Raw genomic sequence first — 72,089 nt, 5'->3', positions numbered from 1 at the left:
AGCCATTGCCTGTGCGTTTTCCAATACAGAGAGTAGTATCTATAGCTTCAGTGCCTCTTTTTTAGTTCCCGATTCTTTCTGGTTTATGCTTTAGTCACTACTCCAGACATGGGACCTGGTGATCTGGTTGGTTTTTTGAGCTCTTATAATAATCGTTATTTCTGTTGGGCTCCAGACCTGAAATCCAGTGTTCCCTTGGGATCCCACTATGTGTCCATGTTACCTTCAAGTCCTGGCTGTCTGCCGGCTCACAGGCCTGTGTAGCTTAATTTTTTTTTTTTTTTTTTTTGCGGTATGCGGGCCTCTCACTGTCGTGGCCTCTCCCGTTGCGGAGCACAGGCTCCGGACATGCAGGCTCAGCGGGCATGGCTCGCGGGCCCAGCCGCTTCGCAGCATGTGGGATCTTCCCAGACTGGGGCACGGACCCGTGTCCCCTGCATCAGCAGGCGGACTCTCAACCACTGCGCCACCAGGGAAGCCCCTGTGTAGCTTATTTTGATCTGGCTTTTGCACTGCTCTCTAAGCACCAAAGTTGGGCCGGTAACCCTGCCCAGTGAAGGCTGGGAGGAGAGAGGTCACACCTCTTACATGGTCCTGTAGCCTGCACAGGGTCTGAGTTCCTACTGAGGTCTGTAAGCTCACAAGGCAACGAAGGGATGACGGCAGCCTTCCATCCAGGTTCATTATTGTGTTCCTTAGTTTATGAACGTCTTTGCTATGCTCTGGGATTTTTGGACATCTTGGGCTGGTTCTTGTCTGAAATACGATTTAACTTATAATGCTGCCAGCCATCTCTGAACTTCTGTATTTAGCTCTGAGCCTAGTCGGTTCTCTCAGTCCAGTGTTTGGGTCATCAGCCAGTCCCCAAATTTTCTACAGGTCCTGACTTATCATGACTTTCGCTTCAATACTAAAATATGAAAATAGCCAACCATCATGTCAGTTGGAAGGAGTCAAGGAAGTGTTCTAAGAGGAGGAATCATTCATTCTGGGTGATTGTCTCCATTAGGGTTTGGGTTGGATAGGATATTGAAGTTGGTGAGGGCATTCCAAGCAGAAGAACCACATGAGGAGAGGCAGATAAATAGCTGTTTTTTAAATTCTTTATTTTTGAAGGAAGTCAAGCAAAAACTGTTGGCCTATGGGCTTCAATTTGGGTTATGGAGTTTAAAAATTTCATGGGACACTTGAATGTAAAAATAAAAAATTTCACAGTATTCATTTGAGGAAGATCCATTGAAAAATTTTAAGAGGGAAACATTTATTAATTGCCCAGGCATTTCATTAGTCCTAGAGAACAAAGAATAATAAGATGTTGTGATATTTGCTCTCAAGGAGCTAACATCCCACTAGGGGAGGCGGATACACAAATAAGTGATTTTTTATATTCAGTTGAAGCTCTTTTATCTAATGCAATTTGGTCTAGAAATTGATTTATTAACCAAGTAAAAATGTGCTTGTAGGAGGGAATTTTAAAGTGCCTTTTAATATTTTAATTTAAAAGATAAAATTGTACATTCACTGATCTTTTGATATGTCAAAGCCTTTTCTTTTCAAGATTTTTCTTATATAAACCATATACATAATGCAAGGTATGTGGTTTAATGTTTGTATTTTTTAAAGTGGAATGAGAAACTAGACAAACATGCAAAGTAATGAGCACAAATCCTCCTGGGGTTGTATTAGTTTTGTAAATGAGTATTTGAGTTATCTTGCTAATACTTAATTCAACAGTATTATTTTTTAACAACTCAACTTTATCCAGTCTTTTAAAAGTATTCACATATGTTATCACAAAACAACTCTCTTTTCATAGAGTATTTCATTAGTTCCAACATAAAATTTAATTATGTAATTAAAATAGCAAAGACGACTGGTTTGGAAGAAACGTTATCAAGTTTTTGGAAACATACAACCCAACTGGTAGGAACAGAAGTTCGTGGTTATACTGGAGAACAGCTGAAAGCTGGGAGATTTTAGCATGCTTTGGACATCAGCCATTATATCTGACAAAGGAATGCACAATATCAATCATTTAGCTTAGGTATATTATTGGAGTTTCATTGAGAAAACTTCCTCATTACTAAAACCAAGGTATGCATGAGACGTTATGGGCACAGAGTCTCAGAACAATTGATATTAGATTACGTAGGGCTCAGGTCAGAACCTTGGGAGGCATCAACTATGGGATGAGAGAGACTTAAAAAACTAAGTGTAAACAACAACAAACTTAATGAAACGTGAAATTATAATAGCTTTAGTAGAATTGGTCTTGCTTAGTTAGGATGGGAGAGGAAATAGTGGGGAGTACAAGAGAACCCTGGAAAACTGAAATGGAGGTAGGAGAGGCAGAAATAAAGGGGGGATAGGGAGCCACTGAAAACAAATTTCTCTTATTCTACAGTTACTCCCAGGATCAATCCTTCTCCAAAATGCAGAACAATATAAAGAACTGATGTAAAAATAAATATTTTAATTCAATGTTTTGGTAATAATCCTAAGTTATTTATTAACAAACATGGAAAGAAGAGAGAAGAAGGAGATTGGTTATAAGAACACGTTTTTTTCAAGAAAGTAATAAAATAAGAAAGTTTTTATAATTAAAATGAGGGTGGTACTAATAAAAATTGTATGTGTAAAATGTAATTTTTATGTGTAGCACATAGTAGAAAATTTAGAAAACACTGAGATAGTAGAAAAAAATGCATACATACATCAGCAAATAAAAGCTAATAGTCACCTACAATTCTTCTACCCAGAGATAACCTATGTTAAATTTTGTTTCATATCTCTTTTTAATATTATGTACACACACACACACACACACACACACATATAAATGGGAGCATACTAAGCCTTTTTTTTCCATTTAACAATTTACTGTGGCCATTTTTCAGGACAACAGGAAAAATTTCTTTGTGGCATTGGCTATGCTTGTGAGTACAATGCTGAATTTTAGTGTTGAGAGCAACTGTTCTCATTTGTCATTTTAATATCATAGCAGTTGCTGTGGGTTTCTGGAAGCTATTTTGTTATGAGACTTCTTTTCTTTATATCAGCAATGGGTACAGAATTTTATCAATTTTTTTTCAGCATCTATAGAACAGACCATTCATATTATCTCTTTTAACTGATTGATACAATGAAATACATGGATGGAATCACCCTCCCTTTCTTTCTTTCTTCCTTCTCTCCTTCTTTCCTTCCTTCCTTCTAAGTTAAATCATTTCTATTTGAAATATTGTTTTTATTTTTTCTGAGTAATAAACATATGTAGTTTAAACAGTCACATAACTTTACAAGACTGATATTGAAAAATAGTTCCCCAAGCCCCAAATTTCCTATTCCTGCGTTCTCTTTCACAAACTTTCTGGCTATTTCTTTTGGCATTTAATTTCTTGTATTTTATAGTGCTGTTTCTTTTTCTTTTTTTTTTTGCGTTACGCGGGCCTCTCACTGTTGTGGCCTCTCCCATTGCGGAGCACAGGCTCCGGACGCGCAGGCTCAGTGGCCATGGCTCACAGGCCCAGCCGCTCCACTGCATGTGAGATCTTCCCGGACCGGGGCACGAACACGCGTCCCCCGCTGCGCCACCAGGGAAGCCCTGTAAATGTTTTAATATACTGTTATACTTGATTGCTGGTTTGACATAGACTGATAGTTTGGTTGAGAACAGAATTTTAGGTTTAATAAAAGTTTCTTTCAGAAATATGAAGGCATTGTTTCATCATCTTCTAGCTTCAAATGTGGTTGTAGTGTTGTCTGGTAATACTCTGATCGCAGAAACTTTTTTCAAAATTTATTTATAGTATTTTACTTATCTCTAGTCCTCTGGATGAAATTTCAAGGAGATGCACATTAAAATGGGTATTTTAAAATTTATTTTGTTGAGACTCATTTTGCAAACTCATATTCTAAAATTTTGGAAACATTTTCTTGAAATAATTTTTGATAATGTCTTTCTCTCTTATTCCCCCCTCCCCCCAGATATATTCTCTTTCTTGAACTCAAGTTATTGGGTATTTTATCTCCTAAACCATTTTTTAAATTACCTTATTTTTCTGCTCCAATATTTCATATATTTGTCTTTTTATTATGTTTTCTGGGACCCACTTTATCTCCTTACACTTCTGTTGACTTTTTAATTTTAGCAACCTTATTTTTATTTTACAATAAAAATAAAATTGTTCTTTGATTATTCCTCTTTTGTATCTTGTAATTATTCTACGGATGCAATATCTTTCCTTAAAACTCTGAGGATAATAATTTTAGGACCTTTAATGTCTTTTTTTAATCCTATCATATCTTTGTTTCCTTTGAGTTCCTTTTTGTATGTTTGGGTCTCTGTTTATTATGAAACTAGATGCTTTCCTCAAATTTCAGAAAAGCTTTAAAACTTTGTATTTAAGAAAGGCCTTGAACACGTGTGTGTGGTTAGAACCTGAGGCCTGATGGGGCCAGCTCTTGGAGACCTGGCTATTTTGTTGCAGAACCCTCCCCTTCCCTCTACGGTCTCTTTTACACTCTTAAGTCCTTGTCATTCTCTCTTTTATGTATGTATGGATTTATACCTGAAAGAAAATCCATTTAATCTGCTTTCAGGGGGGTTGGGTACTTAAAAAATGCATTTGTTCCATTGGCCAAGTCTAACTGGAAGTAAATCAATTTAGTCAAACATATAAACCTTTTCCTTTATGGCTTCTGCCTTTGATGTGTGTGTGTGTGTGTGTGTGTGTGTGTGTGTGATGTTTAGATGCTCATTTATTTTACTTCATTTTTTACTAGATTATCACTCTATTATGAAAGAATATAACTCAGGAACAGCCAGATAAACTGTCCTTCCACAGTTTCCCCACTCTCAGCCAATCCATTAGCATGTCTTGCCAGTTTTCACTCCAAAATAGATCCCAATTCTTCCAAAACTTTCCATCTCCATGTCTTTGCCCAAGCCACCATCTTCTTTTGCCAGAATTACTGCTACAACCTCCTAAATAAACTTCTTGCTATGTATTTGGCCCACGTGAATCCAATAGTGTGAGTCAAACTATGTTTCTTACTCTTAACTGTTCAATACTTTTCCTTGGCACCTAGAATGAAATCCAGCTTCCTTCACAATGCCTAAAGGGCACCACATAACCTGGCCCCTGCCTGCTCTTTCACTGGTCACAAGTTAGATGTTCATTTATTTTATTTATTTATTTTAAAAAAATTGTTTTAAACATATTTATTTTTGGCTGTGCTGGGTCTCCGTTGCTGCACGTGGGCTTTCTCTAGTTTTGGCGAGCAGGGGCTACTCTTCCTTGCGGTGTGCGGGCTTCTCATTGCGGTGGCTTCTCTTGTTGCGGAGCACGGGCTCTAGGCACGCGAGCTTCAGTAGTTGTGGCTCGTGGGCTCTACAGTGTAGGCTCAGTAGTTGTGGCACACGGGCTTAGTTGCTCCACGGCACGTGGGATCTTCCCGGATCAGGGATCAAACCCGTGTCCCCTGCATTGGCAGGCAGATTCTTAATCACTGTGCCACCAGGGAAGCCCTATTTATTTTAAATTATAAATTTAGAAACATCCATGACAATTTTTTTTTTTTTCCCGATACGCGGGCCTCTCACTGTTGTGGCCTCTCCTGCTGCGGAGCACAGGCTCCGGATGCGCAGGCTCAGTGGCCATGGCTCACGGGCCCAGCCGCTCCGCGGCATGTGGGATCTTCCCGGACCGGGGCACGAACCCCTGCATCGGCAGGCGGACTCTCAACCACTGCGCCACCAGGGAAGCCCCATGACAATTTTTATTACGAACTTTGTGTATTACATTATACAGACATCTTTTAAGACTATTTTATCCATATATAGTGTGCTAAAAAGAGCATACCGTAGTTAAACCTTGCTTGTACTATGTATATAGAAATATGTTATTCAGATTTTCTCATACAACGAAATTCAGTCATGTATTTAAGATACTGTTGTACCTAAGTAAGTGATTACTAAAATATCACTAGAATGGAGGAACATAGTCTATGTACACAAAACAGTGTTAGTTTGGACTGAAATTAGAACAAAAAATAGCCAAACATGAACATCAGACTTTTTCATGTGACACCAGATTCTACCATTAACATGACATTTGCAAAGGCTTTTTCATTTGGAAAATGAGATTAGTTAAAAAGAGATGATAAACTCTGTTCACATGGGATCAAGTTGAGGGCTGGGGCACAGTCGCACATAGAGAAAGAAGAAAGAGAGATAGAGTTAACAATTATTTAACTTAGCTGAATCCATGTAAATACATGTTTCCCCTAACAGGATAAGTCCAAGAAAAGGAGTGGGGGCCACTGGTTATACAGATCATGGTGTGAAGGGCACCCCTGAGAACTGGGCAACAAGGTAGGCCTGACTGAGCCTCAGCAGATGCCCTAGGCGGAGGACCAGGGTGGGTAGTAGTGCTTCTGCATTCTTCATTTATCTTGACTTTCTCAGAGGAGTGTACATCAAGAGACATAATGAAGGGAAAGCTGTAAAAATGGGTTATCAAACTCTTAAAATAGAGTGATCATGTAATTCTTGTTTCCAACTTCTGAAAATGAGAAGGGACACTATCAACAGTTAGTGCCCCCACACAGGGGCAATGGACTTAAACCAATCAGGACTGTTCCAGAAGCCAGATGTATGTTCACCCTAATTAAAATCCTCTGTAGCAAGAGGTCTTAACCAATCTTGACAGGAGGAAGAGTTTCAAAAATAAATATGATTGATTGACAATGAATTTACTTAGCACTTTCATCTCTGGAGTAGTTTTCTATGGAAATTTATGGCTTTATATTAATTATCTAGTTAGCAATCAGAATATTTGTAAAAAAAATACCTTGACAATGATTTTATTTACCATATATATTTCTTCCATATTCCCTAGAAGAAAATGTTTAACAAATATCCAGGGATTTCTAAGAGAAAAACCCAAATCATAAATTTCTGGGAACTTATTTATTTTTCTTCTTGGTTATCAGAATATCAAAGTTAGAAAATAGGTTTTGTAAGAAAAACATTGCCCTACAAACACTACTGGTAGTATGACTGTTATAAAAGTGTAAAACATCTTTCATAAAATAAAGACAACTGAAAAGTTGTTAGTTGCTAACAAAAGGCCCAGGACATGTTACAAAAGGAACATGGATAATGCAGTAAGATCTCGTTTCTCCTTACAATGTATCCATATTCTCAATATTCTTTCCAGTGAAACAAACCAGTACTCAGAATTCTAAAATGATTTGTTTAGAATTTTACCTAGTACATCATTTACAATGATATGCTGGAATGTATAAGCCCAACTCTCCAGGTATTTAGTATAAACATTCCAACTAGCTGCTCAAATTCCTTCCATGATTCGGGTTATAAGCTGACAATGATACATTCAGATTGGAATGAAGCTGTAAGTTTCTATGGCAGGTTTCATAAGAGATAAACCTCCAAAAACTGTTACGAGGATTTACTTGGTGTAAAGTCGAGAGGTAAAACTGCAGGCCAGAAAATGGTGAGATTAGAATCCCCCAGCTGTTGGTGTTCCTCACCATAATGCAAAAAAATGAGAATTCTTTTTTGAGGCCATGGAGAGTGGTTAGGTCAGCCTCTATTTCTTGAGGTCATTTGTTATGAGAATGAATATGGTAAATATGTGGAAATCCTCTTGAGCAGAGAAAGTGGGAGAAAGCAATGAGGCAAATGGAAAGGGAGCTCTAAAAAATGAGAGCTTCTTGCCGAATGCAGTTTTGTTTTGATTGGACTTGTAACCTGGGAAACGCAGTGGTCTGGGAATATCAAAGGAAGATATGAGTCCTTCTTTGTAGGTGAAGGTGACACTAACTGCCCCCCCTCTGGGTTCACATGGTTTGAGTTGTTTTCCATTTTCTATGGTTTGTAACATCCACACAAATTCTCTTACCATGAGACAAAAGTAAGGACTTGAAAGCCTGCCTCCTTGGTTGATGGATAATGCGCAAAAGAGTCGTTTTGTTCTGTGTGCAGAGCTAACTGACCTACACAGGAAGCAAACTCCAGAGTAGGCTTTATTACCATCGTGGCCGACCCAAACAAGAGAACGAGGCTAGCGCTAAAACACCGTGCCGTTAGCTGCATAAATATGTTTCTAGTAAAGGTCTCAATAAATATGTGATACTCCTGAACAGCTTTTGTTCTTTGTTTTTCTAAATGAAAATGATGGTGGTAAAGAAAGCAAATAAAACAAAATGTGAAAAATTTCCCTCGCATTCCACACCCCAGTAATAATTATATATATATATATATATATATATATATATATATATATGCCTTTTTCGACTTTTTCGACTTTTCTGGATATGTAAATTTATAACAAATAGAAATTTATAATTTTTAACCTATATTGAATCATATGAAAGCTGCTTCTCCATAGTATGCTTTTTTCTTTTTTTCCGACTTATTGTAATACTGAGATTATATTTCCACGTGAATACACAAGGATCTGTGAAATCTTAATGCAAATTATGAATGCATCATATTATATTTCAATAGTTCCCTATTAATGTACATTTCACTTGTTTCCATATTTTTGATAAAATAAGGAAACCAATAAAAATGTATATACATCTTGTAAATATATATTTTAATGTTTGTCCTATTATTACTTTAAGATGAACTTCTAGGATTGGAGGATTATGAGTGAGTACATTTTACGTTAAAAATTTAAAAAAAATTCTTTACTCTTTGTCTATTAACTTTCTGAGATTGTCTTTAGTTCAATTTATTATTGAATGATATTTCTGCTGTGGATAGAATTCAGATTAGTCCGTTGAAGGAAATACTCTACCGTCTTCTGAGTAAGACTGTTGTTCTTGGGAAATCAGTGCTCAGTCTAACTTGTTCTTTGAAGGTAATCTATCTATTTTCCTTGGCTGCTTTCAAGCATTCTCTCTTTGGTTTTCCACAAATGTGTTCCACTCAAATGTGTTCAAGTGTGGATTTCTTTTCTTTTTTAACTTGATTCTTAAATCCAACATGTTTCATCAGTTCTGGAAGTTTCTCAGTCATTAGCTCTTAAATCTTGCATTTGCTTCAACTTCCTCCTATTCTGGAACTTTCTCACTATAAGTTTTATATCTTTTTCTCCTGCGTTTTCCAACTTTTTGTCTCTTGATGCATTGTTCTGGTAATTTTTTGATGAAACTTCCGGGCTAACAAGTCTTTCTTTCATTATGTTTCAGTTGCCAGTGAACTCAAGCTTTGTTATTAATTTTGATTATAGTGTAGAAAAATGGCTTTGAGTATTTTCCTTAGTTCTCTGCATTCTCATATTCTAGATTTCTCTGGAAAGCAAGTCATTATACTATTACCTCTCCAATACTGTTTGTTAAAAGATTCTTTAAAATATTTTATCTCAGTTTTTCTCATTTGTGTAACCCGCTATCACTGAAAGCTTATACAACACGTATAGTCATTAAAAAAAAAATAACGTTATATTTTCTGTTTTTAGTGCTTCCTTTGATTTTATTTTTTTCTTATTTGGTCTATGTGTTATTTTTCTTTTTAGTCTTCCTCCACCTTTTGGGTCACTTGGAAACTCTGCAGCTTGTAATGTAGTCTTTAATGTTACTTCTATAACACTAATTTACTTAAACCTAATTTCCTTGACATATAAACTTTACAGGACATCATTAATTCTCTAACATAAAAAAGAAGAAATTAGCACAATTATTCTTCCTTACACATTCCTAGTCCTCCATTTTTTTCTTATATATTTTTAGTTCTCATGGTTTGTAACACTTACATTCTATATTGTAACAGGTTATTAGGTCTCATTTATATGCCTTGGGTCTATTAATGGAGTCAATATTAGATTTGAAAAGAGGAAGTTTTGTTTTCAGCTTTGCTGAGGTCCAATTGATAAATAAAATTGTTAGATAAAGCATAAGCTGTGATGAATTGATATACGTATACATTGGTAAAGAATTTCCTCATCTAATCAGTACATCCATCACCTCACACACTTATTTCTTGTGTGAGAACACTTAAGTGCTACCTTCTTAGCAAATTTCAATTACACAAGTGTTATCAACTCTAGTCATCATGCTATACATTAGATCCTCAGATCTTAACCCTCTTATAACTGAAACTTTGTACCCTTTTACCAACCTCTCCCTATTTTCCCCAGCCCTCAGTCCCTGGAAACCACATTTCTACTCTCTGTTTCTAAGAGTTTGACCTTTTTTTTTGGATTCCACATATAAGTGGTACCATGCAGTATTAATCTTTTTCTGTCTGGCTTATTGCACTTGGCCTAATGCCTTCAAGATCCATCCATGTTATCACAAACAGTAGGATTTCCTTCTCATGGCTGAATAATATTCCTATATGTATATATATCACATCTTATTTACCCATTCATCTGTTGATAGACACTTAAGGTTGTTTGCATATTTTTGGCTATTGTAAACAATGATGTTGCAGTGAACATGGGATTGCAGGTATCTCTTCAATATCTTGTTTTCATTTCCTTTGGATATATACCCGGAAATGGGGTTGCTGGATCATATGGTAGTTGTATTTTTAATTTTTTGAGGAATCTCTATTCTGTTTCCCATAGTGGCTGCACCAATTTACATTCTCACCAACAGTGCCTGAGAGTTCCCTTTTCCCACATCCTCACCAACACCTGTTATTTCTTATTTTTTTGATGATGGCCATTCTAACAGGTATGAAGTGATATTTCACTGTGGTTTTGATTTGAATTTCCCTGATGATTAGTGATGCTGAGCACTGAAAAGAGGCAGTTTTATCAGCTGATACTATAACTCCGGGGAGCATGATCTTGGGAAACTGGGAAACAGCTTCAATTTGGGTCTGTTATTTCAGAACAATCTTCTGCCAGAGTCTACTCTGTCTGAGGACCCCATCACTCACTTCTTCACTTCAGGAGCTTACGTTTCAGGACGGGCAGATCACACAGGTAGGAGGTCACCAAGTTCCACTGTGAAGCCCTATAGCTCACAGGTCATTTATGTGGTGATTTCTCTCTGCTTAATTAATTCTGCCTGCTGATTCCCTTCTCCGCTTTACCTCCCCACACCTGAAAGCTATTTTTCTAGTGTTAGTTGGGTGAGAGTACAGAGAGAATTAATATGGGTGTCTACGTGGTATTTCATATGTATTTCTACATAGGTTTTATCCTCTTATGACCCCCACCACTTGACAGTGTAGAATTTGACCTTCACTCTCTCCCTCCCCCACCCATTATCCCAGTTCTTGTAGTTACATTAAAAAAAATGTTGGCTAGCCCCTTGGGGTACTCTAATTTTCTTTTTAGAGAAATCTACACTTTAACCAAGATTTGGAGGGCAGAAAGTTAACTTGTGGTATTTTCTTTGGGTTTGGATAAATTTTCTCTCTATTTTTTTTTTTTTTTTTTTTTTGCGGTACGCGGGCCTCTCACTGTTGTGGTCCCTCCCGTTGCGGAGCACAGGCTCCGGACCCTCAGACTCAGCGGCCATGGCTCACGGGCCCAGCTGCTCCGCGGTATGCGGGATCCTCCCAGACCGGGGCACGAACTCGTGTCCCCTGCATCGGCAGGCAGACTCTTAACCACTGCGCCACCAGGGAAGCCCTCTCTGTATTTTTAGTTTGTTTTTTTTGCAAATAGTTTATGGTTTTGATTTTCAGATGTTTTGGTAATTTTCATAGGAAAGAGCAGAGTAAATATCTGAATCCCACTATCTTTTATAAAAAGGACACAAATTTGTTTTTGGAATCTTTATTCCTAGATATTTCTAGTCATCAGGGCCTGCACCACTACCACACCTTTAATTACTGGAATTTTGTGTTGTATTTTGATATCATAGGGCATGTCTACTCCCATTATTCTACCTTTTCAAAATAGTTTAGTTAGTTGCCCACACTTATTTTCCAGAAAAACTTTATAATCAATGGATAATTCTAAAACAGTCATATGGGAATTTTGATTATAATTGCATTAAAATTTCAGATAGACATGGAGAGATTTGACATTCACTCACATAGAAAATTTGATAGAGCAGAAGCAAGAAGAACTACAATCCTGCAGCCTGTGGAACAAAAACCACATTCACAGAAAGACAGACAAGATGAAAAGGCAGAGGGTTATGAAACAGATGAAGGAATAAGATAAAACCCCAGAAAAACAACTAAATGAAATGGAGATAGGCAATCTTCCAGAAAAAGAATTCAGAATAATGATAGTGAAGATGATCCAGGACCTTGGAAAAGAATGGAGGCAAAGATCGAGAAGATGCAAGAAATGTTTAACAAAGATCTAGAAGAATTAAAGAAAAAACAGAGATAAACAATACAATAACTGAAATGAAAAATACATTAGAAGGAATCAGTAGCAGAATAACTGAGGCAGAAGAACGGATGAGTGACCTGGAAGACAGAATGGTGGAATTCACTGCTGTGGAACAGAATGAAGAAAAAAGAATGAAAAGAAATGAAGACAGCCTAAGAGACCTCTGGGAAAACATTAAATGCAACAACATCTGCATTATAGGGGTCACAGAAGGAGAAGAGAGAGAGAAAGGACCAGAGAAAATATTTGAAGAGATTATAGTTGAAAACTTCCCTAACATGAAAAAGGAAATAGCCACCAAGTCCTGGAACCGCAGAGAGTCCCAGGCAGGATAAACCCAAGGAGAAACACGCTGAGACACACAGTAATCAAACTGACAAGAATTAAAGGCAGGGGCTTCCCTGGTGGCGCAGTGGTTGAGAGTCCGCCTGCCGATGCAGGGGACACGGGTTCATGCCCCGGTCTGGGAGGATCCCACATGCTGCAGAGCGGCTGGGCCCATGAACCATGGCCGCTGAGCCTGCGCGTCTGGAGCCTGTGCTCCGCAACAGGAGAGGCCACAACAGTGAGAGGCCCACATACCGCAAAAAAATAAATAAATAAAATAAAATAAAATATAAAAAAGAATTAAAGGCAAAGAAAAATTATTGAAAGGAGCAAGGGAAAAATGACAACATACAAGGGAACTCCCACAAAGTTAACAGCTGATTTCTAAGCAAAAACTCTATAAGCCAGAAGGGAGTGGCATGATATACTTAAAGTGATGAAAGGGAAGAACCTACAACCAAGATGACTCTACCTAGCAAGGATGTCATTCAGATTCAATGGAGAAATCAAAAGCTTTACAGACAAGCAAAAGCTAAGAGAATTCAGCACCACCAAACCAGCTCTACAACAAAGGCTAAAGGAACTTCTCTAAGTGGGAAACACAAGAGAAGAAAAGGACCTACAAAAACAAACCCAAAACAATTAAGAAAATGGTAATAGGAAGATACATATCAATAATTACCTTAAACATGAATGGATTAAATGCTCCAACCAAAAGACACAGGCTTGCTGAATGGATACAAAAACAAGACCCATATGTATGCTGTCTACAAGAGACCTACTTCAGACCTAGGGACACATACAGACTGAAAGTGAGGGGATGGAAAAAGATATTCCATGCAAATGGAAATCACAAGAAAGCTAGAGTAGCAATACTCATATCAGATAAAATAGACTTTAAAATAAAGACTGTTACAAAAGACAAGGAAGGGCACTATGTAATGACCAAGGGATCAATCCAAGAAGAAGATATAACAATTATAAATATATATGCACCTCAATACATAAGGCAACTACTAACAGCTCTAAAAGAGGAAATTGACAGTAACACAATAATAGTGGGGGACTTTAACACCTCACTTACACCAATGGACAAATCATCCAAACAGAAAGTTAATAAGGAAACAGAAGCTTTAAATGACACAATAGACCAGATAGATTTAATTGATATTTATAGGACATTCCATCCAAAACCAGCAGATTACACTTTCTTCTCAAGTGCACATGGAACATTCTCCAGGATAGATAACATCTTGGGTCACAAATCAAGCCTCAGTAAATTTAAGAAAATTGAAGTCATATCAAGCATTTTTTCTGAACAAAACGCTATGAGATTAGAAATCAATTACAGGGAAAAAACCGTAAAAAACACAAACACATGGAAGCTAAACAATATGTTACCAAATAACCAAGAGATCACTGAAGAAATCAAAGAGGAAATCAAAAAATACCTAGAGACAATGACAATGAAAACACGATGATCCAAAACCTATGGGAGGCAGCAAAAGCAGTTCTAAGAGGGAAGTTTATAGCTACAGAAGCCTACCTCAAGAAACAAGAAAAATCTCAAATAAACAATCTAACGTTACACCTAAAGGAACTAGAGAAAGAAGAACAAATAAAACCCAGAGTTAGCAGAAGGAACTAAATCATAAAGATCAGAGCAGAAATAAATGAAATAGAAACAAAGAAAACAATAGCAAAGATCAGTAAAACTAAAAGCTGGTTCTCTGAGAAGATAAACAAAATTGATAAACCATTAGCCAGACTCATCAAGAAAAAGGGAGAGGACTCAGATCAATAAAATTAGAAATGAAAAAGGAGGCGTTACAACAGACACTGCAGAAATACATAACATCCTAAAAGACTACTACAAGCAACTCTATGCCAATAAAATGCACAACCTGGAAGAAATGGACAAATTCTTAGAAAGTTATAACCTTCCAGACTGAACCAGGAAGAAACAGAAAATATGAACAGACCAATCACAGGTAATGAAATTGAAACTGTGATTAAAAATCTTCCAACAAACAAAAGTCCAGGACCATATGGCTTCACAGGTGAATTCTATCAAACACTTAGAGAAGAGCTAACACCCATCCTTCTCAAACTCTTCCAAAAAATTTCAGAGGAAGGAACACTCCTAAACTCATTCTATAAGGCCACCATCACCCTGATACCAAAACCAGACAAAGATACTACAAAAAAAAGATTACAGACCAATATCACTGATGAATATAGATACAAAAATCCTCAACAAAATACTAGCAAACAGAATCCAACAACACATTAAAAGGATCATACACCATGGTCAAGTGGGATTTATCCCAGAGATGCAAGCATTCTTCAATATATGCAAATCAATCAATGTGGTACACCATATTAACAAATTAAAGAATAAAAACCATATGACCATCTCAATAGATGCAGGAAAAACTTTTGACAAAATTCAACACCCATTTATGATAAAAACTCTCCAGAAGGTGGGAATAGAGGGAACCTACTTCAACATAATAAAGGCCATATACAAAAAAACCCACAGCAAACATCATTCTTAACGGTGAAAAAATGAAACCATTTCCTCTAAGATCAGGAACAAGACAAGGATGTCCACTCTCACCACTATTATTCAACATAGTTTTGGAAGTCCTAGCCATGGCAATCACAGAAGAAAAAGAAATAAAAGGAATACAAATTGGAAAAGAAGAAGTAAAAGTGTCACTGTTTGCAGATGATATGATACTATACATAGAGAATCCTAAAGATGCTACCAGAAAACTACTAGAGCTAATCAATGAATTTGGTAAAGTGGCAGGATACAAAATTAATGCACAGAAATCTCTTTCATTCCTATACACTGATGATGAAAAATCTGAAAGTGAAATTAAGGAAACACTCCCATTTAGCATTGCAACAAAAAGAATAAAATACCTAGGAATAAACCTTCCTAGGGAGACAAAAGACCTGTATGCAGAAAACTATAAGACACTGTTGAAAGAAATTAAAGATGATACCAACAGATGGAGAGATACACCATGTTCTTTGATTGGAAGAATCAATATTGTGAAAATGACTATAGTACCCAAAGCAATCTACAGATTCAGTGCAATCCCTATCAAATTATCAATGGCATTTTTTACGGAACTAGAACAAAAAATCTTAAAATTTGTATGGAGACACAAAAGACCCCAAATAGCCAAAGCAGTCTTGAGGGAAAAAACGGAGCTGGAGTAATCAGGCTCCCTGACTTCAGACTACACTACAAAGCTACAGCCATCAAGACAATATGGTACTGGCACAAAAAAAGAAATATAGATCAATGGAACAGGATAGAAAGCCCAGAGATAAACCCACGCACGTATGGTCAACTAACTTATGACAAAGGAGGCAAGGATATACAATGGAGAAAAGACAGTCTCTTCAATAAGTGGTGCTGGGAAAACTGGACAGCTACACGTAAAAGAATGAAATTAGAGCACTCCTTAACACCATACACAAAAATAAACTCAAAATGGATTAGAGACCTAAATATAAGACTGGACACTATAGAACTCTTAGATGAAAACATAGGAAGAACACTCTTTGACATAAATCACAGCAAAATCCTTTTTGATCCACCTCCTAGAGGAATGGAAATAAAACCAAAAATAAAAAAATGGGACCTAATGAAACTTAAAAGCTTTTGCACAGCAAAGGAAACCATAAAGAAGACGAAAAGACAACCCTCAGAATGGGAGAAAATATTTGCAAATGAATCATCAGACAAAGGATTAATCTCCAAAATGTATAAACAGCTCATGAAGCTCAGTATTAAAAAAACAAACAACCCAATCCAAAAATGGGCAGAAGACCTAAATAGACATTTCTCCAAAGAAGACATACAGATGGCCAAGAAGCACATGAAAAGTGGCTCAGCATCACTAATTATTAGAGAAATGCAAATCAAAACTACAATGAGGTATCACCTCACACCAGTTAGAATGGGCATCATCAGAAAATCTACAAACAACAAACGCTGGAGAGGGTGTGGAGAAAAGGGAACCCTCTTTTACTGTTAGTGGGAATGTAAATTGATACAGCCACTATGGAGAACAGTATGGAAGTTCCTTAAAGAACTAAAAATAGAATTACCATATGACCCAGCGTTCCCCTACTGGGCATATACCCTGAGAAAACCGTAATTCAAAAAGACACATGCACCCCAATGTTCCTTGAAGCACTATTTACAATAGCCAGCAACCTAAATGCCCATTGACAGATGAATGGATAAAGAAGTGTGGTACCTATATACAATGGAATATTACGCAGCCATAAAAAGGAATGATATTGGGTCATTTGTAGAGACGTGGATTCATCTAGAGACTGTCATACAGAGTGAAGTAAGCCAGAAAGAGAAAAACAAATATCGTATATTAACGCATATATGTGGAGCCTAGAAAATGGTACAGATGAACTGGTTTGCAAAGTAGAAATCAAGACACAGAAGTAGAGAAAAAACGTATGGGCACCAAGGGGGGAAAGTGGTGGGGGGTGGGGGGAGTGGGATGAATTCGGTGATTGGGATTGACACATATACACTAATATGTATAAAGTGAATGACTAGTAAGAAAATAAATAAACATTAAAAAATAGTAGTAATTAAAACAGAGAAAATTTGATAGTCCAAATAAAATAGTAGTGTATAAAGTCTGCACAAGTGTAAAATTTGTTTGTAACTAACTAAAAAGAAAAATATGTTGTTTTATGAGTCAGCAATCATGTTGGTCTTGTTCCTGAACATATTCTCAAAACTAGCACAGTGCCTGGCACAGACTAAGAACTCAACAATATAGAGTGAATCAACAGTTGAATTTAACAAAAGTGAATCCTGTTTTTGGAAATAGCTTTCTTGGTCTATAAAACCTAGAGAAGGAACTGCTAACCCCAGTTGATTTAACAAGCAAAAAAAGTATTTTTAAGCAAATAATCCAAGAAATGAAGGCAACAAGCACATAATACCCCACCCTTTTTATTTCTTTAAACATCTGGATCTTTTTTGTGGTGCTTTGCAAATTTTAAAATGGCTTAATTTAATTGGCAAGGAAGGGTATCATTTTATGAGTGAACAAAAGTATTGTAAATAGTTTAAATAATACACAGTTGGGTTCTTCTATTACAGAGCATGACTTCGTGCAGAGTTGATGGAACCATAGGTGCTACAAGTAATATCCGGTAATTTGTGGGTGGAACTATCAAAATCTACTGAGAACTTTAACCTAATTCTTTAGCCTCTTGTGACAGTTGATGCATCCCAGCATAGTTAATAGACTTTCATATTCATTGAATCTGGAGTTGCCTGGGAACTCCTCTCTAGCTTTTCCCCAACACGACAAAGACAGTTTCCAAGTGATGGTGAGGGACATTTTCTTATGTTAAGGGCTAAAGATCTTGAACTGTCTCTAGGATCCAGTAAGGTCTTCTCATGTATATGACCTGAATGGAATAGGAACAGAAGATGGACTTCCCTATGGTCCAAAAAGCTCAGAGCAGTTATTTTCCACCCCTTTTATGTTGGGCAGTCAATGCTGAGCTGCCTCAATGTAAAGACATCCCCCAAACAGATTGCTTTCTGTCAATTTTCCGTGCTTTCCTTTCAGCTTTGTAGTTTTGCCTCTATATTGCTAACCATACTGCAATGGATCCAGTTGAGTGTGGCTGTTTTGTGGGCCTCCATAACCATGTGGGTTTGACCAGCAGTCACCAGTTCTGTATTATGTACCCTGCACTTTTTCTTGGTTTAACTTTCCCATGTTTACCATCTGTGGAGTAAGGAACAACATTCCTTTACCAGAAGAGGACATTATGTAATGAACAACTGAGACATTAGCTGACCCTCCTAACTGCTCTCCTATTGTGTATTTCCCCTAAGAAACAAAATCTTCCCCAGTAACTTTGATCTTTCACCCTAGGGAGGGAATCCGTCATAGGTGTGGTATCATGTTCCCATAAATACTCTCATCCTACCTCACGCAACTCCCAATAATTCAGAATGTATGTGCACTAATGACTTGATAAATAAGACAATGTAATCAACATTTCTGTTGACCATCTGCAGAAACATAAAAGAGGTCTGACCATTTATTCATTCAAAAATGAATTTATTTAAGGCCCTGGGCTACCTACTGGGAATAAAGGAATGAACAATATAAATATGTTTTCGAGATCCTAGAATCCCTGATCCCAGGATTTCTGATGCCCAGGCTAGTGAGATGTGTAAAAATCCAGGATCTTCTAATTTTCTATATGGGAAAAATCAACACACTGTTAAGCCAACCAATCTATCCTACCACGCAATGTGATTAACTGATGCTAAATAATAGAGATCAAAAGAGAGGAAATATTTTTTCCTCCACTTCCCTAGTGTTTTAACTCTTCCCAAGTTTCATTACAATTGGACCCATAGTACTTTGTAGCATGTAGCTGCTTGGAACTGTCTGTTTTAAATCTCCATTAGGTCAATGGAAACACAATGCATGAAAAGTTATACTAGAGTGGGAGCACTTTGTTATTTTGAGATTCTGGAATTTTTTTCTCTCAAACTATCATTTCACCAGTTCTTTATAACTAGTACAATGGATAAATATGAAGAACATGTTGAATTTAAGATGAATATTGTTGTAATTTTACTAAGCGTTCTTACTCCTAAATGACTTTCTCCTTGATTGCATACAACTTAGTGAATATCAATGACATAACATAACAGAATTAAGCAGAAACTAAAACATAACACTACAGTCATTTTTCAGAAATAGAAATGTTTTGACTGTGGCAACTTCAGGAAGAATTTGAACATCATCCCGGATTATGTATGTACTTTTCTCTCCCTACACTTGATGCTTTGATATCCTCATCCTATTCCAAAGTTTCAATTACCACCTCTACAAAGAAGATACCCAGGACTAGAATGACTATCTCTAAGTTCTCCTCCATAGCCAGAGTCTTGATTTCACCCTACCTTAAAGGTGTTATTTGATTCTTTGCTATCAAAGCTATGTTGTTAACAAAGATATAGTTATGTTTTCTCGAAACATTCCTTGTAGATGAACCTCTAAATCTCCATTGGATCTATTTCCTATCTCTTTTCCATGAAGTATTGCATGTAGTTGTGGACTACACTGTAATTTTTCCTAATGGGTAATTACTTTTTTGTACCACATTCGATGGTGATAGTGATAATCAGTCATTCATTCAACAAACATTTATTGAACACGTTCCATTTACCAGGCTAATTTGAGACCTGGAGATAAAAAGGTAATTGAAATCCATCCCATCCCTTGAGAATCTTGTTGTCTGTTGGAAGAGCTCTGATATATAAGCAGGTGAAGTTACAATAAAATAGGAATAAAGGTAGAAACAATTTAATCTATGGTTATAGGCAGAAACTCATTTTTTCAGGCAGTGTTGGGGAAGAAAAAGTAAGTTTTGGAATGGTTCTTAAAGGATGAAAAGATGTCCAAGCTTAGAAGAGAAAAAGGGGACATCTGAGGCAGACCAAATTGCATGTGCAATGGCCATGGAAGGATAATCTTTGTGGCAATTCATCAAAGATAATGATACATTGAATGTGGCTGGAACTTGGAGTATGTGGACTAGCTGTTGGAAAGTTGTATTACAGTCATATTTTAAGTGTCCTTTCATGCCATAATCAGGAGCTTGAATTTTGTTTTTCAGGCACATATAAATATCTGGAATTTTAAGCAGGTGAATGATGCGAATGTATTTTTTGAAAGGAAGATACTTTTGGAAGTTGTGTGGAGGATGGCCTTGAGGAGGAAACTGCAAAAATATCAGATAGAAAACCAATGTAATAATCCAGGTGAGAGTTGATGGAGATCTGAAGCAAGAAAAAGCAGTATCTTGGAAAGAAAAGGAGGGAAAGTCTCAAGAGAAGTTTCTGAGCAAGGATAGGCAGGACTTGCTAATGGTTTGGATAGATATCTTTGGAATTTTTGGCTTGGAAGACTGAGTGAATAATGAAAGACACTAACAGAAGTAGATTAGCAGAGAGAAGATGAGTTTGATCTTAGATGCGTCCAATTAACAAGTTTGTGGAACATTTATGTGGACATGTCCATTCAACAATGAGGGATAGGAGTCTGTACTGGGCAAAAGACTAGGGATGGAGTTTTACAAAATCATTAGCAACTGATCATTGCTAAAAGCCAGGGGCTTCAATTAAAACAACAACAAAAAAGATCAACCCATATCTCTCCAACTAGACTGAAGAAGGGACCCTAACTTTCATTCCTGGATATTCTGTGTCTGAGAAGAACAAACCTGACTCCATATTGAATCTATCCCTTTAGCTCTAACCCTGGTGCTCTGTTACCTGTGCTTAGTCATTCTGGCTCTGCCCCTTTGTAAAAGAATGCTGCCTATAGCCTGAAATGTACATGATAGCCCATTCTCAAGGCTCTGACCTTTAAAGGTATAACACTTTTCCATTCATGTAGAGATAAAAAGTTGCAGAACAGAGAACATTTGTCTTTTTGGAGGTTTATAGGAACATCCTGACCTATGTGGACAGCTATAAGAACAAAGGATTCCGGCACCAAGAAGTTTGAAACAACCAGCCACACAGCCCCTCGCCTCTCAGTATAAAAGCAGCTTGAATTCTAACTCAGGCAAGATGGTTCTTTGGGACACTAGTCCACCATCTTCTTGGTTTGCCGGCTTTCCAAATAAAGTCGCTATTCCTTGCCCCAACAACTTGTCTCTTGGTTTATTGGCCTGTTGTGTGGGGGAGAAGTAGGAGCGAGCTTGGACTCAGTAACAGTACCATACCTGACCCACAGGAGGCTAACTTTTCTCCTGGGCTGCTAGGGATTGGGAAGCGAAAATATTCATTTGTTTGTTTCCCAATGTACTCACAATCCTAGTGAAATAGTTTCCTAACAGATCTCTTTGCCTTTAGTCTTCCCCACTCCAAGGTTTTCTGCCTGTTGCTCTCAGACTATTTGTCCTAATTAAGTACTTGTCTAATCATGTCTCATCATCCTTTTGCTCAAAACTCTTTTAAGCCACTCCTTATTACATATAGTATAAAGCCCTTCCTTTTCAATGCTACTCTTTTCCTTAAGTCTTTTCTTTCCCATGCTTTCTACATAGCATCAATTGCCTTTCCTCAAAATTAGCTCTCTTCACAGCCTTAATGGTGCTTTTGTTCTTTCTTTCTGGAATACCCTTCCCATCTGTTCGTACCTTTTGCAATCCTCTTAATCTCAAGAATGGCTCAAATATCAGCAATCTGTACTCCTACAGAGTATTGTACCTCTATCACAGCACTAAACCATGTTATGCTTTAAACGAGTGTTTGTGGTTTATCTCACATGAATTGTGAGAAAAAAGCTGCCTTGTCCACTTTTGTATTACTCCAGACTGAACCATGCTGCCTCTTCCAGAGTGGTTGGCTAGTAATGGTAGACATGGTCTATACCTCCTCATATTTTCATCTTTTTAACATTATAAAGTCATACATGATAACTGATTCTCACTTGGTATATTCATTTTGATTCCCTGATCAAAGTTTTTCCATTTTTAGTCAAAGCAACTCCCTGCTTAAAGTTTTTCCCCTTTTATCTTCATCTATAGCCAAGGCTAACAATAGTTAAGAACCCCAGTGGTTATAGGATCAACTCCCCACAATCCTATCCTTCTCATTCTAAAGTGGAAAGTATCAAGAGAAAGAGGATAACCCATAAAAATGTATGGTTTATTCTGATAATAAAATACAGCGTCATATTTAGAAAATAGCTCTCAGACATTCCCAATTTCTTTGGGGAAAAGGAACAAATAAAAATATAGTCCAACCAAATGAGATTTAGGCTAATATATCAGAATAACAGAGACTCTAATCTTTTAAAAAATGTGTTCAATTTTTTAGTTTTTCCTCTCTGGTAGAAGGAAATCTAATCAATTTTCATGGACCTTAGACAGAATCAAAGATCAGCATGTTGAAGTTAATCAGTAACTTGAAATGCCTTTTTTTATGTGTTTGGAAGAAAGAAAAGAAGACAGATGCTGTGGAAGTATAAGATGTTATTTCTGCAAAAATACTTGTATCTCTACCAATTTTAAATGTCAGTTTTCTTTTCCTTAAGTTTATTTTACCTGTCTACTTGGGTGAAATTCATAACTATCCATGTCTAAGGAATATTATATTTCTCTTATACAGTTTGCTATAGAGCATTTTGTCATACTTTGTGCACTGTGTATTGAAAATTCTGAAACTATATTATATACTGGAAACATTCAAGACTTAACTTGAAAAAGAGTCACGAATTGGACTGTAATGAAAATAATATATTTTGGAAAAGCAAACCAGTGAAAGCTGGACATGTCTGAAACAGTGGGTTACATTTCTTTAATCCTTGAAATAGTATTTAGGTATTATTTTCCCATAAAGTATTATATATAGATAAGATGAGATTGCAGAGGTCATCTAGACCAATTGTACCACTTCATGGATAAGGAAATATGAAGCTTAGAAATGTTAAGTCCCCTTTTCAAGGTCACACGGAAATTAGTAGCAGAGGTTGAATGAGAATTTAATGTGTCTGATTCTAGATCTGTCACTTTTTATTTATAGTATGGTGTCTATATTGTCTGAATTTAAAACTAGGGTGTATATTATGACAGTCTGATTTGACTTAAATGGAAACAGTGAAACAGAGTATTCAAAATCAAAACTGTTCCCCCAAATCTGACACTTGATAACTAACACAAAGTTTGTCTTCGTTTTTCTGTGCCCCTTAGTTTATTTTTTCAATGTAAACATCACATTTTGTACTTTATCAGTTTTCATAGTCTTCTTTAAATAGGCCAAACAGAAAAATGAAGAAAACCAAACAGTAGTTTTCCACACTTAGTGAATAATTTGAATATCATTTAAATTTCCATTATCAAATATTAAGAACCCTTAGTACATGTAGCCATTTAAAGTTAAGTATAATGAATCCTTATAATCTGAACCTTACATGCTAAAACATGTAATAATGTGTAACATCTTAAAACAATAAAACAAACAAGGAAACAAATAAGCTTCTTTAGAGTTGCTAGTTGGGATGGCAGTATATTTTGAGCAAAAATAAAGTTGCCATACTCCTGGCTTCCTGAATTCTTGGAGCTTATCATCAAAGTTGCATTATCCTTGTGTGAAATTATAGGGAGATAGCCTTCAGGAACAAAGGCTTTGAACCAAGGTAAAAATATACAATAAGCAATATGTCCCTAAGTGGTCTGAAGAATACACTGTTGAAGAGTGAAATCCTGGCCAAAAAAAAATATCCTCTACGTCTGGACTCATTATTCATGGTTTTGAATATTCAGGGTTCCCAGGTGCAACCTGTGCTTGGCAGTAATTCTCTGTTTTCCTGAGTCCCATGGTGTGCACAGCTTCTTGTAAAAGTAGGGAAGTACCAGTGAAGGTGATGCGTGCTAACAACCTTTTTTATTCCTTGTCAGACTTAAAAGGGTGAGAATTTGGAAGAGGTAGGAGCCTATGATGAGAGTCTTAATTAAATAAAATTATTCACTCCTACTAACACTTGGAAAGTCATCTAAAATAATAACTTCTTTTAGATTCCAAACTTAAAAGGTAACTTATACTTGGCAATTTTTTCATAGGTCCCCGAGAGCAGCCTGTGAGCCACTAACAACCAGTGGCTGAACCTGAGGAAGCTTTGAAGATTGGTCTAGAAGGCTGAAAACCACAACTGACCCCAATTCAGTTTCATTTCTTTTTTTCTTTTTTAATTGAAGTATAGTTGATTTACAATGTTGTGTTAGTTTCAGGTGTATGGCACAGTGATTCAGTTATATATATATATAACTTCCCCCTTTGATAACCATAAGTTTGTTCTATGTCTGTGGATATATTTCTGTTTTGTAAATAAGTTCATTTGTATCTTTTTTTTATATTTCACATATAAGTGATAGCATATTTGTCTGTCTCTATCTGGCTTACTTCACTTAGTATGATAATCTCTAGGTCCATCCATGTTGCTGCAAATGACATTATTTCATTCTTTCTTTGGCTGAGTAGTACTCCGTTGTATATATATACCACATCTTTTTTATCCATTCATCTGTTGATGGACATTTAGGTTGCTTCCATATCTTGGCTATTATAAATAGTGCTGCAATGAACACTGGGGTGCATGTGTCTTTTCAAATTATAGTTTTCTCCAGCTATACGCCCAGAAGTGGGATTGCAGGATTATATGGTAACTCTATTTTTATTTCTTATATAGACTCTTAGTCCTGTCTCCCCACTGTACCCCATGTTGTGTTTCCAACTAATCCTACCTCTTCACCTTCTGAAAGATGTGTCTCCACAGCACTTCAAAGTGTAATGCAAAGAGAGGGAGAGAGAGTAGAATCCTAGTTTTGTCACTCACTGTGGGAAGATGGGTGGATGAGTAAGTTATTTAATTTCTCTGAGATGCAATTTTCTCATCTCTAGTATGAGATGATAACATCTATCTTTTAGGTTTTTGTTGTGAGAGTTTAATGTGGCAGACACAGAATAGGTACTCAATACATAACAAACATAATTATATATGCTTCACCTCCTCAACTACGTGGCAAAGACCTTATTCAAGGACTAGGATATTTTTAGCTCCAATTCAGACCTCTTCAGTTCTACCATGTTTATTTTAGTCCCCTAACCAAATGGACAGCAGCTGATTTTGCATGAAAATGAGTGATGGTGAACACAGAAGATTTTCTCCCCTTCATACCTGAGACGAGCTCTATTCAGAGGAACCACATCCCCATTGATCTAGCCTCATGGACATTCCACATATTCATGTCTGTCAGGCCTTTATCCATTGCCCTCCAAAGCAAGACTTTCTAAACCTGATGCTTTTTCCCTCTTACTCTTCCTTTTCCTGTTGGCTTCTCTCCCAAATATTTCCAATATGCTTATGAAATTTTCATTCTCTTTTAAGTAATCCTCTCTTAGTTGCTTTGCTTTGAACTTTATCTCTGCCACAAAGATACTGGTTCTTTTTTTGCCATGCTAAATCCCAGATGCAGTTATCAACCCTCGTCTTATCTGAATTCTCACTACTTCCACTGCTACCACTCTTGCACAAGGCAGCATCATTTTTTGCCCAAAATGATACAGGGGTCTATAAACCAGGTATCTCTTCTTCTGCCTTTACTTCCCTATCATGCATTCTCAACACAGCAGCCAGAGTGATCCTTGTAAATGAAAGTCAGGTCATGTCACATTGTTACTACTTCAGGGCAAGGACCAAGTTGCTTTATCTATGAATCTCTGATGTTAATCAGTGGAATTTAGCAGACACTCAACAAATATTTTGCTAAGCATTAAACTCTAAGAGAAGAAAGAGGAGGAAGACATATGTGAATCACTCGCCACATCCTCCCTTAACCTCTTGGATATTTGTAACAATGCCTTATTTCATTCTCAACTTCGCATCATTTTATTTGCTAAACAAAACCATCATCCAGAGAGGTAAGGCAAACTTATAAACTGAGACCCAGAGAGGTTAAAGGATTGTTTAAGGTCATAAGGACAGTCATATTGGAAGCTTGGCCTTGAACTCAACCTTGTCCCTCCAAAGAGCATGCTTTTCCTGTTATGTCATACTTTGCATAAAGGTTTGGGAGTCTCCAGGCTTGTCTATCCCAAGTTGTGATTCTACAATATATGTCATCTTTGGAAATATGTCCTATGAAGACCAAAATTTGAAATTACGGGAAACCAGGTAGAGTGGACACGGAAGCTTGGCAGCCAGCTTGGACCCTCCTAACAAAGAGCCCCTTTTCTGCATACCATCCTCAGAGTACACATCATTCAATATAGAACCTCGTAAATAGAAATTATTATTATATGCTTTCAAATCGTCTCAATCAAAAATTTTAAATCTGTGAATGAAAATGGTCTATTGTCTAGGAAATCTGATTTGGTTATTGGTTTTCATTATTATATTAGGTCTGTATACTCTGGAGAAAAATTGGCAGAAAGCATCTAACTTATTAAATATTCCAAAGAAATTTAATTTTTTGGTCTGAATTGATAATAGCAAGAATTGATGTTAAAATTCTAGAAGCTGTGTGTGTTAGATGAATCACAATGTGACAAGATCTGCGAGTAACATAAACTAATTTACTTTACCTTGTAAGTAGTCATTTTCCTTCAGACCAATGTTAACATTGGAAGAGGTTGTGGGTAGAGTGGAAAGGAGGATGGAGGTAGTGTTGATTGCATTATGGGCTTTGTAGAGAATGGCTTATTAAGCAACAAAAATAATAGTGACAGCAGCAACAATAAAGCTCTGCCTTTCCAAAGTGTGCAGAAGATTAAGATGACATGGAAATACATTTCTGAACAGCTTTACTCTTTCTAAATTGATAACTGTGGTCAAGTAGACGTTCATGATCCTTTGAAAGGGACCCTGTTATGTATCCACTTGGCAGTTTCAGTTTCTGCCACAAAAAATTGACCTTGATAGTTTATTGCCTCATGTAAGTTTATCCCATGGCTTGAACTAGACTGTGATAAGAAACTAGTTCCTGTTATGTCTTCATACCCATTCAAGCTCTCACATCTCTACATAATTCTAGGACTCTAAAAGATGCCCAGTAAAACCTTTTGAGAAATTTTCTTTACATTCTAAGAAGAGTGTCCTGTCCAGATTTGCGGGTTTCTAACCTCTGACAGTTGAACCTACACAAACAAAAGTATTTTTACAACACTGTTTCAAAAACTTTTTAAAGCGAAAGGCCTTCAGAATTTTTATTTGTGCCATTCCAGGTAGGCTAACAACAATTGCTATAGAATCACATTTTCTCTTTCCAGGGGTAGATCTAAATGACAGAGTACACAGTCTCACCAAGATCATTGTCAAAGACAACAGGGCTCCTCTGCTTAGTGTCAGGGAGTTTTGATTCCCTGGTACTTGACTAGACCACTGTGAACCTGGCCTATAGACAAAGGATCACTCATTAAACAAAACAAATGGACAAATCACAGACTCACACTTTGATGAAGCTACTCCTTTGGTATTCACATGAATACCTGAATACATGAATAGCTACAGCCATCAGTGGGACAAGACCTTTTTGTACAAGACTCTGCAACCTGTTAAAGGTTTCTCTATCGATCTGATCCCGTGGCCTGGCAACCTTGACCTACTCCATTCACTACATACCCTGAGAAGTATTCCTGTGGTGGGCAACAGGACCTGCAGAGGGCTATTTCACATATCCACAGCCAGAAGAACGTAAGAGTGCCTTGGGGAGAGTATTGTGTAAGCAATGGAAAAAAGCACTATTGTTAGCAGTTCTTCTGGAAGCATATTTTGCCCATGGAGATTTGGCATCTGTAATAATTAAGTGCAATACCTTTGTTTCTAAATACACACTGTAGTTTGAAAAAACATGATAATATTCAATTAAAAATGACTTTAAAAAGTATACTGAGATCCTTCAGCTGGCTAAGTATTCTATTTGAAGACAGAGAAATAAAACAATTGAAGCTTTAGAATTGGAAAGATCTGCGTTCATAGCTGAACTATGCAAATTACAAAAGTTGTGTGAACCTAAGAGAGTAGATTTATTTCTTCCTGAACATTATTATCATCATCTGTGAAGCATGTATAAGAACAACTACCTCATTAAAATGAGGTTTTGTTGGCAAATCACATAAAACACTGCATGTCACACTGTAAATATCCAATAACTGATACTATCCAATCCTTAATGTATGAGGCTACATTTAAAAGCTGTACAGATTTCAAAAGCTAACAGAATTATGCCAGAAATAAGAACGGTTACTGGAGGAAAGGAGAAGTCATAATGCAAAAAAGGAAACGTCATTAATTTGTTTGGCTATACATACATTTTAAAACCATTCAGTATGTTTACTTAAGCTTTTCAGGTTTTGCCGCTCTTATTTGGAATTCTGAAAAATGCTTCGGAGGTATCTTTCTAAAATTTCTTTTCACAGCTCAAGACCATTATATACATATAATGCAAATATATATGTCTATATATATATGTATATAGACACACATATGTGTGCCATATATATATATGTTTTGGATTTTACCTACATATATACACATATATATGCCTATTTTGGATTTTAACTGAAATATCTGTCTCTTTTACTTGGAATTTCTGAAAAGGTTTACATTTATGGCATGTAATGTTGGAGACAGAGGTAGGTCTCAAGTCTTCTCCTGAGTATTATAGAGTGTGTATGTATATGTATTTAAATACACATATACACATTTAAAAAATCTTCAAATGTGACATAATATAGTTTAGATGCAAGAAACCAAAATGGATTAAACGACCATTTCTTCCCTGGTTTTTAAAGAGACAGTTACTGGGGGTGTTTACCACCAAACTCATGAAGGCAGATGCATTTCAGCTTTGAGGGCCATAGAGGCTATTTTAACCCTGTTGACTAAAGCAAAAATCAGGCTTTCATTCCCCTTGTTTTGACACTTGGTATAAATCACCAAGGCATTATATTCATGTTACAAAGCACATGCAACTATTTGTAGTAGGTACTGGTAAGGGAAACCAGAATATTGTTTATATTAAATATTGTTTATATTAAATAACATACATAAAGTGTTTATCTCAGTTGTTCTGCACAAGAAGTATTCAATAAATGTTATAGTTGTTATATAGAAACTGCCTTTCCCTATGTTCATCTTAAAAGTTTAGTAGTTATGATTTAGATTTATTACTTGAAGTGATGTAGTATCTCAGTGGCTGCAATTACAAAAGACAGAGGAGAAATAAAGAGGAAAAGAGTTAGAAAACATCTTTGACCAAAATACATACATCTGTATAATTGATCTTTCTCCCTGTCTATATATATTTGTGAAGTAGTACAGGTGAGGTAAGATCTTCATCTATTAATAACAACTTATTTCTATTTCCTTTTTACAATTAAAAAAGTTATCCTTTTACGGGAAGTATTTCTCTCCTTTGGAGTAGGAAAGGCATATCCATGAAAGCAAAGACAAAAGATCAAACTTATATTCATCCCCTTAAATATTGTTATTCTGGCATTTTGTTTTAAGTACAAATTTCTTAACAGCATATACGAAAGAGAAGGTTGGCAGCAAAATTCGGATATACACATCCACTCTGATTCTCAGCTACTGAATCTCTAGAGTAGGAATATTAAAACTCTTCTGCTTACTTTTCAGAATGTTATTTGAAAATTAAATTAGACAACTTAAATTGCACATTTGCACGATTGTGACTCAATTTTCCCTCAAATAGAAAATGTTTGTTAATGATCTTACTACTTATAGAAAATATTTCTCTGTTGAACAGTCAGATTTCATAGAAGGTACATTTAGTCTTGTAAGACAGGCATTTATTTTGAAATGAGCTTACATATCCTTGCATTTTCTTTGACATATATGTGTATATATGAGGTGTAACAAAGTTTCTTTCTGAGTTTTAATTCTTCGATGTACTCATCTGATTAACTGTGTTTAACATGTGCCAGTCCTAGGGCCGGATGCTGGTGATTCAAAGGGGAAGAAGGTGTGACCTTACTCTTAAGGAGCTCACAGTCTAAAGTGGAGATGAACATGCAGAAACATACTTGTATTACAGCGAGGTGAGGCCATCTGGACCACGTGGACATAGAACTTTTGGGCACATAAAGATTGAGGCTCCTGATGCAACCACAGCAGGTGACAATGACAAAGCATTCTTTAAGGGGGTATCTTTTGGCCTGGGTTTTGCAATAGAGTTAAGAGTTCCACAGGTGGAATAAGGTCCAGGGTGATAAGGGCATCCTTACCAAAGGGAACAGAATGAACATACAATGCCAAAGAGGCCTGAAAATGGCACATCTTGTCATCTGTCTCATTGTTTTTAATTGATATATGTTGGAGTTAGAAAAGCTGAAGTGCTTTCACTAACAGGGGTATCTGAAACATCTACTACCAGATGTTTAACAAGTGAATCATTATCGCAGTTCCTGTTGTGGTTCAATTTTTTGTTTTTAACCTCAAACCCCTAGACTGAAAAGTGTCACTTATATTCCCACGGGTCAACTCTTCAGTGATTGTTAAGAATTTTATCTTTCACTTGGACTCTCGCCCGAATTCTCCACTCCAGTCTTTGAGCCATACACCATGTTACCATTAGAGGTAGTGCTATAGCTTAGAGCTCTCACTTCTGAAAGACAGGTGATCCTGACATTGTCTCAAAACATTCAGGGACTCCTCATTGCCTACAAGATAAGTCTCACTGTGGGAGACAATATTCTTCACAAGCTGGCCCCAATAATTCTTCCCCACTTTCTTCCAAACTCATTTCATTCTACTCCCAACCCCTAAGCTTACGCCGTCATGAATGACTCATTGTTCTCCCATATTCTATACCCCTGTCTAACGCATGGCTTTGTGCATGAAACAACACAGCCTGTTGAGATAAAGGTAACTTGTTATAGTTGGAGCCCTGGGTGGGAGGGAAGTGGGAGAAGAACATGGAGTTGTTGAGATAATAGATGTGGACTAGATGAATTGCAAGTGCTATACCAAGAAGAAGTCTTGATTCTATTCTTTTTAAAAAAATTTTATTGAAGTATAGTTAATTTACAATGTTGTGTTAATTTCTGCTGTACAGCAAAGTGATTGTTATATATACATTCTTTTTCATATTCTTTTCCATTATGCTTTATCACAGGATATTGAATGTAGTTCCCTGTGCTATACAGTAGGACCTAGTTGTTTATTGGTTCTATTCTTCATTGTCAGTACTTCTCAAACATTTTGTCTGTTCCAAAGTATTCCAAAGAGGAGAGAAGAATATCCTCCCACCATAGGCTTTTAGTGAATAGTCTGAAGTGGGCCATTGCAAGCGAAAAAATTTATTTGACATCTCCTTTCATATTTTTGCTTTCTACTGTGTACTCTACTGGTTTCAATACTAAAATCATATTTTAAATTTTTTGCCATCAAGTAAAATTGAATTTCCCAGAAGATGTTATCCTGAGGTGTTCAGTTCCCCTGGCACAGTGACAGGACTCCTGGGGGGGATGTATATTCCAGATTGAGAAGCACACCTGGGGATGGGGGACCAATGGTGGGTTTGAAGAAGGTAGTGGTAGCAACAAACTTGTGGTTAAATGTTTCAAACTTAGAAAAGGCGTGTATTACCATCACTGGAATTTGGAAAGGTCACTCTGATGGTGGCTCGGGAGATGGACTGAAGGCTTGGGGATGGAAAAGGAAAAATGGACTGTTCTGGGTTCCAACTGGATGGCGATACAAACTATTGAAGCAAATTCCCAGTTTTGGGTTTTGGTATTTGAGTAGATATTATTATTTATTGCAATAGATACAAAAATAGAAGATATTCAATTTCACACATGAAAGTGTGAGATGAATTTGGGACATACAGTTGGAGACATTTGGTAGAACAGCTAAACATCAGGTTTGGAGACCAGGAGATAAGTTTGCTCATTTATATCTATCTATCTATCTATCTATCTATCTATCTATCTATCTATCATCTATCTATCTATCTACCTGTCCTTTATCTATCATTTATCTATTTACAATTGGGAATCATAAGTCTATAAGTGGAAATCAAAGTTATGGGAACTTGGGAATTTGATGAAACTGCCCAATGAACTAATATAGGGTCAGAAGGAGAAAGTGTTTTATGGAAGGAAAAAAAAAAAAGAGGGCCCTAAAGAAAGCAGAGCTAGTAAGGGAGAAGAAAGAAAGATCTATGAGGGAATGTTAACCCTATAAACAAATTTAGAGACCTTCTAACATATTTTCTTATTTTATAAATTAAGAAGACAAGGTTTACAAAGAAAAAAGGATTGTGCTAAGAACACTTCTGTTTTCTTATTCCTGGTTGAGTTTTCTTATCATATTTTAATGATCTCAATATATCAATAAAATCTGTAGTGTTTTATGAGTCTCCCATCTACCATGGCATATAGCAAAGTGTTTCACAGAGAGCAATTACTCAATACAGTTTTTTAAATAAATTAATTAATAACAAATTGCCTCTTGGAAATAAGAGTGGACAACAACTTTATTTTGGGAAGATCGGGTTAAAATGTAAGCTTAATAGTGGAATATTAAAAAAAAGTCACAGCCATGTATCTTAAAGTATCAGTGGAAAAATAACTACCTAAGATCCGTTGCAAAGGGAATTTTCAGTAACTTTTCCCCAGACACTTCTACATAAAAGGTTTAGTTTTGGTCCCTGTTCACCTCCCTTGGGAACTTCTTTCCTTGCTCTTAGAGTTCTCTTTTTTCAAATCCTCTCACGTCAGTGCCCCAATCCTCTTTCTTTGACACCACACCCAGGCCTGCCTTCTCCAAATGCCCACACTTCAACATCAGCGCTAGAACCCCAGTCGTTGATGGCAGAAGAAACAGTCAGAGATTTCAGATCTGCTTCTGTTATAAGTGGATGATGCATCCTGCTTGAAGTGGACGACAACTCTGTAGTTTTCTAGGAGGGTCACCTGGTACCAGGGTTTGGCCCCATTCCGGTTGGGAGTTCCAGGATGGAGTAGAAATAACACGTTCTAATACCCAAGAGTGTTAGCAGGTGGGTGGACCCCCTGGTGGAGAGCCCATTTTCTACATGACTTTTCTGTCTTCTGGCAAAGAGAAACGACTTTTCTGTCTTCTGGCAAAGAGAAGTGGAAGCATTTAGAATGCCGCCCAGGCTTATTCTTTAGGCATAAAAGGCAGTGGGCTGGATTCTTTTGCGATTGTTCTCCAAGTAATGATTAGGTTGAATAAGGCAGCATTTGCCTTTTTTAAAATACAGGGAACCACTCTCTCGGCTTCTGAGAAAACTGAAAGTGGCTGCTTGCCAGAGATTTGTGCAGCTTCCTGGCTTTGTGGGTGGAAAAAATAGCACAGACCAACGTGAGGGAAACATCAAGTCTTCCTCCCTCCAACATGTGCCCACGATGCCTCCCCAGAAACGCTGGACAGATGGTGAAGATCACCTTGGTGGCATTTTCTTCCAAAATTGGAGTCTAAGTGCAGGAAGCCTCCAAAGAAGGGGGTCTCAGCTGAGGCGTGCACGTCTCCATTAAGGAGTCAGAATGCTGGGGCTGAGATTTGCATCTGTGTGTGGCAAGTATGAGAAAGCACATCTGACACACTGCTAAGGAGGGTCAGAGGAGTTAATTACTTAAGGTAAAAAAATCTAAATGCTCAGAGGAATTAACTGGTATTCCGTGATTAATGTAAGAAAAGACTCTTAGTTGAAAAATATGATCTTCATATAGACATCAGTAGTTTGAATTCCATCAATAGCTATTGCTTTCTGTGAAAATTATCTTATTGTACTAATACTGAGTTTGGAGGCAGTAAGCTATGTTCTTTTGACCGGATTTCAAAGAAAAGAAATTGAGAGTGCAGAAAAGACAAAGCAGAGGAAATATCTTTGATATCTTGCTTATTACACAGCAGTAAAATGGATATCACAAATGCTCTTGGTGATAAAGATGGTTTAGACTGCTTTGAATTGAAAAGCCCATATAATATAAAATCGTTTCCTTGCTGTTACAGATTTTCTGGTGCACAAGGATGACATGGATTAAATAGGAACATTTCACTGTGATGATAACACTTTGAAAAAAATATCAGAGACATATGAGCGATTTGAAGGGATCTTTGCTACCATTAATTGAATTTTTCTCTGTGATCAGTTTTCTGGCAAGTATCAAGAGGTACCAGTTTTGTTACCTAGGTGAAGAAGGGAGATGAAGTATCGTAAGCATCCTACCTGATTTTTCTTATCTCCCAAACTGACCTCAAGTTTTAATTGCTCCCTACTTATTCTGGAACCCTCACTGATGTCCTGGGGAGGCTGCAGAATGGGATTCCCAAGAATTTTTAAATTTATGGTGTACAATTGAACTCTGAGAATTCACCTATGAAAACAATGAATGAAAAATCAAAGTTATGTCAAGTTATTGTAGACAGAATGGTTTTAGGTCTATGAGACTATTGAATGAATTGATGTTACTGAATGAATTGATGTTATTGTAGAGAGATATTTTCATTATTACAAAAGGAGGATCACAGAGGCCAACATTGACAAGGGTTCATCCAAACACTATGTCAAGGAGAGGGAGTGGGGATCACCTGATGATGAACTTCCAGTCCTATTGGCAAGGCTATTGGTATTGTGGCACTGGAGGCCCTGGGTACCTTAAACTAATGACAACATACACTCAATTAAGGTAATTGCTCTCCTTTTGATTATAAACTCACCAGCCAAACTTCTGCTTATGATTTGGCTTGCTATATAGCAGAGGAATAGTGGTTATACTAATTTCCATGTTGCAGACTTTGTAATAGACCTATTTGTAGTTGGATTCTGGATTTATACATCTGCTTACAAGTTTGAGTACTGTGAGTTTACACTGAGAGCTTATATTTGCTCTTGGTGACCTGAAAACATTAGGTTTTTGAGCCTGAGAGGCTGAGGGTAAACATGCTCTTGCTGTGAGGACAGGTTGCCTCCAAGTGTCAACTTGGAAAACAGGTTGCCACCGGCCTGTTTTCTTCTGATGACATTTGTGTGCGACACTGTTGGCCAGGAAAGACTATTCACACTTCTGTAGTAGCCATTTGAGTTTCTCTATTTATGGATTTAGCAAAGGTGGGGACACTGATTCGAAAAGTAGGCTTCATATGTCACTAGGAAGAACAAAGAGAGCTTAAGGAGAGTAGGAGAAATAGCCCCCGTCAATTAATACAGTTTCAGCCAATGATTAGTAATCTATGTATAAGCTAGGCTTAGTCTTGGGAAGCACTTGTGAAGTTATAGAACTTATCTCATTCAGTTTTATGTTCTGGCCAGTCATTTAGACACACGTCACCACAATTGTAAAAGTGCCCGCCATTAAGGGCTGACTTAAGGTCTTTGTCTCACAAGAGACCAGTCCCCTGGTTGTATGTTCCTCTCCTGCCTTGAGCAAGCAGCTGGGAGGCAGCAGACACAGAGGAGGTGGAGGGTTGGGTCTCATTAGGGTTGGGCTTTTGCCAAGTGAGCATGCAAAGGGGACAAACCACAAAGGAACTGGAGGTGTGTGCTAAGGATGTTCATGATGACTGACCGTGGGTTTTAAGCTGGGGAAGGAGGGAAGGAAGAGGTGTGAGGGAGAGTGAAAAAAATGGTAGGATTAATGGACTGTCAGTTTCAGGTAGGCTGAAGGACTGATGGAATAGTGGTACTAGAGGATGAATTCGAAAGATGGGAAATGGTGGTGGGCAAGTGGTCTGTTTGAGAAAGTCCAGGCAAACGTGGGTCCAAAACAAAACCACTTCCTGAAATTTGCTATATGATGATGGAAGTTATTTAGTTTTTCTCTGTCTCAGGTTCTTATATTTTTAATTTCTAAAGTGGGAATAATAATACTAAAAAGCTACAAAGCTTAGGTGATGTAAAGGATGTAAATAACCTAGCACAGTGTATAGCAAATATTTGATACTTCAGTAAATGTCAACTCCTGCATTTCTACTACACAGTAAATGCTTTGAAAGGAGGGGCATTTCTTTCTCTCTCTTTCTGTCTGTCTGTCTCTGTCTCTCTCTCTCTCTCTCTCTCACACACACACACACACACACACACACACACACACACAAAACCCCACCCCAATACAATAAACGTTTGCTGAAAAGAAAACATTGAGCTGGGCCTGATGCATTGGGAGTAGGTGAGTCTGGACCATGGAGCTTCTCAGGGATTTCTCCCAACAGCTTGGGCCAGGGGTGGGTTTAGGTGGAGGTTAGAGTAGAGAAGGAGGAATTTGAACACAGTAAGTGAGAGTTGGAGAAAACAAGCTTTCTTACTTTAAAAATTTGGTTTTCATCAACCATAATTATAGTTGGAAAACATATGGAACTGAAAGTTCTGATAAGTTTTTTTCTTTAATACTAGATAGAAAATACTTAAATCTATTCCTCGCTGTTCTTTTGAGGAGTACTTGACTGGGAAAGGTTTTATGAGTTCCTTGGTTTTTTGGATGTGAATATCATAAAGAGGAGATTCTGAAATTATTTCTTGATTGGGTAGGTGGAGTCAGTAGATATTTTCTGGAAGTTCATCATTCTTGATTCATCACTGGGAGAGTCTCCCTGAGGCTGGGGGAGGGAGACAGGGTAGGTGTTCCACCCTGTGAGGTCAAGTTCTCTCTTTGGTAATCAGGCCAGTCAACGGCCTCCAAACTTTGTAATCACAATAGCCTTGCTGGAGCTACTGGATCTGGGGCTCGGCAATGAGACATATCTGAAACATATTAATGACATACGTCTGAGGTACTGAGGTAAGTTTGGAGGAAAGAGGGAGAGGTCATTACACCAAGGCAAAGCAAGAGATAGTCAGACCCAAAGGAATATGAAGCCAATAAACAAATGGATACACCCAACTTCCAGTTATAAAATAAATTAAGTCCTGGGGACATAATGTACAGCATGATGACTATAGTTAATAACACTGTATTGTATAATTGAAAGTCGCTAAGAGAGTAGATCTTTAAGGTTCTCATCACAAAAAGAGAAAACAATTGTAACTATGTATGATGATAGACGTTAACTAGACTTATAGTTGTGATCATTTTGCAATATATAGAAATATGAATCATTATGTTGTGTACCTGAAACTAATATAATGTTATAGATCAATTATATCTCAATAAAATAAATAAATAAGTGAATGCATCCATGGAGGAAACCGTGCTTTGAGAGAGAATGTTGACTAGAGTTTTAAAAACACAGCGCTCTGTGCCTGGAAAAAGGAGTAGATCTGTTTTCTTTGTGCTTTAGGTAGTAAGAAATTTTGGTGACAGAAATGTCAAACTATTCCAGAGAGATCTTAACATCATGCACAGAGATGTCTGCAAGGTTGTGAGCAGACGGCATGCAGACAAGAACCAGCAAGTGAAAGGAGGGAGGTACCCAGAAGGGAACCTTGGAGGACTTAACGAGGGAAGGGAAGCTGAGGAGGGGGGGATATAGAAAAAGCAAAAGGTTAGAACCATCAGAGACCGCTAAAGGAAGTGCTGAAGAATGCCTTAGAGAAGAGGTGAGGGCAAAGCAGGCCAGAGCTGGCTTCCCGGTGAAGGAGATTAAGCCCTTTTCTGGGAGCAGGAACTCTGGAAATTTAATTACTGTGTTATGTCTTTCAGGCACTATTATGCCTAACACGCCAGGGACTGATGGTCTTATTCCATCAAACTTCAAAAAATGTCAAGGCTGCAATGAAAATGAACCCAGTATGGCGTAGTTTTATGTTTTTCTTCTAAACATGATGTGCGTTAGTCACCACACTGAAAAAGCAGTGAGAAGAAGATGTGCCAAAATGATAGAGAAAACATGTCAACATTCAAAGAATAATTAATGAAAAGTGTTGCTGTTTTAATACCACCAATGAAAGTCAGTCCCAGTCTTATCAGTTCTTCTCAACAGTACCCAGGATCTCCATCTACTGGATACAGCCACACCTGCTTCCTGTATGACCTTGCCCTAGGTACGAGTTTAATGAACGCTTCTTCACTATAGACCTGAGCCTGGTGACTGATATATCTAGGTAAATTACCCAGGTGTCCCAGTTCTCACTAAACTGAGGGCTTCCTTGCAATCTTCAACTTAGATTTTTTAATTTTTGCTTTTCTGTAGTGTGGGTTTTATTTTTTTATTTTTTAACATCTTTATTGCAGTATAATTGCTTTACAATGGTGTGTTAGTTTCTGCTTTATAACAAAGTGAATCAGCTATACATATACATATGTTTCCATATCTCTTCCCTCTTGCATCTCCCTCCCTCCCACCCTCCCTATCCCACCCCTCTAGGTGGTCACAAAGCACCGAGCTGATCTCCCTGTGCTATGCGGCTGCTTCCCACTAGCTATCTATTTTACGTTTGGTAGTGTGTATATGTCCATGTCACTCTCTCACTTTGTCACAGCTTACCCTTCCCCCTCCCCGTATCCTCAAGTCCATTCTCTAGTAGGTCTGTGTCTTTATTCCCGTATTACCTGTAGGTACTTCATGACCTTTTTTTTTTTCTTAGATTCCATATATATGTGTTAGCATACGGTATTTGTTTTTCCTCTTGCGTCTCCCTCCCACCCTCCCTATCCCACCCTCCCTATCCCACCCCTCTAGGTGGTCACAAAGCACTGAGCTGATCTCCCTGTGCTATGCAGCTACTTCCCACTAGATATCTATTTTACATTTGGTAGTGTATATATGTCCATGCCTGTAGTGTGGGGTTTTTTTGTTTTTTGTTTTTTGTTTTTGGTACGCGGGCCTCTCACTGTTGTGGCCTCTCCTGCTGTGGAGCACAGGCTCCGGACGTGCAGGCTCAGCGGCCGTGGCTCATGGGCCCAGCCGCTCTGCGGCATGTGGGATCTTCCCAGACTGGGACACGAACCCATGTCCTCTGCATCAGCAGGCGGACTCTCAATCACTGCGCCACCAGGGAAGCCCTGTAGTGTGGGTTTTTACTATCCAGATATTCACTGTGACTGGGCCCCTGCCTGAAACCACAGTCTGCTTGGCGAAGTTCCCAATGCTTCTGCCTTCCCACCTCCTTCTCGTTGGGGATTAAAATTCTCCTGTCCTCTCCCATCTTCCTACTCTCCTCTGCCAAGTAAGAAAGGCCCAACTCCTGAATTCGCTGGCTGGTGTTCAGAATCAGGTTCCTGATTCCCCACCATGAGGAAGATATTGTCAAGAGAAACCACACACTGCAAACTTGAACTGAAGGGCCAGGTGGTATTATTCTTCGTGGCCCAGAGGATTCTGTTGACCTCCAGGTTCTATGACTTAAGACAGCTACGGACAGCTTCCAGACCCCACTTGCAAGTGGACAGGGGAAAGCTTCTAATTCTGCTAGGCTGAGTCAGTCCTTGGTGCCCAGATGGGTTCCGCTGACAACACACAAGGCAGGTGATCTTTGTGGGAGGGGGGATGGGGCTGGGATAGGCTGAAATTGACAGTTGGGGGTTCTGGTTCACACAGGCAGGGGCCCCTTTTCTCAAGCATCATGCAAGCTACACCATAACGTGCCATGTTTTGTGTGTGTTTATTTCCCTTTTGTTATCCCTTGTCAATAAATCATATTGAAAAATAGCATCGCTAATGCCGCTTACAGATATTAACCCAAACCTTCTTTACCCGTGGATGAGTCTTGTTAGGCTCCCGCCTCCAAAGAACCCTAGAGATGGGGCTGCCAGCAGGGTCAGCTGACTGCACCTGTTCGTTAGTTATGAGGACGTGGGCTGTTGCTCACAACTGCAGGCTCTGCCATAGAAAAGCTGTCAATCCCTCACCCCAGGCTTTGTTTCAGACACACCTCCTTTCCCCCCTGTTCTTAGACTCAACCAGGACACAACCATCACAGTAAAAGACTGACTGTGTCACTGTAACTCCCTGCTTCCATGACCTTCAGCATATAACTGTGCCCGGACTCCATTTGGAAAATGAGGTTAGCTACTCAAACTAATGGAACAAAACCTCTGAGATTCTACGAGATTTAACTATTACTTTCTACAGGCATTGGATTCAGTGGCGCTCAATCAAACTATTTATTATAACTAACCATGATTATATAGGGTAAATTCTTCCTTTGTAACCATCTTAACGAAATCAGAAATATTTAACTGCAACTATCAGCTCTGTTTTCTCCTTCTCACCACCCTCTCCCTCCCTCGTTTCTTCTTTCCCTTCTTCCTTTCTTTATTTCTAACTTTGAAATAAAGAAGTTAGTTAGAAGTTTGAGTCATCCACCTCCTTGCTAGGATAGATCATTCCGGCATAGAATTAGAAATCTCTAGTCTAAATTATTCCTATTCATAATTTTTGTTTTTAAAACTCTTTGGATCCAAATACTTACATCACTTATATGTGGAATCTAAAGAATGAAACAAACTAGTGAAGATTACAAAAAAAGAAGCAGACTCACAGTTATAAAGAACAAACCAGTGGTTACCAGTGGGAAAAGGGAAGGGGGGAGGCGTAACCTAGGGGTAACAGATGAAGAGGTACAAACTATTAGGTATAAAATAAGCTACATGGATATATTGTATAACACAGGGAATATAGCTACTATTTTATAATAACTATAAATGGAGTAACACCTTTAAAACTGTGACTCACTACATTGTACACTTATAACTTACATAATATTGTACATCAACCGTACTTCAATTAAAAAAACTCTTGGGATCTATCTATCATCTCTCTATGTATCATCATCTCTCTAGAGAAATATCTATGTTTTTAGAGTGTGATTAGAGATTAACATTTGTAATTAGATATCTTTTCTAAATAACATTAATCTAAAACAACATTCAAAAAGCACAGTCTTATATTACCTGCCCGGAGTCATCTGAGATGCCAGCTAAAAGTACAGGAATCTGTATTTGCGCTGAGAATCAGTATTACTGACAAGACTGCTCCCCTGGTCCCTATCAATCTTAAGCACATTATATTTCCGGAACCCTGCAGATGAAGAGTTTGTAAACCGCAGCACATCACGCAGGGGAAAGGACAATTTTGAAGTGGGAGTGAAGTGGTAGGGAGGTGTAAACATGTGTCTGGGAGACACCTCAAATCCCTTGTGGATATTAAAATTATGAGTGAATAAAGATGGAAGGATATAAATAAGTGAATATGTAAAAACTATCTTTAAGTAGCTACGTATCAGTTTATTTATTCTTCCTCTTAATAGGAATCGAATGCTTTATCCTATCCATTCTTCAAAGAGATTAAATCTCTTTCCCATTAAAACTTGCCAGCCTCTTAGAGCCCACAGAGCTGTCTGCCTTCTAGAATAATAATGCTTTTTTGAATTTACCAGTATTTCTCAATGTTCCATAGAAAACAAATTCTTCAACTATCCCTGCCATCATAGAAAAAGACTGACATGTTTGTGAAAGTCCAGCATACATAAATTAGGGAAATAGTATGATTTATATATTCACTATTTAAGCTCCATAGCTTATTATAGATTATGATGAACCTTGCACTAATAAACTTTTTGCCTTTTTAAAATCAGGTTTCTGAAACTTATTTGACCAAAGAGCCTTTTTCAAAAGCATAACATGTATCAACACTTCTCTCTCTCTTTTGTTTATATATTTTATGTTTGCTAATTAATCATTTGGAGGCTTGAACTATCACTTACATTAATTATTGTTCATCCTTTTATGCACTTGTAACTAAATTATCTCCGATCAGTATATGTATGTGTCATGTATGATTGTGTGTTTGGTGTATTTTATTGAGTGAATTGTCCTTTTCACGCCTGTTAATATCGCTATTGCCAAGTGCAAGCAGAGTTGTTTTGATGGGAGTGGATTTTGCTGGTGCCCGTTAGTTAGGCTGAGGCAGGTTCTGAGACAGAAAATGAAAACTGAGATGTCAGGCTTTAGGTAAATAGAGAGGGAACTCCATTCACTCTGGGTCTTGCTAACTTTTATGGGTTTTAAATGATCATTATTATTTTGATGATGATAATACTTGCCACGTACTGTGCACCTAAGCTGGGCAGTGTGCTAAGTACTTGTTATCTCTTCTAATTCCAAAAACAACCCAATGAAGAAGGTATTCTTCATGCTTTGTCCAAAAGATAATACATATCTACTGGTTTAAATCTATGCAGGTACGGTAGCCAAACTGGGATTTGAACTCATCTATCTGACCTCAATGCTCATAATCATGATCATTCCGTTCATTGTCTGCTGATTCTAAAAGGCCTTGAGGGTGCTCCCAAGGAGGTAAAGTTTGAAAGTGGCCCCTTCCAGATGAAGAGAGAGTAAGAGTAGCAGGGAGGAAACCCCCAAGCTGAAGGTAAATACATATACATTCCCGGGCACATGATCTTGTGCCATGGTGTGTGCGTGTGTGTGTTTATTTTGTCTTTTGTTGTCCCTTAACTGCTACTTAACCACATTCAAATATGCAGGCTTTACTTCAGTTATTCTATGAGTAATTAAAGAAAAGATAAGACAGCCATAACTGGGCCATCGAGCTAAATGGAGAACAGTTTCTCCACTCAGAGTGCAGCAACTGGTTTGGTAGCCAGAGAAGAACATCAGGGGAGAAGACTGGTGCCGGCAAGAGTTGGCTGCTTTCGCGTCTATCAAGATGCTCTTGCTAACATTTAGAACTTATTTTTAGAAATTTAGCATTTTAAAAACACATCTTCTTTAACAAATATCTAGTAAACTACTTTAAGGAAGGGACACTTTTATTATCCCTGTAAAGGACCTATAATGCTTAGCACGGTAACTCATTCCAAGTAGGTGCTCAATAAATACTGTTTAATAAGTGAGAACGAACCTTTCTCCAAGTTTACAAGGGAGGGTGTTTGGGCACAAAGAAAAAAACTTTCCTCGGTACCTTGAGTGTTCTAGAGCGTACGTTTCAGATTAATAACGAGATATCACATCATTGTTTTTGAAGTATATTCATTTGCTTAAGGTATAGAGACTAGTTGAGTTTTTAATTGCTCATCAGTTGTTTGACGTTTAGCTTTTATGTTGTATCATTTAGCAGCAGCCTCTACTCATCAGAACTGCATTTGGCCTTCAATTGCATGATGTTGTGAGACCCCAGATGGATATAATTTCAGGAAGGTGTTCGATCAAATTATTATTGACCAGAGAAGAACATCCACAGAGCAATTATTTGTAGCTTCTATTATATCGAATGGTTTCTATTTAATTAAAATTGTGTCCCTAGTTTAGAAATTATTTTCTAAGAAATATTTTCTTTAATGCCATTTGCAGCAACATGGGTGGACTTACAGATTATCATGCTAAGTGAAGTAAGTTAGAAAGAGAAAGACAAATACCATATGATATCACTTATATGTGGAATCTAAAATATGACACAAATGAATTTATCTACAAAACAGAAACAGACTCCCAGACATAGAGAACAGACTTGTGGTTGCCAAGGAGGAGGGGGAGAGGGGAGGGAAGGACTGGGAGTTTGGGATAAGCAGATGCAAACCAGTATATGTAGAATGAATAAACAACAAGGTCCTATTGTATAGCAGAGGGAAATATATTCAATATCTTGTGATAAACCATAATGGAAAAGAATATGAAAAAGAGTGTACATATATATATGTATAACTGAATCACTTTGATGTACAGCAGAAATAATGCAACATTGTAAGTTAACTACACTTCAATAAAATAAATTAAAAAAAACAAAAGCACTATGCAAAAAAAAAAAAGAAAAAGAAATAATTTCTTGCTAAATAAGATGGTTAGATATACAGGAAAAGTAACTCTATCCAGTGACTGCTGCTGTATATTGAGGAGAAACATGTATTTCCATAAAGTTCAAACAAAGTTTTTTCTTAGTTCCAATCTAATGTCAGTATCTACTGAGAAGTTACCAAGTTCTTATCAAGAAGTCAAGAATGAACAGCTTCAAGTTTAAGGTACACTTGGCTTAAGTCTCTGATGATGACTAAGACTGGAATCAGCCTGGCCCAGTGACTAAAAACAAGAAGAAGCGTAGACAAAACAAAACAAAACAAACGCCAAACACATGACTTAAAAAGATGCCTGAACTCTAGTCCCAGGTTTGCCACTGCCTTGCTTCATGGTTCTGGGTCCTGGACATCACAAATCAAGAGGCTGAAACTTGCCCTTCTGACCTTTATGTGACGATGAAAAGTTGAGGACCGATGTGGATCTGGGTGAGACTGTATTAAAGGTCAGTGCAGTAGAATAATCCTATTGAAAGAATCAGCAAGGTCCATTCAACCCAACGGGTAGATCACAGTGGGTGGGATCATGAGGGCTTTAGCCTCCCAGGAGTTAGCGGAGTAGAGCTGGCACTTCTGCTCACTGGTGGGGGTGGAGGGTGGGGAGGTGGGTTGAGCAGTGTTAAGCTTCTCTTTTACCAGTGGAAGATTTTGAGGAGCGCTTTTCCCCAAGATTTTCCTAACTGTTGCCATACTGTTTTGGAAATGGCCCAGGATTTGCAGAGAGACTCACTATCATCCAGCAGTCTCAATTTTAATCACACTTTAAATTTTATATTACACATGAGAAGGCAGAATGAGGATTAAAACTGGTGTCAGTGTCACTGGAGACATATTTTTATACATTAATTGGTGATTACTCTTCACTTTTTTGACCATAGCACTTGTTGTTTCATGATCCTTTCTCTATTCAAGCCACTGATCCATGGGACATCGAACAACAGAGAAAAAAAAGAGTGAAAAGTTTGGCTTTTGGGATCTTCAAAAGTTAAGTTCAAAATATAAGGCAAAATTTGATAGAAGTTTTAATCACTCAGGGTTAGTTTTCCCAATTAGAGAGTCTAGACTGGAGGAGGTGTGTGGCCCGGGGGAGGTGAGAGCAGTAGAGCTTGGATTGTTCCCTAGAAACCCTCCTGCCTGTATTCTTTGGACAGAGGCCTGGGATCTGGAAGAGGCTGGAAACCTGAGACAGAGCAGAGCCTGGTGCCACCTTCCCCGAGGAGGGCTTGGGAAACAGCATGGCTCGGGAGCCCAAGACATGTCATGAGTGGTGTCCAGGCAGGTGGACCTGCATCAGCTCCCCAGGGTCCACACTCCCCAGCTGGTGTGAGGAAAGCAGGCCACTTTCCCTTGATGCCCAGAGTGATGCAGACGTGCACAGAAAGCCAGCCGGCCTCGTGTAGGCTGATGTGAGCAGGAAAATGTGTGGACCAATAACCAAGATCCAAATCTCACCGGCCACTCACTTTCAGTGATGCTCCGGTACTTTGTCAGACCCCATCCCCCACTGCCCGTACAAACTTGGATGCAACCCTGGCAGAAGGTCATAATTGGATGGAAATTAAGTTTTGTCACCTGGAAGACTGTGAGCTTCATATGGAAAGCAATTTTGCTTACAGATTAATAAAAATGTACTTATATGTCTGATTTTGTGGACCCAAATCAGTTTCCACAGGGCGACTGTATTAACATCCATCAGACTCCAGTGGCATTGGGTCTTTGTTGCTGTGCGTGGGCTTTCTCTAGTTGTGGTGAGCGGGGGCTACTCTTTGTTGTGGTGCACGGGCTTCTCATTGCGGTGGCTTCTCTTGTTGTGGAGCATGGGCTCTAGGCGCATAGGCGTCAGTAGTTTGGCTCGCGGGCTCTAGAGTGCAGGCTCAGTAGTTGTGGCACATGGGTTTAGTTGCTCTGCAGCATGTGGGATCTTTCCAGACCAGGGATCAAATCCGTGTCCCCTGCATTAGCAGGCAGATTCTTAACCACTGTGCCACCAGGGAAGTCCCTGTTGCCTTTTTCTAGGTGTGTTCAGCTCGATCCCATCTTTCCCTTTTTGATTTTCATTTCTGAATTCTGGTCAGTGGTGTTTTGAGAAGTAACTAACAGCTACTCTCTGTCTTAGTTGAACAGTCTGGTTTGTATTAAATAACACAGGTCACTTAGAGATATACCTTATCATTACCTGAGGGTACTGAACTGCTTCTTTTACTCATTAACTTCTATTATCTTTCAATTCAGGGGGAAAAAATCATATGCGGCAAAAGGACAAGTATTAGAATTTTATGAATCGTCATTTTTGTGTCTAAAATCTACTCTTTTATGAGCACTGAGAGCAACTGCCCTCAAACAGTTTGTCTAGTCTGTTACCCTATATATGCTAAAACAACAGTTTCCTATTATTTTTGAAGGTTCCCCCCTGGCCACACCCCCAAATGGCAGACAGCTGTGGGGCTGCTCGCACTTGACAGAGAAACTAGATCTTATTCACAGGCCTCCACTCACCGACCGCGTGACTTTGCCGAAGACATTTCTCTTCCCTGCACCTCAGTTGCCTTACCTGTAAAATGAGTGCTCCAAGTAAGTGTCTTTTAGGTCTTTATTAATGCAGAGATGTCCTGGTTCCATGGGCGCTCATTCTCTGTGGGGTGGTAACCAAAACAACCTGAGATCAGTAACCGGGACAGAATTAGGTAAAGCACTAAACAATATACTTTTGTAAATTTGTGTAAATTAAGGATCACGTCTCTTTGTCACTGTTAGCATTGGTGATCCACAACTCTACATTTAGTGGATAAACAGTGCGATTTAGAAGATCTTTGTTACTAGGAGAGAATGGAGTTGTCTGTAGGTTATGGGGATGGGCGACTAATTCATAGGTTAGATACCCCATAAGGGATTATCCCTTTATCACCATGTTCAAACACTTCTTCTTCCTCAGCCTCCTCAGTAACTGACAGCTCACTATGGGTTCTCCCAGAAGCAGGCCATGAGATGAGGATTTGGTACAAGCAGCTTATTTGCATGGGATCCCAGGAAGACTGTAGAAGAGTGGGGAAGTAACACAGAGGAGAAAGCTACCAGAAGGTACTCAGTGTTCCCTTCTGCTGGCAGTCTGGAAGACTGAGGAGAACCTGCCCTGGAGTTGCCCCCTCTGCTGGAGCGAGAGAACCGGGGTATTGATGCACTACATTTCTATCCTGTCCTGCTTACAAGCATGAACTCCTCAAAACGTCCAGCCCGTGCCCTGGATAGGCCAGGCATGTTCCTGTGACCAGAGAAAGCCCTAGGGCAGAGTGTCACAGATGCTTGTGGTAGGTAGCAGGTGGTGTGTGTGGAGACGGGATTGGTGATGCCAAAGTGATTTGAGCAGGGCACCAAGAGCATCTGGCACTACCCTAATGCAAGCAAGAATACTCCCATTGTTCCAAGGATTCCCCTTCCAGCCTCTAATGCTCCGTACTCTCATTTATTTTATATTTATCTTCTAGGGCATATTTCCTTAGATATTGAAGGGTATATGCTCTAGAAGATATTCTGCTGACTTTCCTCATCTCTGTGCAACCTCATTTTACGTTACTCCTCAGCTTTCCTTATATGATCAAGCCAATCCATACACATAATTTTGCCTTTCATTCTCTGCTAAGCTGTCCCTTCCACTTGGAATGCGTTCATCAGTGGTTTACATTAATCTGTGTCCTTCCTAGTACACAGAATTTTTTTTATACAGAACATAGCTAATGCTTTAAAAAAATTTTTTTTTCAGATTGATTTACATACTATCTCAGGGCTTATCTCTTTCCAAAAATCTTTTCTGTACTAAATCCTTTAGTCAATACCCACTCAGCCCTTGTATTCTACTCCTTCCCCTTTACCTATCCAACATTATTAATCTTTTTAGTGTAAAAAGCATTAATTCAAGGAAGCCTTTTCTGAGCCCCGTGATTAGATTCGATTTCCATATTGCCTGCTCCCAGATCATTCAATGCTCGTCTTTTGTAATTTGCAATTTCTGCTCACCACCAGCCTTCCAGGATACACTTCAAAGGCCATGAGGTCAGGTACCATGACTTTACTGCATTCCTAGAATCTGGCCCAGGGACTGGTGCATAGTAGGCATTGATTAAAATTTGCTGAATCATTGTATGAATAAACTATGCCATTTGGGGCTAATTCACATTTTAAAGAAGGATTGATTTTACTTCTTCTGGGTGTTTTCCTCATGAATTTACAAATCTATTAAAAATGAAGATTATTTCTCTTGTATCCCTTCTGGAGTGCTATATGCAATGTACTTCATACAGTAGGAGCTTCCAAATGTTTGTAAATAAATTAACTTGATGACTGCAAGGCCCCATACTGCATGCTTTGGTAAGAGATAACTTGGACCACCAGAGGCATGCTGCTCTCTCCAGGTGAAGTACAGCAATTCAACTAGGGTAAATTAATTGCAGGAGAGAGCCTAAGTAATAAAATCCGGTTTCAAATAGAAAAACAATGAAGAAATATATCCTGTGGTTAAGAGGATAATGAAGTTACTGAAAATAGACACATTCTAAATGTGTAGGGAATGCTTGGAAAGATAAAAAATATCGGGATATGTGTGCCAATTGGTCTTAAGACACACTAAGAAAAACAAATTAGTTTAAGGAGCAAAAGCAAGCACAAGATTTGCAGTCATTAATTCTGAAAAAAAAAGGTGATGGGAGCAAAGCAAACTAAATTAAAAAAATGCAAAACAAGTTAATCAGTTTAGATCAATATGCATTAAAATAACAGACACTTTTGAAAAGACCTAGTGTTTAACAGAATAATATCAATAATCACTGTACAAGGAAAATTACTCTGAAATGTGTTATGTTTACCTGGCAAAAATATACAATTAGAGAATAGACAGAACATAAGAATATTACCGTCTTCACATCTATATATTTTACCTGTTTGTGGACTCAATTTCCTTAATATATATATGCACATATTTTCTAAACAGAGCCTAAAAATTTTTTTCAATCTCAAAATAAAAAGTACTTTGGCTTAAGCATGCAACTTCATTTGCCCCTACTAGTCAAACAAGATTGGGTAGAAGCCTGCTAGCTTTTTTTGAATGCTATCTGAAAAAAAAGATAATAAAGGAAGTGATAAAGGGGCAAAATATCATGTAAGAGACTATATATAAGTCTCCATCTTTAAATAACATGTAAAGACTACATATTAACAAATATGTACATTTGTATGCTGGGCAATCAAGAGCCTTGAGTGGTGTGGAATTTGTTTCCAGGAGTAGATTATTGTATCAGACCTCTGAAAAAAGAAGGAAATCTAGGATTTTTACCTGTCCTAACTGGGCTAAAATTAGTGAAAGTTCAGTCTCTGTCAGCGATAGAAAGGTGACAGATTATGGTAAGCAGTGGTGAAACAGTTCCTTTTCCTGCTGTCACTTGGAATCAAGTGCACACTGAAGATAAGGCTTTGGGTATCAACTTGGTGCTGTTACATAACAACATGAAAGAATTCAAGTGGGGCTGGGAGTGGCTGCTTTTAGCCACACTAGGTGGCTTTAAAAAAAGAGAATAACAAGCTTAAATGTGAAACTCTCAAGTCACCCAGGAGACTCTATCTGATGATGTTGCTAGAATCTTTTGACTCTTACAGCTGCAGAGCTGAGGTACCCAACAAACAAAGGAAAAGGCTGTCTATGGATTGTGAGGTTAACACATTATTTAGTATGCCCTCTCTCCAGGTTTCTTCTGGGAAAGTTAAAGTATTTAATGGGACAGAGTAAGCCCCATAATATTGAAATAAGAATTATGGGAGGATTTGAAGGGCTTGGAATATCCACAAACCCCAGATTCTTTAAGCTTCCTTTACCAGTGGATGCAACCGAAGTAGCTCCTAGAGATTCTTTTCTTGGTCTTAGTGGGCTAGTCCTGCCTCGCTTGAGCCAGTTCTCCTCAGGTCCTAAGCCTCTTTCCCCCAATCTTCATCTCAAATTGATAACTAGAGTTAGATTTCAGAACATTCAACAATGTTGTTTACCTTAGTGATAGATAAATAAATAAAATAAAATAAAGAAAAATGAAATAAATATATTTAGCAATTTAGATTATAACATACATAGAGGAAAATATATGGGACTAAATTCCAAACATGCTAAAGAGAGAAAAAGTATAGTTTCAGGTTAACCTGACTTTTTTTTTTTAACATAAATGCAATTATCTGCATTCATTGAGAAGGCAAGTTAGTTTTAATTCTTAGGTAGGTTGACGGACAGAAAGCTGTACTGAATGGTGATTATGCTTAAGACGGTTAAGATGCCATAAATTATTTGCCATAATATACAGAAAGCAATCAACAGACTAGATGTATAATGTGAATCCTACATACTTTCTGTGTTCCCTAAATAGCCATAGAAAACCCTCTCCTTATTAAGCCTTGAGAAATACTTTGAAGAGGGAACCACTAGTATCTTTAAAAAGTGATTGTGGTTTTTCTTGTAGTTCAAGGATATTTTGGGGAGACACGAATATTGAACTGATCTGCCTGATTACATCAGAGATGGGAAGTTCTTTGGTGGAGGTGGGCAGGTGCAGAAGCTAAGTCAGGCACTTAAGCTCCAGAGGCTAGATGGTTGTGCTTTCTCTAATAGGCACATGGGTATTTCACATTGGTTTGTTGATCATTGAGTCTATGGAAATGTATGGGCAACTCACAAAGTTCCTAACAAATTTGTATTAAAAAATCCATGTCTTTTGATAGAGCTCACCAAAAGGGAGGCAGTCATTATCTCTATTTCTAGACCTATGGCCATTTTCTGGTGTAAATATACTCTGAGGAAAGGAATACAAGTAGACCTTTCACCTATTTTTGGATAATGGATCCAAAATAACACATTCCTGGCAAAGAAAAATGGCACTGTGGTCCAGCAGTCAGAGCGGAAGCTTTGGGTGGTGAGGTGATGAATGGAATCTTGAGCCAAGTACCGCACACAGTACACAGCGGGGCCTGCAGACCCACCCTCTTCTTTCCCCCTCCATTTCCTGAGTGTATTCTGGGAAAAAGATATCCTAGGCAATGGCCTGATATTGACATTTGCTTCTCGACTCAGAATAAGAATTATTATGAGGGGAAGGACCAAGGATGGAAGTCCTAGATCTCACCTTCCTCACTAAAAGAGCAAACCAAGAGCAATGCCACATTCCTGTGGAATGCCAGAGACTAGTGCTACCATCAACAACTAGAAAGATAGGGAGTGGTCATTTCTATCACAGCTCCATTTAACTCTCCAATTAGGCTGATGGGGAAGACAGATGCGTCTTGGAGAATGAGAGTGGATTATCATAAGCTTAATTAGGTGAAGCCTCCAAGTGCAGCTGCTGTTCCAGATGTTGTTTCCTTACTAACTCAGATCAATACAGCCCCTGGCAATCAGTCCAGGCTGCAGTGCAACCGGGTCTACCAGGCAGCCCAGAGGACCCAGCAGATCCAATGAAACTTGAACAGTCTGTAGCAGATTGGGGTTCCTTATGGAGCCCCAATAGTAAATTCACAGGTAAGACCCCTATTATTGTTTTTGAAATATAAGCTATGGCCTCTTCAGCAAGTAACTATTCCTATTTTGAGAAATAACTCTTGAATTGTTACTGGACCTCAGTAGAGCCTCAATGCCTGATTTTGTGAACTGAGCTTCCCATCATGAACTGGTCATTAGCTTATCCACCAAATCATAATGCGAGGCATACCCAGTGTAGACCATCAAGTGGAATATACATTCAGAGATACATCCATATAAGGAATGGACCCAAGCCAATCTTGAATGCATAAGTTAAATTGTACAAGGAGGATGTGCGTCCTCCCCAGAGGTGTCTTCCTGCTGCACTGCTGCTTTCTCTCAATACCATGGGAATGACCTCATGGAGGGGTTCCCACAACCAGTTAGCAGCTTGAGAAGCCAGATACACACACACACACACACACACACACACACACACACATTTCTTCATTTCTTCCTGGTGTTCTGGGATCAATATTAGGTGGATCTAATGCTACCTTACTGCACCATTCATTTCAGTGGTGTTTCTAAAGGGAGGTACATCCTGTCTAATTTGCCTGGAAGAAGTCATGGATTGAGTTAAGTAATAACACAAACCAATAGTTAGTGGTTAGTGGTGTGAGCAGGTGGTCAGTAATTTGAAAGTAATAAGACTATTTTGGTAGAGGTATGTAGATAAACCTTTTGGGATGGATCCAGGTGGGAAAATATTAGTATACCATTTAAATGATTATCAAGACTCTCTAAAAGGTCAAAATAGATAAAATGATCTACTCTCTGAATGTCAGTCAGCTTCCTCTCTCTTTCTCCTCAGTGTTGACTTAGTAGTCTCATGAGTGGTGTAGCAATGGTGATAGTGATGGAATTTATTACAGCGGGTTGAATGTTGTCCCCCTCAAATATATCCTTGTCCTAACCCCCAGAACCTGTGAATATGATTGTTTTGAGAAAGGGTCTTTGCAGATGTAATTACATTAAGGATCTTGAGCTGAGATTACCTTGAATTATCTGAGTGGATTGTAAATCCAATGACAAGTGTCCTTACGAGAGAGGAGAGAAGACACAGACACAGAGAAGGCCATGCGAATATAGAGGCAGAGATGGGAGTTATACAGTCACAAGCCAAGGGACACCTGCAGTCACAAGAGGCAAGGAAGGAGTCTCCTTTAGAGATTTCAGAAAGAATAGGACCTACTGACACCCTGATTTCTAACTTCTGGTCTCTGAACTGTGAGAGATGAAGTTCTGTTTTGTAAACCACGAGGTTTGTGGTAATTTATTACGGCACTTAAGGAATGAATATACCAAGAATTGGGACTTCTCTACATTAGGCTTATTTTATTGCTGGCATTGCGGAGGGCTCAATTTTCCAGTAGACTTTGTTCATGCTGAGCAAAGGGCTTAGGACATGGGTGAGAGTCCTGGCAGGTTGATTACCTTGGGCAATTTCCAATAAACATTCAGTACACGGATTTGCTTTTCTTGCTTGTTATACTTCTGAAAGCACCATCGATTGTGGACTTAACATATGCCCTTTACTTCATCAGAAGATTGTGTTCCACGTTTCTCTGGACACACAACTGGTTTTTAGTGAGTAAAATCAGGCAATGTGCTACTGCTCATGGGATTATTGGTTTTATCATGTAGCCATGATCCTAAAGCAGCTCATTTGTAGAATGGTTGCACGGCCTATGGAAGGCTCCCCTTGGGTCCCAGGCAGGAGATCTTGTGTGTGAGATCGGAGTGCATGTTCAGGAGAACAATATGAGGACCCATTTATCTCATAGACGGAATACATGAATCTAGGGAAGAGTGAATGACAGAACGTTTGGTGTGACTCAAGATTACTCATTATTACTCATAATGTACTCCAGAAAACTGTACTAACTTCCAACACTTCTGGCTTCGAGGATTTGGTAAGCAAAGGATGAATGTACCCACGAGGCATCGTAATAAGGGTTCTTTTGAGTTGGAAGCTGAGACAGCCACTGGCCTTTTAGGTTCTTCACCATGAGTCGAATATATCGAAAAGAGGGATTATGGTGCTGTCTGGGGTGATTAATCCTGACACAGAAGGAAAAATGGAGTTGTTACTTCACAATGGAGACAAAAAAGAATGTGGACAGGACCAGCTAAGCTGAGGGTAGGGGTGGAGATTTTTGTATAGCCATTTCTAGAAGTAAAAAAAAGACTAAAGGTGACTTTAATCTTATACAGTAGGATCATCCAGGACACAGAACTCTTAGGAATAAAGGTATGAAGTATCCTAGGGTAAAGTTACTCAACCAGCTTTCGTGCTGGCTGACGGCAAAGAGAACATGCAGTGGGTAGTGGAAGAGGCATATTTGTTGATATGGTTTTGCATAAACAGGGACTGTAGTCCCTTTTATATGATCTTAGTTGCTCTCTCTCTCTCCATGTGTATATGGCATTATATATTATGTATACATTACATATTTAACTAATGTATCTTTGGTTTCCTGCTCATTTGCACCCACTATTATATATAGGGCATATTTAGTCCAGAGGCTGAACAGTATTTATATGGGATATTTCTGTGGAATGGAGGCAAAACTAGAGAAGGAAGGGATGGTATCCAAAGATCTGAGACATGTAGTAGGATTTGCACATAATAGGACTTTGGATGGTCTCCATGTTCTAAGAGGAGAAAAGTGTGTTTTAATTATACAAGTAATAGTATTATATTTTACAGAAGCACATTTTGGGGAAAAGAAGGGAGTATAAGTATTTTAGTTAGTGAAATAGGTGGAGTATAGGGATATTTGGCATATTTTTGCTGCCCAAGGTCTCAAGTTCCTAAGTTAGGGGATTCCTTCGTTATTTGGAGATTCAAAATAAGGATTAGATACTTCCACCTTAGAAGCCCCCATGGGATAAATGTTCCTATTTCTCTGTGAGCTAGGTGTGTGCACATGACCTAAACTTGGATAGCGAAAGGCTCATATCGAGGAGTTTTGAAACTAGAAATGATGCAAAGGAGCTAGAAAATATCCATTCATTTTGAAGGTGTCATCAGTGCTGTCGGGGTGTAGTGAGTATGGTGCTGGCTGTGGCAATGTCAGTGGAGAATTCCAGGGAAGTCTGCAGAGGTGGCAGGTGTGTCCTAAGACAGCCATTCCAGTGGAGAGGTCTTGACTGTGATCCTGCTTCCTGCTGATTTCCTGAAGAAAACGTCCTGATTTTCCTCAGTGTTGTATAAAATAGAATTTGGCTGGGCTTTGTCCTCGTTACTTGGAGGGAACCTCTAAACCTTTGGAATTTCCTGAGTGATGGAGTGTCTCTGGTATTTATGGTTGGCCTTTCAGACCACACTTGGTAGTTTATACTAGCAAGGAGACTGATGGTAGACCCCTAGATGGCTTACACTAATGCAACAGATCAGGCCCTCATATCAGAAAGACCAACCATGTGATTAGAGGTTTGGTGCTTTGAGCTACATGATATCAACCTGATCTTCACAGAGGCAAGGGAGCTGGAGATTTAGTTCAAGCACATAACCAGTGATTCAGCTAATCACACCTATGGAAGGAAGCCCCAGTAAAAGCCCTGGACACTGTAACTCTAGTAAATTTCCCTGGTTGGTAGTCAGACAGACATGTGCTTGGAGTGTGAAACATCCCGAGGACATGAAAGCTTTGTGTTTTGGATCTTCCCGGATCCCATATACATCTGTTCATTTGGCTGGTCTGGATTTGTGTTCTTTAAAATAAAATTGTATTTGTAAGTAGTATATCACTTTCCTGAGTTCTGTGAGTTTTCCAGTGAATCATCTAACCTGAGGGAATAATAGGAACCTCTGAATTTGTAGCCAGCTGGGGAGAAGTGTGGGTGGCCTGGGAACCCTGGAGCTTGTGACTGGTGTCTGAAGAGAGGGGAGTCTTGTGGCAGACTGTTCCCTTAACATGAAATTTGACCTAATTCTGGGCAGTTAAGCTCAGAATTTCATTGCATTCAGCTTTCCTGTCAATTTCCTTTGGAGGTGTTCTGATACCAATTTCCAGTGTGTGTGAGGAGGGGGACTTCCCTACACCAAAACCAAACAATTCTTAGAGACCAGCAGGGTGTCCAAGAATTCAACTCAGTTCTGATACTATCTACTCAGAGACAGCATCAGATTCCACAGTTTAAGGATTGGAAGCACCACTGCCCTCCGTGCCCATCCCTGCCAACTGGAACTTCAGATGCCAGTTGCAAGCCTAGGTTGTTACCTGTGCTTCTGACCAGCTGGCTATAAATCAGAAGTTCCCACAACTTTCTCTTTGGGTTTGATTAGATTAATTTGCTAGTGTGGCCTGTTTATTCTAAAAAGATATAACTCAGGAACAGCTAGATGAAAGAGAAGCTGGTCTCTTTCAAGGGCAAGGTATGACGAAAGGGCTTGGAGTTTCCATAATCTCTCCAGGTGCACCATTCTCCCCAGTCTCCACATGCTCACCAACCAGAAACTCCCAGAACCCAGTACTTTTTGGTTTTTATGGAGGTTTCATTACATAGGCATGAGTCATTGAATCACTGGACATTAGCGATTGATTCAAACTCCAGGGGTTGGGGGTTGGGACTGAAAGTTTGAGTCCTGTAATCATATGGTCGGTTCTCCTGGCAAGCAGTCCCCATCCTTAGGTGTGGTCCCCAAATCACCTCATTAGCATAACAAAAGACATCTTTATTGCTCTCATCACTTAGGAGATTCCAAGGGTTTTTGGAGCTGTGAGCCAGGAACCATGGATGAACACCAAATATACATGGGTAATATATTTTAGTCATCTGCTGACCAAATATATATTTCTTATAAATCATGATATTGCCACCTGTTATGATTCCAGTAAATTCCTACTTTTCTTAGGTTAGTTAAAACATCTTTCTGTTTTTTGCAATCAAATATCTTGATAGATAGAAGTAGTAATAGAAGGAAACCATACTAAAGCTTTAGTAGGAACTAAGGGTAAGCTTTGGACATTGATCTGAAGCCTCTAATCATTCCATTTTCTTTTCTTCCCTAAGCAGACTTATAACAAATAGTAAAAAAGCCCAAAATAGCAGAACATTTTGTATTTTCATATCACAGAGAACAGACACTTGTGAAGCAGAAGAAACTCTGAAGAAAAAATAATTAATGAACTCCATTTATAATAATAATTTAAATTTTATTCCTAGGCCACTTCCTGAAATATCTTTGTTTAAAATTTCATATCAAACTTTTTACCAACTCTATCAGTTAAGGATGTGTTAGACTGCTGGCCATAAGAACCTAAAAAACAGTGGCATAAAAGAGAGGGGTTAAATTTTCTCTCATGTGAAAGAAGTCTGATAGTAGGCAGGCCAAGTATGGTATACACAATGTTATCAGGGATCCAGGCTCCTTTTAACTCTTCCCCAGAATATATGCTCTCTTCCTCATTATTGCAAGGTAACTCTTGCCCCCATGGGCATGGCAACAAGCATTTTGGCAAGGAAGAATGGTAAAGGGCAAGGGGCAAAGAACTCATGCCAGTGTAGTCAGTTCCTTTAAAAAAGCTTTTATGGAATGCACTCTGAGTTCCATTTATATCTTATCGGCCAGAATTATGTTCCTTGACAGGCCTAGCTGCAAGGGGGTCTGGGAATGTAGTTCATTTATTTGCTGCATACATCGTCATCACAAATAAAAATCAGGGTCATAAAAAAATTAGAGTGTTGTTTTCTCTACCTTTTATGAGCTACTTGTAACTATTCTTATCTAATAAATTCCTATCTAATCTGGGATTTATTTTATATCTCTACCAATTGAACAGCTGATTAATAGAAGGATACTCAATTTAGTATTTGTTGAATGGCTAAATCTTCATGTAGGATAATATTTAGACTTCCTTTATGTTCCTTTGATGGAGATTCATACCACTAGTCAATCTTATGGATTTCCATTGAAGAGCAAATTGGGAGGGCAGTGTAGGAAATCTTAAAAATAATTGTGTGGATTGAGAACCTGCAGTGCTACTGTGTCAAACTTCAGCGTTATAAGTTGTAAGTAAGATAGCTGTCATATTAAAGTTTTTGAGAAGGAAATATCTCTTCACATGAGGGGCTGAAGACAAGATTGCAGGGGTTAGGTGTGAAGCTCTGGAAAGGAGGATCGGGTTCGGGTGTTAACACTGACCTAGGAAGTGACAAAGGCAGAATATTTAGAGAAGGTGGGAGTAGAGAGTTGGAAGAAACAAAAGGAACTCTTTATCCAATTGGGAGGCAGGAATAAAGGATACTATGGGGACTTCCCTGGTGGTCCAGTAATAAAGAATCCACTTTCCAATGCAGGGGACGCGGGTTCGATCCCTGGTCAGGGAACTAAGATCCCACATGCCACAAGGCAACTAAACCCGCACGCCACAACTATTGAGCTCGCGCGCCTCAATGAGAAAGTCCGCGTGCCGCAAACTACAGAGCCCATGCACTCTGGAGCCCACGCACCACAACTAGAGAGAGAAAAGCCACATGCCACAACTAGAGAGAAGCTCATGCGCCTCAACAAAAGATCCTGCATACCTCACCGAAGATCCTGCATGCTGCAACTAAGACCCGATGCAGCCAAGTAGATAAATGAATGAATGGATATTTTTTTAAAAAAAGGAATAAAGGATATTTTGAAAAATTCAATCATAAATATTTAGAATGAAGGTGTGTGTCCAGAAGGGAGAGTGAATGATTCAAGGAATACTGTCAGGTTGAATTCAGGCAATTTGAGGAGCAACATTTTTTTGAAGCCAAGAGAGGGGTCTGATATGTCGACAGAAAAACTTTGATATGCCACGTACCTGGATTTCTGAGCAAGATAAACTAGGTGTGGCCAAGGAATAAAGGTAAAAGTGAATTTTAAAAAGGATAGACAAGCTGTAAAGGTTGGGATGTAAGGAAGGACCATATATTGCTTTAAAATAAATGAAGCAATGTGGGTCAAATGAGCCTGGGAAACCACAAACGCAGTATTCTTTTTCCTTTCGGAAGGCGTGTGCTCTACTAGTATAATTTCAAATAGTGCTCATTTTAGTTTTTTCTTTCCTGCCTGGAAAAATCTAAAGATAGAAATAATCACTAGGTAGTCATTACAGAATTCCTTATTTTGTGGCATATAGCTATGATGCAACTGGAGAAATGTCAGATTTTGTCTGAAAAAATGAGAATATTTGAAGTTTATTAAATATGAACACATGATTCTCTAAGTTATAAATAATACAGTAATATCCCTTCTACTTTCTACATAAGCAATTTATATTCCTTCCTTCTTAGGCTCATTTTTTTCCTTGGTAAATGTATCTGTACTGCTTAAAAAATGATTAGAATTGACTTACTGTTAATCTACTCCTGTAACAGTTTTGATATCCAGTTTTTCTGTTATGTACAAATCTGTTTTTCATATTTGTGAAATTTTCCCTTTATATCAGATCTTCCCAATGGTTATATCCAAACCTGTTATATTCTAATAGAATGGTGTCTAAAATTTGTTATAATTTTAGAGATTCGTGCTCAGTAAAAATACTATAACAGCAATAATGACAAACTTAAAGTTATGTGAACTAGAAAACTTATTCCCACTATAACTGAAAATTGGAATAATTTTGGCCTTTCAGAGAGTTGATAAATTGATTTCAGACTTACAGCTTTCTGGGAAAAGCCAAGATCACCCAAAGGATTTCAAATATTACTGAGATTATGTAATGCATGGCAGCTGGTGGGTTGAAGACAGAGTACCCCACCCTGATTCTTACTGAGAAACCTATTTCATTTGGATAATAAGGAGTAATTCCAAGTATTATTTTAATGAGATGAGGTGACAGTTACTTTAACATGAACCCATACCACACAATGAACAATAGACCAATCAGACATTGAAATATCATTAAAAATAGAAGACTCAACATGAATTTAAACATCAAACCTGCTTCTTGTAGGCATGCACCAAAAATCATCTTAATTTGACAAAAATCTCTTCTGATTTTCGGTAAAGTCCTCCAGGGAATGTGAATATACCGCCTCCTACTTACCCAATACCAATGTTTACAAATCTTCTTGTAAGGAAATACTTTCTTATATTTAACCTAAATCCCTACGTGAAAGCTTAAGCCCACTACTTCCTCTTCTAACTTTAGTGAAGATGCAATACAGCTGCCACTTCCAGATGGTCCTTAGAGAAAAAAAAAAAAAAAGACCTGAAGCTTATTTACATGTAATCAGCTCAGAGATCCCCTTTCTCTGCCCTCATCAACACCAACAAAAAAACTGCCTTGCCTCCTCTTACATTCCTTATTCCTTCTAAGGTGGTACATTACTGTTTTATTTCATCTTTGTAGTTAAATCTTTCCACCTGTCCCTAATTATTTCCTTATGACCAATTTCCAGGAGTGAGAGTCCTGGGTCAAAATGTAAGCACATTTTAAGTTTTTTTTAAATTCATATTGCCAACTTGCTCCTGAGATAGATTGCGCTTATTTCTACATTTACTGGCTGTGTAGGAAACACATTTCTTCTTACCCTTGCCAATTACCATTCCTTTTATCTTTGACATTTTAGTGTCGCACTATTTTAATTTTCACTTTTCTTATCATTGAGGTGGAATATTTTTTCATGTATGTTGGTAATTTATTATTATGTGTGTGTAAGAATTTTCTTTTTCATTCCTCTGCCCATTTTTGCATTGGTGTTCCTCTCGTGTGTGACAGACTTTTTACAGGCAAGAAATTAACCTTTAGTTGGCACATATCACGAGTATATTTCTTCAACTTGTTGCTTGCTATTTATTCTATTTGTCATATTTGGAACCAGCAGATGTTTTTAATTTTTATGTAATAAAATTTATTACCCAGTAATTTGTGAGTCTTGCTAAGGAGCCTATTCACACCCCAAGATTATGTAAATATTCACATATATTTTCTTTCTTAGAACTTTTATAATTTCAGAGAAATAAGGGAAAGCATCATGGACAAGGTGACATCTGAGCAAAGATCTGAAGCGGATGAAGAGGGAGCCATAGTCATATTTTGGGGAGAAGAATTCCAGGAGAAGAGAACCACAAATGCAAACATCTTGTAACTAGAACATTTCTGTGTTGTTTGAGAAGAATTCCAGGAGAAGAGAACCACAAATGCAAACACCTTGTAACTAGAACATTTCTGTGTTGTTTGAGGAGCAGTAAAAAGGCCACTATGTTTGAGGCAGAATGATTAAAGGGGGGAGAGAAAAAAGAAAAGTCAGGAAGAAAATACGGGCCATGTGGCCCTGTGCCTTCAAGGTCACTATGCATCTTTTACTCTGGAGGAAATGGGAAACCATTGGGGGTTTTAAGCACCAAAGTCATGTGACTTGACTTGCATTTTAACAGAATTATATTTTGTTCCATTCTAGTTTCAGCAGTTGATTTCAAATTATTTATTGAATAATCTCTCTTTTCCCTAGAGATAGAAGCTTGTCGGGTTTTTTTTGATGCAACTTGTATAAATTATTAAATTCTTATGTGTACTTAGAGTTAATATATACTTGGAACCTTCATTGTGTTTGCTTTAGTCTCTTGACTTTTTCTTGCACAAATACAATACTGTTTTACTTTTGTGACAACATATATTTAAAATCTAGAAAACTTGTAAGCCAAGATGGCGGAAGAGTATGACGCAGAGATCACCTTCCTCCCCACAGATACACCAGAAATACATCTACACGTGGAACAACTCCTACAGAACACCTACTGAATGCTGGCAGAAGACCTCAGACCTCCCAAAAGGCAAGAAACCCCCCATGTACCTGGGTAGGGCAAAAGAAAAAAGAATAAACAGAGACAAAAGAATAGGAACGGGACCTGCACCAGTCAGAGGCAGCTGTGAAGAAGGGAAGGTTTTCACACACTTGGAAGCCCCTTCACAGGCGGAGACTGCGGGTGGTGGAGGGGGGAAGCTTCGGAGCCACGGAGGAGAGCAAAGCCACAGGGGTGCGCGGGGGCAAAGCGGAGAGATTCCCGCACTGAGGATCAGGGCCTACCGGTACTCACCAGCCTGAGAGGCTTGTCTGCTCAGCCGCCGGGGCGGGCGGGGCTGGGAGCTGAGGCTCAGGTTTCGGTCGGAGCGCAGGGAGAGGACTGAGGTTGGCGGCATGAAAACAGCCTGAAGGGGTTAGTGCGCCACGGCTAGCCAGGAGGGAGTCCAGGGAAAAGTCTGGAGCTGCTGAAGAGGCAAAAGACTTTTTCTTCCCCCTTTGTTTCCTGGTGCGCGAGGAGAGGGGATTAAGAGCGCTGCTTAAAGGAGCTCCAGAGACGGGCGCGAGCCACAGCTAAAAGCGCGGACAGGTATGAGACTCTAAGGCTGCTGCTGCCGCCACCAAGAAGCCTGTGTGCGAGCACAGGTCACTATCCACACCTACCTTCCTGGGAGCCTGTCAAGCCCACCACTGCCAGGGTCCCGGGATCCAGGGACAACTTCCCCAGGAGAACGCACGGCGCGCTTTAGGCTGGTGCAACGTCATGCCTGCCTCTGCCGCCGCAGGCCCGCCCTGCACTCCATGCCCCTCCCTCCGCCCGGCCTGAGTGCGCCAGAGCCCCCGAATCAGCGGCTCCTTTAACCCCGTCCTGTCTGAGCGAAGAACAGACGCCCTCCGGCGACCTACACGCAGAGGCGGGGCCAAATCCAAAGCTGAGCCCCTTGGGAGCTGGGAGAACAAAGAAGAGAAAGGGAAACCTCTACCAGCAGCCTCAGAAGCAGCGGATTAAAGCTCCACAATCAAATTGATGTACCCTGCATCTGTGGAATACATGAATAGACAACGAATCATCCCAAATTAAGGAGGTGGACTTTGAGAGCAAGATTTATGATTTTTTCCCCTTTTCTTCTTTTTGTGAGTGTGTATGTGTATGCTTCTGTGTGGGATTTTGTCTGTATACCTTTGCTTCCACCATTTGTCCTAGGGTTCTATCTGTCCTTTTTTTCTCTTAATAATTATTTTTTTATTTTAGTAACTTTATTATATTTTATCTTACTTTAGTTTATTTTACTTTATCTTCTTTCTTTCTTTTTTTCCTTCCTTCCCTCCTTCCTTCCTTCCTTCCTACCCCCTCCCTCCCTCCCTCCTTCCTTCCTTCTTTCCTTCCTTCCTTCCTTCCTTCCTTTCTTTTCTTCTACTAATTCTTTCTTTCTACTTTTTCTCCCTTTTATTCTGAGCCGCGTGGATGAAAGGCTCTTGGTGCTGCAGCCAGGAGTCAGTGCTGTGCCTCTGAGGTGGGAGAGCCAAGTTCAGGACACTGGTCCACAAGAGACCTCCCAGCTCCACATAATATCAAATGGCGAAAATCTCCCAGAGATCTCCATCTCAACACCAGCACACAGCTTCACTCAACGACCAGCAAGCTACAGTGCTGGACGTTCTATGCCAAACAACTAACAAGACAGGAACACAACCCCACCCATTAGCAGAGAGGCTGCCTATAATCATAATAAGTCCACAGACACCCCAAAACACACCACCAGATGTGCACCTGCCCACCAGAAAGACAAGATCCAGCCTCATCCATCAGAACACAGGCACTAGTCCCCTCCACCAGGAAGCCTACACAACCCACTGAACCAACCTTAGCCACTGGAGACAGACGCCAAAAACAATGGGAACTACGAGGCTGCAGCCTGCAAAAAGGAGACCCCAAACACAGTAAGATAAGCAAAATGAGAAGACAGAAAAACACACAGCAGATGAAGGAACAAGATAAAAACCCACCAGACCTAACAAATGAAGAGGAAATAGGCAGTCTACCTGAAAAAGAATTCAGAAATGATAGTAAAGATGATCCAAAATCTTGGAAACAGAATAGACAAAATGCAAGAAACATTTAACAAGGACCTAGAAGAACTAAAGATGAAACAAACAATGATGAACAACACAATAAATGAAATTAAAAATACTCTAGATGGGATCAATAGCAGAATAACTGAGGCAGAAGAACGGATAAGTGACCTGGAAGATAAAATAGTGGAAATAACTACTGCAGAGCAGAATAAAGAAAAAAGAATGAAAAGAACTGAGGACAGTCTCAGAGACCTCTGGGACAACATTAAACGCACCAACATTCGAATTATAGGGGTTCCAGAAGAAGAAGAGAAAAAGAAAGGGACTGAGAAAATATTTGAAGAGATTATAGTTGAAAACTTCCCTAATATGGGAAAGGAAATAGTTAATCAAGTCCAGGAAGCACAGAGAGTCCCATACAAGATAAATACAAGGAGAAATACGCCAAGACACATATTAATCAAACTGTCAAAAATTAAATACAAAGAAAGCATATTAAAAGCAGCAAGGGAAAAACAACAAATAACACATAAGGGAATCCCCATAAGGTTAACAGCTGATCTTTCAGCAGAAACTCTGCAAGCCAGAAGGGACTGGCAGGACATATTTAAAGTGATGAAGGAGAAAAACCTGCAACCAAGATTACTCTACCCAGCAAGGTTCTCATTCAGATTTGATGGAGAAATTAAAACCTTTACAGACAAGCAAAAGCTGAGAGAGTTCAGCACCACCAAACCAGCTTTACAACAAATGCTAAAGGAACTTCTCTAGGCAAGAATCACAAGAGAAGGAAAAGACCTACAATAACGAACCCAAAACAACTAAGAAAATGGGAAAAGGAACATACAGATCGATAATTACCTTAAATGTGAATGGACTAAATGCTCCCACCAAAAGACACAGATTGGCTAATGGATACAAAAACAAGACCCATATATTTGCTGTCTACAAGAAACCCACTTCAGACCTAGAGCACATACAGACTGAAAGTAAGGGGATGGAAAAAGATATTGCATGCAAGTGGAAACCAAGGAGAGCTGGAGTAGCAATTCTCATATCAGACAAAATAGACTTTAAAATAAAGACTATTAAAAGAGACAAAGAAGGACACTACATAATGATCGAGGGATCCATCCAAGAAGAAGATATAACAATTGTAAATATTTATGCACCCAACATAGGAGCACCTCAATACATAAGGCAAATACTAACAGCCATAAAAGGGGAAATCTACAGTAACACATTCATAGTAGGGGACTTTAACACCCCACTTTCACCAATGGACAGATCATCCAAAATGAAAATAAATAAGGAAACACAAGCTTTAAATGATACATTAAACAAGATGGACTTAATTGATATTTATAGGACATTCCATCCAAAAACAACAGAATACACATTTTTCTCTAGTGCTCATGGAACTTTCTCCAGGATAGATCATATCTTGGGTCACAAATCAAGCCTTGGTAAATTTAAGAAAATTGAAATTGTATCAAGTATCTTTTCCGACCACAACACTATGAGATTAGATATCAATTACAGGAAAAGATCTGTAAAGAATACAAACACAGGGAGGCTTAACAATACACTACTTAATAACGAAGTGATCACTGAAGAAATCAAAGAGGAAATTAAAAAATACCTAGAAACAAATGACAATGGAGACACGACGAACCAAAATCTATGGGATGCAGCAAAAGCAGTTCTAAGAGGGAAGTTTATAGCAATACAATCCTACCTTAAGAAACAGGAAACATCTCGAATAAACAACCTAAACTTGCACCTAAAGCAATTAGAGAAAGAAGAACAAAAACCCGCCAAAGTTAGCAGAAGGAAAGAAATCATAAGAATCAGATCAGAAATAAATGAAAAAGGAATGAAGGAAATGATAACAAAGATCAATAAAACTAAAAGTTGGTTCTTTGAGAAGATAAACAACATTGATAAATCATTAGCCAGACTCATCAAGAAAAAAAGGGAGAAGACTCAAATCAATAGAATTAGAATTGAAAAAGGGGAAGTAACAATGGATACTGCAGAAATACAAAAGATCATGAGAGATTACTACAAGCAACTCTATGCCAATAAAATGGACAACCTGGAAGAAATGGACAAATTCTTAGAAATGCACAACCTGCCAAGACTGAATCAGGAAGAAATAGAAAATATGAACAGACCAATCACAAGCACTGAAATTGAAACTGTGATTAAAAATCTTCCAACAAACAAAAGCCCAGGACCAGATGGCTTCACAGGCGAATTCTATCACACATTTAGAGAAGAGCTAACACTTATCCTTCTCAAACTCTTCCAAAATATAGCAGAGGGAGGAACACTCCCAAACTCCTTCTACGAGGCCACCATCACCCTGATACCAAAACCAGACAAGGATGTCACAAAGAAAGAAAACTACAGGCCAATATCAATGATGAACATAGATGCAAAAATCCTCAACCATATACTAGCAGACAGAATCCAACAGCACATTAAGAGGATCATACACCATGATCAAGTGGGGTTTATTCCAGGAATGCAAGGATTCTTCAGTATACGCAAATCAATCAACATGATACACCATATTAACAAATTGAAGGAGAAAAACCTTATGATCATCTCAATAGATGCAGAGAAAGCTTTTGACAAAATTCAACACCCATTTATGATAAAAACCCTGCAGAAAGTAGGCATAGAGGGAACTTTCCTCAACATAATAAAGGCCATATATGACAAACCCACAGGCAACATCATCCTCAATGGTGAAATACTGAAAGCATTTCCACTAAGATCAGGAAAAAGACAAGGTTGCCCACTCTCACCACTCTTATTCAACATAGTTTTGGAAGTTTTAGCCACAGCAATCCGAGAAGAAAAGGAAATAAAAGGAATCCAAATCAGAAAAGAAGAAGCAAAGCTGTCACTGTTTGTAGATGACATGATACTATACATAGAGAATCCTAAAGATGCTACCAGAAAACTACTAGAGCTAATCAATGAATTTGGTAAAGTAGCAGGATACAAAATTAATGCACAGAAATCTCTGGCATTCCTATACACTAATGATGAGAAATCTGAAAGTGAAATCAAGAAAACACTCTCATTTACCACTGCAACAAAAAGAATAAAATATCTAGGAATAAACCTACCTAGGGAGACAAAAGACCTGTATGCAGAAAATTATAAGACACTGATGAAAGAAATGAAAGATGATACATATAGATGGAGAGATATACCATGTTCTTGGATTGGAAGAATCAACATTGTGAAAATGACTATACTACCCAAAGCAATCTACAGATTCAATGCAATCCCTATCAAACTACCACTGGTATTTTTCACAGAATTAGAACAAAAAATTTCACAATTTGTATGGAAACACAAGACCCCGAATAGCCGAAGCAATCTTGAGAATGAAAAACGGAGCTGGAGGAATCAGGCTCCCTGACTTCAGACTAAACTACAAAGCTACAGTAATTAAGACATTATGGCACTGGCACAAAAACAGAAATGTAGATCAATGGAACAGGATAGAAAGCCCAGAGATAAACCCATGCACATATGGTCACCTTATCTTTGATAAAGGAGGCAGGAATGTACAGTGGAGAAAGGACAGCCTCTTCAATAAGTGGTGCTGGGAAAACTGGACAGGTACATGTAAAAGTATGAGATTAGATCACTCCCTAACACTATACACAAAAATAAGCTCAAAATGGATTAAAGACCTAAATGTAAGGCCAGAAACTATCAAACTCTTAGAGGAAAACATAGGCAGGACACTCTATGACATAAATCACAGCAAGATCCTTTTTGACCCACCTCCTAGAGAAATGGAAATAAAAACAAAAATAAACCAATGGGACCTAATGAAACTTCAAAGCTTTTGCACAGCAAAGGAAACCATAAACAAGACCAAAAGGCAACCCTCAGAATGGGAGAAAATATTTGCAAATGAAGCGACTGACAAAGAATTAATCTCCAAAATTTATAAGCAGCTCATGCAGCTTAATAACAAAAAAACAAACAACCCAATCCAAAAGTGGGTAGAAGATCTAAATAGACATTTCTCCAAAGAAGATATACAGACTGCCAACAAACACATGAAAGAATGCTGAATATCACTAATCATTAGAAAAATGCAAATCAGAACTACAATGGGATATCATCTCACACCAGTCAGAATGGCCATCATCAAAATATCTAGAAACAATAAATGCTGGAGAGGGTGTGGAGAAAAGGGAACCCTCTTGCACTGTTGGTGGCAATGTAAATTGATACAGCCACTGTGGAGAACAGTATGGAGGTTCCTTAAAAAACTACAAATAGAACTACCATATGACCCAGCAATTCCACTACTGGGCATATACCCTGAGCAAACCGTAATTCAAAAAGAGTCATGTACCAAAATGTACATTGCAGCTCTATTTACAATAGCCTGGAGATGGAAACAACCTAAGTGTCCATCATCGGATGAATGGATAAAGAAGATGTGGCACGTATATACAATGGAATATTACTCAGCCATATAAAGAAACGAAAGTGAGCTATTTGTAATGAGGTGGATAGACCTAGAGTCTGTCATACAGAGTAAAGTGAGTCAGAAAGAGAGAGACAAATACCGTATGCTAACACATATATATGGAATTTAAGGGAAAAAAAAGGTCATGAAGTACCTACAGGTAAGACGGGAATAAAGACACAGACCTACTAGAGAATGGACTTGAGGATATGGGAAGGGCGAAGGGTAAGCTGTGACAAAGCGAGAGAGAGGCATGGACACATATACACTACCAAACGTAAAGTAGATAGCTAGTGGGAAGCAGCCGCATAGCACAGGGAGATCAGCTCGGTGCTCTGTGACCACCTAGAGGGGTGGGATAGGGAGGGTGGGAGGGAGGGAGACGCAAGAGGGAAGAGATATGGGAACATATGTATATATATAACTGATTCATTTTGTTGTAAAGCAGAAACTAACACAGCATTGTAAAGCAATTATACTCTAATAAAGATGTTAGAAAAATAAAATCTAGTTGGGCAGATTCCTTTTTATTAGTATTTTCTTAAATTTTTCTTGCTTCTTTTTGGGCATTTGTTTTCTCCATATAAACTTTAATGTTATGATCAAGTTAAAAAAAATCCATTGGCTTTCGATGTTTGAATTAGCTACCCAGATTATTTTGAGCAAGAATTTAAATCTGTACAATACTGTCTTTCAGTGATTTAAGCCTCATTAAAGTCCTTTAGTAAAAGTTTGTAATTTGCCACATCTAGGTCTTGCACATTTCTTATTTCTTAAGTTTATTTTAGTATTTTAAGATACCTTGCTGTTTGTCTAAACCTGATTTCAGTATTATAAAAAATAACTTTCTCTTGATTAATCATTATGTGGAGGACTAGTGTTTTTCTATTTTCTTTGCTGCTTACATTTGAACTAAAAAAAAACAAAACAAGGTCTTGATTTTCGGTGGCTCTGGATTTGAATCTTGGTTATGCTGTTTGTATTGCCTTAAAATTTACTTAACCTGTTTGGGTCTTAGTTTCGTCAATGGTATGATGATAGTAATAATCCCTTAGAGGGCTTTTACAGAGATTAAATGAGAGAACTTATGTAGAAGATAGCACAAAATACTCATTCAGTAGGTTTTTATTTCTTGACTTTTCTAGTGATTTATATTTTCCTGCTAGCCTTGGAGTCTATGTTTCATCTTCCCAGGGCAGATCCAAGATTAAAAGTAGATGATGCTTCTAAGACTTTTGGCTCTCCAGAGCCTTTACATTTTATTTTTTCACCTATTTTCTCAGTCTTATATAAAATGATTCTCTTTAAATCATTAAAAAATGTTAATAAATAATTAACATTATTTGAGAAGACAACTTCTCAAAAAAGGCATTCCAATGATCTCTATCATGTCACTTCATTGAAATAACTTTCTCTTTCCATCAGTGGGGAGAATTGATTTCACCACTGTGAAAAACAGCCTTGCCCTTCTCGTTTTATCTGAGGTAGCATCCATATCAGCAAGACATTAGAGTCAACCATTTGAACGAACAAAAACAAAAAGTTTATAACAGAGTTAGGGAATTCGGGGGTAATAACAAACTGTATACAGAATAGATAACTGTCAATCTTATTTAACCCAGTTGGTTTGACACAGCCAAACCCATATTTTCACTTCATTCTCTTCCCATTGGCTTCTTCTCTATACTTGAGCTGAGTCTTTTGTCCTCATGGTTTTACCTTTAAATCCTGCACTTAGGGTGAGTTAATTCTCTTTTATTTGCAAAGCTGATAACTGGAGAAGCCAAGTCCTTTTATGTCTGGAAAATGAATCTGCTCTATCAACTTCAGGTAGACATTGCCCTCCTCATTGAACTTGACCCCTGATTTGGCAGCATCCTCTGGACAATGGACATAGCAGTGCCCTTGATGGGCCTCTGGTGGGTTTCCCAGTCTACTCTCTTAAAATAAGCTTCGTGTGTTTCTGTTTGGGGACGTGCCAGCAGCGTGATGGCCTCAGCCTCTCCAATCTCATTGTGGTTCTCCTCTTACTCTCTGTTCTCATTTACTATAAAGTGACTATACACATCTTCACATTGCCATCTACAACACAGAAGGCTAACTGCATTTCTTCATCTTGACACTTTTTCTCCTGCTACTGCATTTTTTCTTGAATTCTGTTGATCTAAATGAGTGCCTGGTGGAATGATATTAATCTTACATGTCATATATGACCATGTCCATGAAGTCTTCTTGATCTATCCAACAGGATGTGGTTCCTCTCGCATTCACACCCTTGTAATTCTCTTTATCTCTTCCCAGGTAGCCATGACATTCTCCCTTGTATTACCCTGCAAATACTCAGTGCTATCTGCCAGTTACTAGACTAGGTACTGAGAGTACAAAAATGACAAGTGCAAGACAGAGTAGTTGCCATCAGGGATACCAAAGTGGGCAGAGAGGCATATAAAAATAATATATGAAAACAAACATGGCTCGGGGGTTGGAATTGTAAAGCCACTGTGATTTTTTTCCTGGAGCCCCTTAAACTAAGCTCTGTAGGGCCTGTCCTTATCTTTCTCCTGGATGAAAATCAGGCAGGTGTTATAACTTCTAAAATCCACTCTTAGGGCACAAAACCCTTTCTCAATTTGGTAATTAGAATATGTCCTATGGAATGTCACACACAACTTCAGCCTTGCTGTGAAGTTGAGGCATCTCTGACCACCTGATATTGAGGGATAGAGAGAAGATGGCTTCTCCTTCCCCACCTTACACCTGGACCTCTCCACCTCCTCCTATTAATAGGATTTTCTTTTTCCTTCAGAATAAGAGTTGGTGGGGGAGAAAGGTAGGAGAAGAGAGAGGTTGGGGCAAGATAATCCTTAAGGTCTGTTATGTGACTACTGTTAAGGGTCATGAAGTGCTGTTCTCTGGTCTTGGTGGATGCTTAATGCTGGTACTTTCTATTACAGGTGCTCTCAAAGGTTCTTTGTTTTTGTTTAAAGATTTTTTTGATGTGGACCATTTTTAAAGTCTTTATTGAATTTGTTACAATATTGCTTCTTTTTTTATGTTTTGTTTTTGGTTTTTTTTTGGCTGCAAGGCATGTGGGATCTTAGCTCCCTGACCAGGGATCGAACCCACACCCCCTGCATTGGAAAGTGAAGTCTTAACTACTGGACCGCCAGGGAAGTCCCTTATGGGTTCTTTGGAACCTCTCCCTCCTCCAGCTTCCTTACTTTCCCAGCATCCCTTCCCTTGCCTCAACCAATAACTGAGGATTTCTATTTTTCTTCGGGCTGGCTATTTCCTGCTCACTCAGCCCTAGAAATCTGGTGATACAGCCAGTTTCTCTCTGGTGAGTCTTTTCTTACTTTGGGTAGCTTTCTAGGTCAAGACCTAAGATGACCTCAGATAATTGCTCATTTGCTTATTTCACTACATCTGGTCCAATGGAAACTTTCAGGCCCTCATTGCCTACTGTTCCCCCTCATCCCCACTACCCTACTTCAATAAATTCTGGGTCTACATACTGATCTTAGTTCAGCAACAACGATTTCACTCTTCTACAAAGGAACTTGTCAGCCCACCTCTCCTCTTATACTTTAGATTTCCAAGCAAGAATCAGGCATCAGTCCACTGTATCCCCTAAATAGATAAGAACATATATTGAATCCTTCCAATTGTCGCTTTAAAACTCTGTCTCTTGACTTGAGGCAGAGGGTAATAACCACACCTCCCCCTATAGATCTCTCCAAAAATTCTCCTCACTTTTCTCAACTCTTCCTAACTTTTTAAAGACGTGCTGTCATCTCAGGTGCTGTAAAATTATTTTTTTGCCACCTTAATTTTTTTAGTCCTTTTTAAAAAGATGAAAACTTCGCAACTTAGCCTTTTATTTTATTTATTTACATTATTATTTATTTTTTGCTGCTTTGGGTCTTAATTGTTGTGTGCGGGCTTTCTCTAGTTGTGGCAGGCGGGGGCTTCTCATTGCGGTGGCTTCTCGTTGTGGGGCACGGGTTCTAGGAGGGCAGGCTTCAGTAGTTGCAGCACACAGGCTCAGTAGTTGTGGCTCGCAGGCTCTAGAGCGCAGGCTCAGTAGTTGTGGTGAACGGGCTTAGTTGCTCCGCGGCATGTGGCATCTTCCCCGACCAGGGATCGAACCTGTGTCTCCTGCATTGCCAGGCGGATTCCTAACTGGGAAGTCCTCCATCCTAATTTTTTCAAGTCTCACTTTGAA

The sequence above is a fragment of the Grampus griseus genome (assembly GCF_964374135.1).
Source record: "Grampus griseus genome assembly, chromosome: 18".
Taxonomy (NCBI): Eukaryota; Metazoa; Chordata; class Mammalia; order Artiodactyla; family Delphinidae; genus Grampus; species Grampus griseus.
The sequence above is the reverse complement of the archived record's forward strand: the minus strand, read 5'-3'. Positions refer to the sequence as shown.